The sequence below is a fragment of the Canis lupus genome, chromosome 15, assembly GCF_011100685.1.
Source record: "Canis lupus familiaris isolate Mischka breed German Shepherd chromosome 15, alternate assembly UU_Cfam_GSD_1.0, whole genome shotgun sequence".
NCBI lineage: Eukaryota > Metazoa > Chordata > Mammalia > Carnivora > Canidae > Canis > Canis lupus.
The window spans coordinates 63,408,753-63,480,841 of record NC_049236.1 but is presented as its reverse complement, the minus strand read 5'-3'; the positions used below and the strand labels follow the sequence as shown (position 1 = coordinate 63,480,841).

General features: G+C 37.7%; 1 long non-coding RNA gene across 1 annotated transcript; it reads right to left on the bottom strand.

The window, feature by feature from the left end:
- Positions 1-26,635: 26,635 nt before the first annotated feature.
- On the bottom strand, positions 26,636-53,957 carry LOC111098929. The gene is made up of 3 exons (XR_005370035.1): positions 53,807-53,957; positions 28,073-28,254; positions 26,636-26,915 (listed from the first exon to the last, which is right to left on the bottom strand). It is a non-coding gene; the product is annotated as an uncharacterized LOC111098929 (long non-coding RNA).
- Positions 53,958-72,089: the final 18,132 nt, after the last annotated feature.

Sequence of the window (72,089 nt, the reverse complement as noted above, 5' to 3'; positions counted from 1 at the left end):
CTTCAATAGACTAGAAGCTTCTTGAGCAAGTCGCACTTTTCAATCTGTTCATCAATCTCTTTCCAGAATCTGATATATTGTACACTTGAGAGAGAGAGAGAGAAATGGCTGAAGGATTGAATGTGTGAATCAAAGAGCTTGAGCCCGGGTGACTGAGCAGAACATGGTATCCTTCTCCAAGCTGGGGAACTCCGTAGGACGTCTGCTTTCCTGGCAAATGAATTAGAGTAAATCCTCCTTTGAACTTAGTGGCTTTGCTGTGGGGATAGCACCTCCCTGCTCCTCTCTACCTCTGCAGGCCCGAGAGCAGGTGGCTGTGCCCGCAGGGCGGTTCCCTACATAAAGGAATTGCAGGCACTAATATATACAATTAAGGGCAAGATGAGGAGATGGAGATATTCTAAGTTCACAAGGAAGCAGTATTTCTGATAACATAAAGTCTGACTGTGTTTAGTTGAAAATATGTGCTATTATAAAATAATTGGGGGATCCCTGGGTGGCTCAGTGGTTTAGCAACTGCCTTTAGCCCAGGGTGTGATACTGGGTTCTGGGATCGAGTCCCACATCAGCCTGCCTCTCCCTCTGCCTGTGTCTCTGTTTTTCTCCGTGTGTCTCTGTTTCTCATGAATAAATAAAGTATTTTAAAAAGTAAATAAAAATAAAATAAAATAATTGAATATAGTTATGTAGCTGTAAATCCAGGAGAACAGAGGGAGTTTTCAGAGGTCAGTAACACATGAGGAAAGTATAGCCTCTATATAAATGAATGGGATTATTGAGTGAAAAGGTACAGTTTGTCCTTGGGCCTGAGGTTTCTACAATTCAGTGTTTCTTTGGGGTTATATGCCTAATGTTAGCAAACTTCACTAGTTCTTAATACGGGGGGGAAAAAAAGGCATGTGATATAAAATAATTCTGATAAATTATTTTTAATGCAAACATATAGGCATTAAAATACTGCTGTTGGTTCCAGTATTGCCTCTCTTTTTGAAGTTAATAATATCAGGTAATTTATATGGAAAGTGCAGTAATGATTTTTAAAAAAAGGACAAATGAGACTTCCAGTGTCCCTGGCCTATAAGGGACTTAGAAGTCACCACTGCATCCTAACAAGTAAAAAGATGAGCTGAAACAAGTTTTAGTTTCCAGAGCCTCAGTTTTCATATCCATAAAGTGAGGTAGAAATACTCTCCCATGACAATACTTGACCTCCAGGTTTATAATAAATATAAAACATTTACTTCATGTGTACGCCAAAGTAATCATAAGCAATCATAAACAATCAAAGAAATCATAAGGAAAAAAGCTTGAGCTCATTGAATAGGCTGTGACAGAAGGGGGCAAAATTTCTTTTATAAAAAATATTCAGAAAGAGGCAGGACATATTTTAGGCTTATTTCATGGAATATTAAATCACTGAAAAGTGTTCAGTCCTGTTCAGAAGGTCTATGTGTGCCTGACAAGCCTTGCATCAAAATGTACAGACTTACTGTTTTTTTTTCCTTTGTCTTTTTAAATTTACTTTCTTATTTACAAAGAAATAATTTATCCAAACATGAAAATATACAAAATGACAACAGATTCTTTCATATTTTGAAGTTCATTTTTTTTAATGAGGTCACCTCACAGTCATCTCATTCTCCAAAGGGATAAAATGTTTGTTTGATGTTTTCCAGCCCCATAAAGTTAGAAATTAAAGTACTCAAGACAGGGGGCACCTGGGCAGCTCAGTCGGTTAAGCATCTGCCTTCAGCTCAGGTCATGAGCCCAGGGTCATTGGGCCCAGGGTCCTGGGATCGAGCCCTGCATTGGGCTCCCTTCACAGCAGAGGAGCCTGCTTCTCCTTCTCTGTCTGCCTCTCCTCTATGCTTGACTCTCTCTCTCTCTCCCTCTCAAATAAATTTAAAAATCTTTTAAAAAAATGAAAAAAGCTTTACCTTTAAAAAGATAAATACTGAAAAATGATAAGCTATAAATTGTGGCTCATAGAAAAAAGAATCCTGTAGCTTCTGGTTTTGTCACCCTGTAGAAAATGAACCAATCTTTGAGCTAACAAGGCATTCTTCCTTTGGCATTCTTTCCTTAATGAGTTATTTAGATGCCTCTAAACATTATCTACTGTCTTTCTGCTGGTGCATAATCAGTAGATAGAGAAAAGTGTTGGTCTGAAAAAAAATTAAACAAAAAAAAAAAACCACTGAACAAAATAAACCCTTTGAATATTTTTCATTTACTCATCTCATTTCCCACCTTCCCCTTCCCTTAAGCTCTCCTTCCTTCCTTCCTTCTTTCCCTTTTCCTCTTATTGCCTCTCTCTCTCATCTTCCTTTCCATTTCACAAAGTTCTTCCTTCTTTCCTGTCCTTTTCCTTTTTTCTAACTTTACCTATTTTGGACCAAGCTATAAACGAGAGCACTACCAATTTTTTATGCACTAACAGTATTTGTTATCTCATTATAGCCTTGCTATCATGCAGCATGAAGTGCTTGTACCTCATGTTATTATCTTACCTCTGGAAGTAACAGACAAATATAATAAACTATTCTACTGTATAAATTATGAATATTGATTATGTTTACTTATCTTGAAAAAGTAAATTAGTGAGACAGTCAGGTAACCTGGGAAACAGACTCTGAGACTCTTTGCATGCAGAAACAAACAGCACTTGTGAAAACTCAGGAAAAAGAATTAAAAAGGGAAAGAACCCGAACTGCAGTTTCCTATTTTAGACATCACACATAAATGAAGTTATAACAAAAGGGGGGGAAAAAAGCACTGATGCTTCAGAACTTGGAAAATAAAATAAGGAATCTCAGTAGGCAGTGAACTTATTTGTTGGGATCACGGTCCTTTTATAACTGGTCGTGAATGTAATATTGCATTGCAGAATAGAATGCTGTGTAAGTGGAACACTGATTTAACGCAATCCTCGATACAAAATCCGGTTTCTCACAAATTTTAATTTTTATATTAGCATTCTCAGCAATGGCTCTGCCTTAAGCTGCATTATGAGGGATAAAACTGAAAAAAAAACACAAAATATTAAAAATGTGTGACTAATATAAAATTCCATTTCCAAAGTCCAACAGCTAAAACAATAACACATCCTGAAAACAGAAAAATAGCAAAGCATAAACTAAAACCAAATGTTGCTCTGCTACGAATGGCACTCCTAAGAGACAGCCACAAACACGGCACTTTCGTAAACCCAGCTTGGATTTTTGAGGTCTAACCCGGGGGAATAGCAAACTGCATACCCCAAGGGCAAAATCACCCTCCTTTTTTAAATAGAGTTTTATTGGAGCACAGTCATGCTCATATTTATTTTTCTATGACTAATATTTATTCTCTAGTCCTTAACAGATACTGAGTCAAGACCAAAGGTTTGAGAGAGCCTCTGCTTTCTCATGATCCTAGATTAAAATCTCGGGAATTTCTACCCCTCTGGTTAGCCACGTGACTCAGAAGACAAAGGTACCTTAGGCTCTATTGCAGTCATGATCCCAACACAAGGCGTGAGTCCCTTAAAATCATTTCAAGAACTTTTAGCAATAAAACACGTATTTATGACAGTGTGAATGGATAGAAAGGCACTATAAGGAATATATAATAACCTTGGCCTCGTAATAGCAGCGGACTCTTACTACCGTGAGACCCACAAGTAGGGAACTCACCAGAACACAAGGGAGAGCGACTTGTAGAGAGGATTGCCTTTAGAGCAGCCGGAGCCTTGGGTCCAGGACTCCGTAACCCTCAGGTACTCCTCAGGGAAAGAACCAGAGCAGGAACTCCCTGACCCCACTTCTCCGGTCCTTGAATCTTTTACCACCAGGGATTGAAAGGGAAGCCAGAGGGCACAGAGGCCAGGCCCTCAGCTGTAGACCAGTCAGTGTGTTAGGGCACAGGGCCAAATAAACATGTGGACCCAGGAGAAGAAATGAGAAGACAGAAAATATGGCTGGAATAATATGAGTGGCTTTTGAAAATCAACTGGGCCACCCGACCAGCTATTAGTAAAAATACACCAATCCGTGACCTTTAGAGAGACTAGCGGGGTGTGTGTTTGTGAAGTATAAGACACCAGAACGCCCGAGGGGCTCACCCTAATGTCCGTAATAGGCACACAGTCTCGTACCTACTGGCATAACGGGAAATAATATAAAAGGACCTAACATGATTTCTTCCAGGTTCTCTAGTTAATTTACAAGTTTATTGAATACTTTCAGGAAACATCAAAGATACTGATCCCTTAGCATGTTTTTGTCAAATCACTATTTATGAACGACTTGATAGAGACATTTTCAAAGAAAACTGTGACCAAATTCAAACAAGGACATCAAATTTTGGGGAATAGCCTCTGTCCAAAATGATTTACAGAGGTTGGAGCATTTACAAATTATATCAGCAATCTCTAAAATTTGCCCTTTAATTCTTACATTTGTTCCACAAAACTATATTTAACAATTTGGGTCATTTGCCTGGAAATGTAAGTTCCATCTAATTATCCCTTTTGTCAGTCATAACATCACAAGGTTTTGTTCATTTTTTTGTTTGTTTGTTTGTTTGTTTGTTTGTTTTTTTCCAAGCAAGTGTTTCGTCTGAAATTTCATAGAGTCAGGGAACTTTGTGAACAATTTTGAAGTGGGCACAAAAGATCACTGGGTAACTATTTTTGTCTTTTACCCTGAGACATTTTGCACATCTGTAAATTATAAAAATATTGATACTATTGCAGACCATTTTGCCCAGAGAGATGAAAATATACCATCCAGTGGAAAGTAATTATTCCCTGTGGATATTGACCGCTTTTGCTTCTATTTATAAATTCAGCTCAGCATTACTGAGTTACTCATATTAGGTGTGGTTATTTGAATTCTCCTCGGAATCAACTGTAACATCTTAATGTTTTCCTCATTAATTATTGATTAAACAAAATCTTTAACTTGTGTGTATTTCCTATTTGTATGAGACTCATGATTTCCCTGCCTTTTTTTTTTTTTTTCTTTCCTGATAACATGGCTAGAGCCAAGGGTCATGATTTAAACTGAAGAAGGCACATTGGTTTCTCAGGAAGCCTTAAAAGATGTTGCCGATTCCCTTGCGGGTGGAAGAAGGATGGCTCAGCAGCAGTCAAGTAAACATCAATTGAAGCACCAGAGGCTTTAGGTGTCAAGTTGATACAGGAAACAACTTAAAAAGACAAACGCACGCAATGCTTCTTAACTTCATCTGTGATTTTTATGATCAACTACGGTATTTAAAAAGCCTGCTGTGTAGTACGTTGAAAACACCTTAGAGAATGACAGGGTATGATTTCTGTTCTTTTTTATGGCAGAGAAAAAAAGTAATTTTATTGTTGTTTGAATATTTTTATACACATCCTTCACGCTTGGGCTCCCTTATCATGAAAATTGTGGGTTTCCTACTGTTGCATATCGTTATCGGGTTAAGGACAAAAGGTTTACATCTCATGCAAGATTAATTAGGTTTTTTGCCAATTTTAAAGGCATCATCTATATCCTGTGGGCTCAGAGAGAACTTGGCAGCATCGTCAATCACTTCCCACTTTGCCTGTATACTAGTATGTACAAATAATCGGAAGGCAAGCATGCTTTGTGTATAATCACAGAGAAAAACGTGGGCTTTTTTCTAAATGTTTCTATTTCATGTAAAAATGAACTCACAAGTACCTTTGATAACGGCGCAAAGCTTCAACCAATATGAAGTGTAAATATATATATCTGTATATATAAAGTAAATATAGATAGATGATAGATAGATAGATGGATAGATGGATGTTCTTTGGCCTAGAAATGGACCTTAATGCTAGGAACAGTAGTTATGGGAGATGAGCAATTAGAAATAAAAACTGACATATCTAAGGATTGTTTAGTGAGTGGTACTGTGGTTTAAACAAACAAAACAGTATGTGGTTGGAATTTAGATCTACTAACCCTTTTTGGCATGTGAGAAAATGTTAAGGGAAAAGGTGATTGTTAAATATTAACATTAAATCTAGTTTAAAATTTCTCCAATATTTAGCTAGAGAATATAATGCTAGGACTCTTAACTATAGACAACTAACCGATCGTCACCAGAGGGAAGGGGAGTAGGAGGATGGATGAAACGGGTGAAGGGAATTAAAGAGTACACTTACCCCGACGAGCACGGAGTTATGTAAAGGACTGTTGAGTCACTATATTGTACCCTTGAGACTAATGCAACGCTGCATGTTAATCTAAAAACATTCCGCCATAGAATTAGGTATTCCTCATTGCTTAGCTCTTAAAATATGGGATAAAATCCTTTATTCGTCCTCATTTCCTATAGACTCTGAAGCTTTGAATTTATTCTTATGAGTTGATGAAAATAAACATAATCCCAATGTTTCTTTCTCTCTTTTTGCAAAGATTTATTTATTCATTTACTTACTTACTTTAGAGAGCATAAGTGCACAACTGCGGGGATGGGCAGAGGGAGAGAATCTTGAAGGACTCCCCACTGAGTGTGGACCCTGAGGCAGGACTCAGCCCCACGCCCCATGAGATCATGACCTGAGCAGAAACCAAGAGTCAGACCCTCAGCCAACTGAGCTACCCGGGCACCCCAACCAATGCTTCACCTTTAAACAAGTTCTGACTTATTACTACTGACCAAAATAGAAACAAAATGACCATCAGAATATTTTTTCTCCAATAAGACGTACCGGTTAGTGTGCTTTAGGATGGGGCCAATGATTTGTGGTCACTGCGATTTGCTATGTTGATTTTAATGAGCCCCAGTTAGTCCTAGGAGGTCGCCAAGAAACCTCAAGTGTTTAGAGGCTGATAAGCAGATAAATGACAAGCAGATCTATTGACCTTGATGCTAATTACTAAATCATTTCTTTACTTGGGTCAGATTAATAGTTTCTCTCAAAGTGGAAGACTGTCATTTAAAAGGAATTACTAGCCATGGGGTAGTCCAGACTTACGATTCATATGCTGACTAGTAAACACGGAGATAGTTACTTTATCAGCTTCCAATTAAATTTCAGATGACAGAGTAAGTGTGGAATGGACTGCCTCTATTTGTGATATGAATAAAAAAAATGAGCAAGAATTAATTCGATCAAAAGTACAATGACTTAGAAAACGTGCCACTGATCCCTGTTACGTATTGACATACGTTCCCATCATCTTTTTGGCTGTAGGATCAAGGATAATTTCTGGGTTTCTGTCCCCAGGGTAAAGTGAATTTGTCCTCATTTGGCATTTATAGAGTTAAAACTATGTGATTTATGATATTTGATTGACTACAAAGCTAAGCATAAAATGCAGACATACTTTAAATACCATTACTTGTCACAGACTATTTTACACAAACATACAAATAGAAAAGTATAAAAAAAAAAAAACTGCATACGTTCTAAACCTTCAAAGGGGATTTTAGTTTGCAACCAGTTAGGGTATTAAAAAGTTGCATTAGTCTTTTGTGTATTGACCAAACTTTTAGTACAGGACTTCTAAACACTTGTTTCAGTAATGTACAGTGATATGATAAAAGGTACTAGGAACTCATACATTCCAATTACGTCAGCCATACATCATGTTGACTTTGCCTTTCCATTATCATTGTGGTCTTGAGTTTACTTAAAACATTTATCTTGCTGCAAGTGGATAAAATCTTTGCTTTTCATTCTTTTTTTTTTTTTTTAGATTTTACTTATTTATTCATGAGAGACACAGAGAGAGGCAGAGAGAGAGAGGCAGAGGGAGAAGCAGGCTCCCTGTGGGGAGCCCAATGTGGGACTCGATCCCAGGACCCCAGGGTTATGACCTGAGCCAAAGACAGATGCTCAACCACTGAACCACCCAGGTGCCCAATATAGAAGAAATTTTTGAGAGCATTATTGCTTCCATTGACCATGAAATGTCCCAGGATCACCTTGTTTTTCCAGTAGAAAGGTCCAGTTCTACAGGAATCAAGGAAACCCAGATTCCTGTAGTAAACGACAGTGTAATGAGAAGAAAGTCAGGGCATGGGGAAAGCAGGCGTCAATCTTACCTGCTGGGGCAAACAGGTGACATCAGGGAAGCGACGATTTAATGAAAGTTTGAACTTTGTAATGTGATCAACTATCAGCTTTTCCCAGTTTACTCTAGAACATCCTCCAGCCACTTTAACTGTATCATGTTTAATAATGGATTGACTTGTAATCCTGCCCACCACTTCACATTCATATCACGCATATTCAAATTCCAGGCTACTAGTATTATGTCTTTGTGTGTAGCGGTGGTGAGGCATGTGGAGGGGAGGCTGGTACTACTGGTTTAAGGCCCTGAATTTACTTTGCGTAGTCCTATTCCACTTTATTCAATTTGCCACTAACATGTCCATCCATGGCACACACAGAACGGCAGCAGGGACAGTTCTACATAAGATGGGATTACACTTCTCTGCAAGTTTTGAGACATGTAGAATGAGTGTAGACTAACTGTAAAACAGAAACTTTTATATATTTAAATTAACATCCAGATCTAGCCAATATGCACTAATTAAAAGCAAAAAGCAAATCATGGAATTGCTGTCATCAGATATTCAGAGCCGTCCACGTACGCTCTACATTGTAGAGAAAGCAGTCACCTAGGAGGCACGGATTCCCCGGTGACATTTCATCGCCTGCCCCATTCACTTCTTCCAATCCTCCTCTTGGGATTATTTACTCCATGTGTCTATCGGATGAGAGAGTGAGGAGTTCGGACAGCTCTTCAGAGTGACGCCACTTTTTATTTCTTGACAAACCACTACTCTGCGCTTTCCACGCTGTGGGGTGATGCATCTTCCATCACAGACCCTGTGATTGAAAACTGTTTAATGGTCCGATATTTAACCTCGACCAATGATTTTTTTTTTCTCCTAAAAATCTCTTCCCCATCAGCAACATATAGAATTGCTTTATTTCAGAAGCCTAATAGTTGTGATCAAGGTTTCCCTAAGGTAGGATGCCAGCTACTCCAATCCATGCACAGGTTATCCACCGACATCTCTCCCATCACTCCTCTGAGTAGATGGGCCAAACTTCAGGAAGCGTCTGGTTGATGGAAGGTTTGATCACCAGGCTGCACTCCACCCTCCCCCACCCCCCGCCACCAAAGAACAACAAACAAACAAACAAAAACATGTTAAAAAAGTTTGTAAGTGGGTTATAGTAAGCTGGCAGATTTCACGGCTGATGGGAAGGATCGGTGCTACCCGAGAGGACCTAATTTAAGGAAACAACAACGATAACATGTCATCTGTGCTTATAGTAGGCTTATTTCTAAACTTTACATCACCAAAGCTGGAAATCCACTTGCTAGTTGGCCTCTCTTTGTTGATAATAATTATATTTTGATGTGATTTGCCATCTACTTACTTATCAATAGATCTGTAGAGGGATGTCCCTGTGAGCGAGCAGGATGTCCCTGTGGCACACTGTAGGCTTTGTCATATACCTGTGTTCGAAAAGTCCCCACCATAATGCTGGTAGCCATTTCATATGCTGGACCTCTGCTCTCAAACCCAAATGCTTCTTCCTTGAACCTTACACTCAAATGATTAACTCCTTTGCTTTGGAGAAATCGTTCATAACTTCCTACAATCACATCTACTTACCGGCCTGCCTCTGAGTCCGTGTACTACGCCCTTCATCTTATTATTTTAGGTCTCTCTAAAGCAATACATATAAGTTACTATCTAAGGCCGAACTTTCCATCGTGCCCTAGTTTTCACTCCTCTTGCTTTCTCAGGAACATTGAATCAATAAGACTCTTATATATATTATGCATCATTAATATTTTCCTCTTCACTGGATTATTCAAATCAGTGTATAGTCATGGCTTAATTTCTCACATATTTAAAAAAGTAGAGAAATGAAAAAAAAAAAACCTCTCTGGTTCTCACATGTGCTTCAAACTACCACACCATCTCTTTTACTCCCTCTCAGCCCTGTGTCTGTTATAAATCTTCATTCATCTCTCTAAAATATCTAAGTTCCCCTCAAGATTTTTCCCTTTTTATTCTAATGAAATGGTTTTCTTACCAGTTACATGTATATCCCTAAATCAAAGACAATCTAACCAATCTCATCACACTTAACCTATTAGGAGCATTTGGTTCAATTTATTTGTCCTTTACTACCCTCTACACTCAACTTTTAGGATACCATGCTTCTTGAAAAACAAGAAGATGGTACCAAATAGGAGTCTGTGGGGATATTAGGGAACAGATTTTCAACGATCTTACATTTTACATTAAGAAGCTTGAATTTATCCATAAACCTCCGGGAGCCAAAGGAGGATTTCTTTTTTTTTTTTATTTTTTTTATTTTATTTATTTATTTATTTATTTATTTATTTTTTATGATAGGCACACAGTGAGAGAGAGAGAGGCAGAGACACAGGCAGAGGGAGAAGCAGGCTCCATGCAGGGAGCCCGACGTGGGATTCGATCCCGGGTCTCCAGGATCGCGCCCTGGGCCAAAGGCAGGCACCAAACCGCTGCGCCACCCAGGGATCTCGAAAGGAGGATTTCAAGAGAAGAGTGATGCAATAGCATTTGTTTTGGAAGTACAACTCTGAAAAGAGTGTTATTATGGGGCGCCTGGGTGGCTCAGCGTTTGGACGTCTGCCTTCGGCCCAGGGTGTGATCCTGGAGTTCTGGGCTCCCTGAAGGTACTTCTCCCTCTGCCTGTGACTCTGCCTCCGTCTCTGCCTCCCTCTCTGGGTCTCTCATGAAGAAATAAATAAAAATCTTTAAAAAAAAAATGGAGTGTCATTAAATCAATCAATCAAAACATATAAAAAATGTGAGGGATTTTAATATTGTTCCTTAAAACTCACCCCCTCCCCTGCAAAAGAATTATACACCCATACTCTTTGCCATAAGAAGCCAAGTATCTCTCCATAGACAGATAATACTTCTCTATCCGTCTTTATGTTTGGTCATGTGACATATTTTGACCAATGAAACATAATTAAACTTGAATTATGTCATATTCAAGCAGAAGCTTTAAGTGTGATTGTGTACTTTGCCTTGTCCTCTTGTTTTCTTGCCTTCTGAAATGAGAACAGCACTTCCCCAGGGATGGTTGTTTCCTTAGCTTGGGTCCTAGAAAGGAAAAACACATGGGAGAGAGGCAAGAAGAGCCCAGCAGTCAGAGCCAACCCATAGATTTTTAAGGTAAAAGTGATATTATCATTAAGTCAACTACACTTTGGAGTTAGTGGCTATGCCTAGGTGTTTCCCAGAGTAAATTTGAAAGAACTTGGTGATTAATCATTTGAAATATAAATAAAGAAGAGTGAAAAAATGTTGTTAGGGGAAGATAAGCTTTAGTTTAGAAATGTGTGAGTATAGTTGCAGATACAGTCATCTGTCTCCAGAAATTATATTAAAGCAGAAAATCAATGGAAGCCAAAAAAACAAGGACTATGGAAATGACACTGTCATTCTGAGTGCAGTGTGAAACTGTGGTTGAGAGGAAAATAAGATCCTTGGAAACGTATATTTAAATCCACACGCTGGTAGTGGTAATAGAAAAAAAATATTATTTCAAGAATTATTTCTAAAATAACTTTTAGATTTAGGCTGAAGAATGGCAACAATTTATTGCTAACATTATAGAAGAAATCAAGCAACATTTTTGCTCAAAATTTGGTTAGAATATTATGTAATTTGGGGCTGAAAAATTTGAACTTGTCCTTGAGGATTATAGAGTGTTCTTCTCTAAATCTAATAGCCAAGTATCTAACTAAAGTTATTTGGAGAATCTGTTTAACTATTCCTAAATAATGTGAATGACTGGCTCAATATCAAAAATGGCATGAGCTCTTTGAAAAACAATTAATTTCCTTTTTGCCTCTTTTCAAAAAGCCAAAAATGCATAAAGCATATGAACTAATGTTGTTTAAATTTGACAATAACCTCACTTTACCTGATATGCTTCATTTAATCCTCACAATCGCCAAAAGTAGATACTATTTTTATTTTCCCCATTATATAGATGAGCATAGGCAATTTTTCCAAGCCCACACAATAAGATAGGAGGCTAGAATCAAACCTAGGGCTGTTTGCTCATTACATAAGTGCTCAGCTTCTATGAGAACTATGTAGTCATTTAACCATGAAAATATTGTAATTTGCAATTCATGGATTTTAAATGCTACATATCAAAAGAAGAATAACAAATGCTAAAATTACAATAGGTACAGAATTTATCTCAGGATAAGCTGAAGATCCATTATTTGAATATTAAGGCACAAAGCTGGAATTAGTTATTGTGATGGTATCTACGGAACTGGTTAGAGAATAATTTCACCTGACATCTGTCCCCCAATGTGTGCATGCAAACGTGCACATGTGCACACAAACACACCTTTATCTTACAGCCAATTATTTTCCCATAATTGTGTGGTTACCGAACATCTCTGTTTTTACAATATTACTCTGCCCACTTGCTATACATAATTGTTGGCTCTGGGATATGCTAGGCCTATGGCACAACAGAGTATAGCCCTTGGATTCTATATTTTGAAACTAGACCTGAGAAAGTTATTCAATCTTACTTTAGAGCTAAAGTTATAACTTGGACAACTTAGGGAGCATTGGTGGCCATGAGTCACTCAATGACAGATTCGCTTAAGGAGGAAAAAAAAAAAAAAAAAAAAGCCAAGTATGAAGCTTGGGAAAGTGGCAGAGTAGAAGAATCCTGAGCACCAAGCCCTATGGTTTTAACTAGTTATTCTCCACATCCAAGTCAATAAAGTGGAGAGTAATCCAAAGACTGGCAGAAAAAAACTCCATAACTAAATATAGAGAAGCAGCATGGAGAAGTCAGGAGGGTCAGAAAGGCAGAGGGAGGATGCCGAGGAGGGAGGGAGCATCACACATGGAAAAGGCAGAGAAATGGGAGCTCAAAGGAGGAAGGCTAATCCCTGTAACTTTTGGCTATAAAACCCAGAGGAAGTAAATTCTGTTAGTTTGTAAAAATGAGTGGAAATTGGAGTTTTAAAAGTCAGCTGACTCAGTATGGGCGAGCTGAGGGGCAAGTGATAGCTGGGTCACTGCCCTTCAAGGGACAGCAGTCCTACATGGATAGGGCAGTCTACACAACACAAGGGGCAAACGGGAGACAGATCTGTTCATGATGATTTTGGAAGGTGTTGGGAGACTTCTCCAAAAATGAAGGAGCAAGTAGGCACCATTTCTTTCCCTGCTTTCCTTCATAGACACAGAGCCGCCTGCAGTAGGTGGGGCTACACACAGGTGCTAACTTGCTAACAGAGCACCACGTCCATGAGTTCTCCTGAGGACTCACCCATTCCAAGTCTGATAACTTCTGTCCTATTCTCAGGGCAAATTTTGTTAAAGCCATGCATGTGCCCTCCTTAGCTGCCAAGTACTCAGCTGCTCCATGCTTCATGCCTAGTTACTGTGCTGGGCTCCATGGCCACATGGTACTCAGCCCTGTGCCCCTGGCCATCCTGGCTCACAGCCACCAGCCACCACAGTGTTTTAGGGGATCTGGCATTGGACTACTGGCCCAATGCAAATTTTACTAACACTACTCTTTGCCTAGATTCCACTAATACCACAGAGAGCAAGCATAACCCCTAACAGGCACAGACTCAGTCCAGACAACTGCACTGAAAAGAAACATAATTCAGACACAACCTAAGGATATAAACAACTCATGTAGGATAGTCTCTAGAAGTGCCAGGTTCTGAACAGAGGGTGGTGCACTGCAAGGCACTACAGGACTTCTTTTTCATAAAATCACTACTTTCAAGAGTAGACACAGCTGATGTTCCTAACACAGACAGAGATAGACAAAATGAGGAGACAGAGAAATTTATCCAAAATGAAAGAAGGGAACAAGGCCACAGTCAGAGATCTAAATGAAACAGATATAAGTAGCATGCCTGATGGAGAATTTAAAGGAATGATCATGAGGAAACTCACTAGGCTTAAGAGTGGAGGACATGAACCATTTAACACAGAGATAAGGAGTAACATAAGAGAGATAAAGGGCACTGTAATGAAATGAGGAACATACTTGTTGGAATGAACAGCAGGATGGCAAAGTAGAAAATGAACTAAGACTTAGAAGACAGAGTAGTGGAAAGTAATCGAGCTGAAAAAAAGAGAGAAAAGAATCATGCAAAACAAGTACAGAAAGGAAACTCAGTGACTCCATCAAATGTAGCAAGAGTCATATCAAAAGAGTCCCGGAAGAAGAGAAAGAAAAGGAAGCAGAAATTTCATCTGAAGGTAATAATAGCTTAAGACCTCCCTACACTGGGGAAGAAAAGAGATAGATATCCAGATCCAGAAGACAAAGAGAACCCCCAACAAAATCAATTAAAGCAAACCCACACCAAGAAATATTGAAAGTAAATTGACAAAATATTGTTGTAAAGAAAAAAAAATTTCAAAGCAGCAAGACAAAAGAAGTCATTAACTTAGAAGGGAAACCTATAAGGCTAGCAGGAGATGTTTCAGCAGAATCTATGCAAGCCAGAAGGAAATGGCATGATATATTCAAAGTGCTGAATGGGAAAAATCTGCCGCCAAGTATATTCTATTCAGCAAGGCTATCATTCAGAACAGAAGGAGAGGAAAGGAGTTTTCCAGACAAAGAAAATTTAAGGAGTTCATGACCACTAAACCAGCTCTGCAAGAAACATTAGAAGGGGCTCTGAGTGGAGAGGAGAGATCAAAAGTGACAGCATAGAAAGAGGAAACAGAAAAACGGTGAAAATGAATATTTCTGCAAAAAATCAGTCAAGGAACTCACAAAAATTGATATAAAATATAATAATGTATACCTCAATGTGGAGAGGAGAGGAGAAAAAACATGGGTTCACCCTTAAACAACCATCAACCTAATAGAGATATTAATATTACATATACCATATGTAGGAAGAGGTTATATACAAACCTAATGGTAACCATATATCAAAAACAACTAATAAATATACAAAGCATAAAGAGACACAATCCAAATATATCATTAAAGAAAATCAACAAAAGATGAAAAAGAGAAAGACAAGAAAGGATCAGAGAAAATCTTGAGAAACAACTACGAAACAAGTAATGAAATGACAACAAATACATAATTATCAAGAATTACTTTGTTCTTTTTTTTAATTCCCCAGTTTTTTAAAAAATATATTTTATTTATATATTCATGAGAGAAACAGAGAGAGAGAGATTGGCAGAGACACAGGCAGAGGGAGAAGCAGGCTCCATGCAGGGAGCCTGACATGGGACCCGAACCCAAGTCTCCAGGATCACGCTCTGGGCTCAAGGCGACGCTAAACCACTGAGCCACCCAGGGTTGCCCTCAATAATTACTTTGAATGTACCTGGACTAAACACTCCAATCAAAAGACACAGTATAACAGAATAGATTTTAAAAAAAGAAAAAAAAAACTGAACAAACAAACAAAAAGACCCTTTTATACGCTGCCTACAAGACAGTCCTTATAGACCTAAAGACACCTGCAAGTTGAAAGTGAGGGAATGGGGGAGCTTGAGGGGCTCAGTCAGTTAAGCATCTGCCCTCACCTCAGGTCACGATGCCAGGGTCCTGGGATGAGCCCCACTTTGGGTTCCCTGCTCCTCAGGGAGCCTGCTTCTCCATCTCCCTCTGCTTGTGAGCACTCTCTTTCTCTCTCTCTCATTCTCTCTCTCATAAATAAATACATAAATACATAAATAAAATATTTAAAAAAAAGAAAGTGAGGGAATGGAGAAATATCTATAATGTCAACGGATGTCAGAATAGCAATATATATATCAAACAAAACAGACTTTAAAATGAAGATTGTAACAAGAAACAAAGAAGGGCACTATATAATAATAAATGGGACAATCCAACAAGAAGATATAACAATTATAAGTATTTATTCACCCAATATAGGAGCACCCAAATACATAAAAGAGTTAAAAACAAATATAAAAGAATTACTCGGTAATAGTATAATAATAGTATGGGACTTTAACATCTCACTTCCATCAGTGGACAGATACTCTAAACACAAAATCAATAAGGAAAGAGTGACTTTGAATGGCACACTAGACCAGGTGGATTTAACAGATATATACAGAATATTCCATCCTAAAGTAGCAACATACATAGTCTTTTCAAGTGCACATGGAGCATTTACCAGAATAAATCACATATTATTCCACAAAACAAATTCAAAAGTTCAAAGTCATGCCATGCATCTTTTCTGAAGAAAATGCTATGAAACTAGAAGTCAAGCACAAGAAAAAAATCTGGAAGCAACACAAATACATGGAGGTTAAATAACATGCCACCGAGCAATGAGTGGTCAACTAAGAACTAGAAGAAGAAATTATTAAGTACATAAAATTAAATGAAAATGAAAATTCAATGGTTCAAACCTCTACAATCCAACAAAAGCAGCTCTAAGAGAGAAGTTTAGAGCAATACAGAAGTTTAGGCTTACCTCAAGAAGAAAAATTTCAAACAGTCTAAACTTGCACCTAAAGGATATAGAAAAAGAAAAAGAATAACAAACAAACCTAAAACCAGCAAAAGGAAGGAAATACTAAAGATTAGAACATAAATAAAAGATATAGAAATTAAAAAAATAAAAACAAACAAAAGAAACAATAAAACAGATTAATGAAACCAGGAGCTGATTGAAAAAAAAAAAAAAAACAATACAATTGACAGACTTTCAGCCACACTTATTTTAAAAAGGAGAGAGAGAAGGGACTCAAATAAAATTACAAATGAGAGAGGAGAAATTATAACCAATACCACAGAAATACATACAATTATAAGAGAATATTATTAAAAACTATATGCCAACAAATTGGGCAACCTAGGAGAAATGGATAAATTCCTAGAAAACTGAAACAGGAAGAAATAGAAAACTTGAACAGATCCAAAACCAGCAAAGAAATTGAATCAGTAATCAATAAACTCCAAAGAAACAGAAGTCAAAACTGGCTTTACAGGCAAATTCTACCTAATATTTAAAGAAGGTAATACCTATTCTTCTCAAACTATTCCAAAGAATAGAAAAAGAGAGAAAACGTCCAAATTCATTCAATGAGGCCAGCAGTTACCCTGATACTAAAACAGGGTAAAGGAGCCCTAAAAAGGGGAACCATAGGCCAATATTCTTGATAAATATGGATGTGAAAATTCTCAAAAAAATACTAGCAAGAAGTAATTAAAAATATTTAAAAAAAAATCATTCCCCACAACCAAGAGGAATTTATTCCTGGTTTGCAAGGGTGGTTCAATATTCACAAATTCATGTGATACCTTACAGATCAACAAAAGGGAGAATAAGAAATGTGATAATTTCAATAGATGCAGAAAAAGCATTTGTAGGTTTAGAGGGAACATACATCGATATAATAAAGGTCGTCTGTGAAAAACCCCAGGTAACATTATCCATAATGAGGGAAAGCTGAGAGCATTTCCTCTAAGTTCAGCAATAAGACAAAAATGTCTACTCTTACCACTTTAATTCAATAAAGTACAAGAAGTCATAGCCACAACAATCATGTAAGAGAAATACATAAAAGGCATCCAAATCAGTAAAGAAGAAGTAAAATTTTCACTATCTGCAGATAACATAATACTATATAAGAAAACCCTAAAGATCCCACCAAAAACTTCTAGAACTGATAAATGAATTCAGTAAAGTCTCAGGATACAGAATCAATGTCAGAAATCTGTTGCATTTCTACACAATAATAACGAAGGCATAGAAAGAGAAATTAAGAAAAAAATACCAGTAATAAGTGCACCAAAAAGAATAAAATAGCTAGGAATAAACTTAACCAAGGAGGTGAAAGACTTGTGCTCTAAAAAGTATAAAACACTGATGAAAGAAATTGAAGACCACGCAAAGAAACTGCAAGACATTCCACACTCATGGGTTGGAAGAATAAACATTGTTGAAATGTCTGTACCACCCAAAGCGATCTACACATTTAGTTCAATCCCTATCAAAATACCAACAAGAACAAACAATCCTATGAATTTTATGGAACCATAGAGGGACTCTGGATAGTGGAAGCAATCCTGAAAAAGGAAAGAAAAGCTGGAGGCACCACAGTTCCAGATTTAAGTGTATCACAGAGCCGTAGTGATCAAAACAGTATGGTACTGGCACAAAAATAGACACGTGGATCAGTAGAGCAGGATAAAAAAACCCAGAAATAAGCCACAATTAATCTTTGACCAAGCAAGAAAGAACACCCAATGGGAAAAAAAAAGAGTATCTTCAACAAATGGTGTTGGGAAAACTGGACAGCAACATTCAACAGAATGAAAATGGGCTATTTTCATATACCATGCACAAAAATAAAACCAAACTGGATTTAAAAACTGTGAGCCCTGAAATCTTAAAAATCCTAGAAGAAAAGCAAAGGCAGTAACTTCTTTGACATCAACCATAGCAACATTTTTCTAGGTTTTGATACTACCTGCAGTTTTGGGCATACACTGAAGGTGCAATGAACTACCCATTAGGGCCGTGGTCTCATCAGGTGACTATGGAGGGAACGTGCTTCCAAGCTCACTGACCTGGTTGTTGACAGGCTTTAGTTTAGCCATCTTCAAAACATCTCAGGGAAACTGAGGAGCACCTGTTTATCCTGGAGCATAGCCTGGGCATCACTCAGTGGTCCCTGCAGCCAAACGATGAACACCTGTGTATTGAGTCGTGCAGGTAGGGACCTTATGCCAAGGGAAAGTGAGCTTGGCAAAAATTTTCTATTGTCTAGCCAAATCCCATCTTTTTAAGACAATTCTGCAGTTATCCTGTTGGGAAGTCTTAAGTAGATTAATGTCTACTCATTCAGTTATGCATCCTTTAGCTTAACTGACTTTATTTAGCATTTTATTAGTAGGACTTAACAATGAAAGTAGAAGCACTCTAGGTATTCTCGGTTGGAAGATATTCAATATCGGGCATCGTGTAGGCTTTCAAACCACTGGTAGTGTGGGAGAGCAAAGTTTAAAACAGGTTTTCGGGAGATTCCAAATCATGGTGATGACAAGGTAACTATCACTGATAGTGTTAGCCATTTACAGCTCGGAAGTGGAAATTCTCAGGAGGATGTTTCAAGCCCCAGGTGAAAGTTCGCATTTGTTATCTTTCAAAGCTAGAGACCTTGTAACAGCATCTCAGTGGCATTTTTCCTTCTTTATGTCCCTAAAATTTTGCCCAGTTGCCTCCACAAGTAGAATGTAGCTCAAGCTCATTATGAAGGGAGTCTTGATATCATAATTTCTAGACTTCGCCTCCTTGAAGTACAAGAGATAACTTAGAAAAGTGGACATGTGTCAACGAATACCATCGTTATCAGTGAACCGAGCGCCCATCCCTGATTACCTTGGCCCCCTCTAGAGAAAACAACCCTCTACAGAAAACCAAAACTCAAATACAAAAAAAAAAAAAAAGGATAAGTTTCAGAAATTATCCTGGAGTATAGATTTGAAGTTTAGAAAGGCATAAAATAAGTAGAAGATGAAGAGACTATACGTCATCCAAGAAGTTTTATACAATGAAATTCAAATTCTGATCCCAGTGGCCTGGCTCTTTTAATTCTAGATCTGTGCAGTCTGGATTTCCAGAAAATATACTGGGACAAAAGCCTGAATTCACAAAATATTGTCTCCTACATGATACTGAACTATATTTAAATAAGCCATTACTTTATTCTATAAGGCCACCTGTTTCTGTGTGCTGAGGTTCATATGAAGGCTGGGGTAGATCCTACTTAGTATCCCCACCGCCTAACATTTCTCACTGCGATGTGAGTTCCTCATGCAGAAGCATTGCTGCGTGTAAGACTAAAATCGTATACAGTAAGCCAAACACGTACGTCTGGGAAAGACCTGACTGGCATAGGAATAAATACAAGCCAGAATGTGTTAACGTAAATGAGGATAAATTACTACCCTTTGCTTTCTGGCAGGAACCTAGCGTACTTTACTTAACATTAGGTGCCCGGCTATTTCCCCTCAGTAAGGCCATAGTGGCAGCTGAGATGCACGGGGCATTTGGCAGGGCCCGCATCAACCTTGGTGAAGCAAAGACCTTATTACTGAGTCCATGTATGGTTTTCATCCTTATTTGCATTCATTCAGTTTAAGAGACCAGATGAACATTCAATGAGGAGCCAAGGAAAAGTAGACTGACTGAAATAGATTAAAAAAAAAAAGTGTGGATAATAAACAGCCTTCTCTGCAGTAAGGCCCCTTTGGGAAGCATTCCTGTGGGACACACATAGTAACTGGACCTATTCTGGAAAGTCAACTCATTGTGTTTTTCTATATTTTTTATTATCAATCCTTTTTTTTTTAAATAATAAATTTATTTTTTATTGGTGTTCAATTATCAATCTTCTTATCTGTCCTTCGAATCCCTTGGTTACCTGAATAGCTGTTGGCTTCTTGTATCCAACCATCTCTATTTCCATGAAAAGGTGAAAACAAGATGCTCCAACATCTTTTCACTTGGAAGATTTACTTTCTCTAATGTCCCTTATAAACATCCCAAATGGACTTGTAGAATGGAGGTAGACCATTTCGGACACATGCCAGTGTATTATCCAGAACATTCCATAAAAGAGGTTTTTAATTTTTCTTTTTTATTTAACTGATGACCTAAACTTTTTACAGGCATCTGTACATCCTGAGACAGGTGCTATCTCTGTAGTTAAACTGCAGGGCATACTAGGAAATTTTTATCCTGAAAATTCTTTGTGTCTGAAGTAACTATTCAAGCTAGACATCATATGTCAATTCTACTTAACTGAATAGTCTCTGTTATTTACGACTCTGAAGTTGCTTGATTCCTTTTGGGCAGCTCTGGTCACATGATCAAATGTCACCTAAGAGTCATAACTCACCCGCTATCAGATCCTGGGTAGAAAGGATTTGTCAAAGATGTTACTTTCTTTTCTTATTTTATTTCATTTATTTGTTTGTTTGTTTGTTTGTTTGGTTGGTTGGTTGGTTCGTTGGTTGGTTAGTTGTTTTTTTTGTGGTTTTTTTTGTTGTTGTCATTTGGTTGGTTTCTTTTAGAGAGAAAGAAAGAGGGAACATGAACAAAGAAGAGGCAGAGGGAAAGAGAGAGAATCTCAAGCCGCTCTGTGTCCCACACAGAGCCCATCGTGGGGCTCAATCTCACCACCCTGAGATCATGACCTGGGCCAAAATCCAGAGTCCCAAGCTTGACCAACTGAGTCATCCAAACACCCCAAAGATGTTACTTTCTAACTACGGAATGGCTGTTGCTTCAAAAGCTGGTGTCATTTTCTCTGATCTCCTAATGCAGGCTGCCATCACGATTGCTCGGCCTCCCTGCTGGTCACAGATTCTTCAGGCACAGAGGATTACTTGGGCATATAGGCAAGTGGAAGAACAACTTACTCTTCAGTGCAGATACCGGCTGCTTAGCCATTTCTTTATTTGTATTTCCACAAAAGTTGGTCGATTTTGAGCCAAAAAAGTAAATTAGGTCAAAGCAGGATTCCAAAATGTTACATATTTATTAGCTACAGGTGATTCAAATTATTAAAAGGGTTTATCAGGCAACATGTATGCTGATAAATTGGGAAATTATGTTGACAGAAGTTGAAAGAGAAGAAACAATGTATTTAGGAAGTCATTACGGTTAGTTAGAGTAGGATATATTAAGGCCCTTAAAAAAGGCCATGGCGATAATAATTGAGAAAAGGAGACTCAACTGAGAATTGTTAACATGAAGAATAGCTTGGTTTAGTGACCAATTATGTTAGGAAAGAGAAAGAAGTTGAAATGATGCCCAGATTTCATGTTTTAGCAATCGGTTGAGCAAAGGAACCCCTAACAAAAATACGAATGGACCAGAGTCTCTAAGAAAGGGATGAAAATGGGAAGAATTAATTTTTTTAACAGGTTTAGTTTGAGGTGAGGGCTGTGAGATATGAAAGGCTGAAGCAGAAAATAGAAGTTTGAGCTACTCATTTAGAAGTCATAGCATTTGGCTACTGGTAATTGAATCCACTGAGGCTGGTAACGTACGTATCCTTTAAGCCAAGTACAGCGCTGTTGCTGCCCGGCGACCATGTAGTGCACAGGTGTCCTTAAAAGTTTATTGGCTAACTTTTGCATTATAATATTAATATATGAATACCTTGTCTTAAACAACAATCACTTAGTACATTTTTCAAGGATTTTGTGCATCAGGGTTTGGGCGAAGAGCTCATAAGAGCAGCTCTGGCTTATGGTCTTTCCTGAAGTTTCAAGTATTTGTTGGCGGGAGCTCTGATTACCTGAAGGCCTTACTGTGCTGCTCACGTGGCAGCTGGCCAGGGCCTGGCCGGGGCTCAACCACGCAGTTGACCAGAGGGCCCACTCATCTCTGCATAATGTCTTCTTCACAGCAGTGTGGCCTCAGGGTACTCAGGAATTCTCCCGAAAAGCTGAAGATTTCAAGTGTGATTGTACCACATGAAGCAGAGGTCCAGCTAATTGTCTTCAATAACCTGGACTCAGACCTAACATAGTTTCTCTTCTTTTGCATTTTGCAGGTAAGAATAAGTCGTGAATTCCACCCACATGTACGGGAAGTGGATTAGACTCTTGTCTCAATGGGAGGAAAATCATGATTTTTTAGATACGTCTTAAAACTGCCAAGCCTTGCTAATGGGTTTCCTCTTTGTTCTCGTGTTGGTTTCCTGTAACTGTGGTAACAGATTAGCACAAATACAGGGGCTTACAAAAGCACAAATTTATTATATTACTGGGATGCCCGGGTGGCTCAGCAGTTGAACGCATCTTCCTTCCACTGAGGGCGCGATCCTGGGGTCCTGGGCTCCCTGCAGGTGCTTCTCCCTCTGCCTGTGTCTCTCATGAATAAATAAATAAAACCTTTTTTTTTTAATTATTATATTACTGTTCTGGAGGTCAGAAGTCTGAAATGGGGTCTTACATGACCTTAATCAAAGTCTGCTTTCCTTTTGGAAGTTCTAAGGGCAGAATTTGTTTCTTGCTTCTTTAGCTCCTAGAAGCTACCCACATTCCTTGGCTCCTTGCCTTATCACTCTGACCTCTATGTCCATGTATCATGTGTCTTTTTTTTTTTTAACTCTAATCATCTTATCTCCTTTTTATAAGGACCCTTATGAGTATATGAGGCCCACTGGATACTCCAGGATAACCTCTCCATCTCAGTATCTTTAACTTAATCACATCTCTATGGCCCCATTACCATGTAAAGTAACAGGAATTAGAAAATGGATATCATTTTAGCTCATCATTTGGCCTATCATCCCCCTTGGTGAGAACTGGAAGGCCAACCATGTCTTGATACCACAGTTTGCGTGTAACCAGAATGGACAGATGTATGAATATTGATCTGCTAGGCATCTCAGTCTACTAGGATCTATAGTTTCAAAATGTATTCGTATTCATCTATTTCAAAATGTTATATATTTGAGAGAGAGAGAGAGAGAGAGAAGGCACATACATGAGTGGGGGGAGGGGCAGAGGGAGAGGCAGATTCCCTGCGGAGCAGAGATCCTGACGCTCAATTCCAGAGTCCTGGAATCATGACTTCATCTGAAGGCAGACACTTAACCAACCGAGCCACCCAGGTGCCCCTCAAAATGCACTAATATTCATAGGAGTATGTCAAGATAATTTTTCCTAAGTCTATCATTGTATAATCTATAAAGCTAAATCTTCATGAGACTACATAATATATTCCAGCCAACAGTGAGAAAAGTATAACTAGCACCTGATCTGCCTCGCTCCTAATCTAGCCCTTATTCAATTTTACCACTTGTCCTGCAAGTTAGCAGAAAGTCATAGTCTTGGTCACACTGAGTTCCAAGAAAAGTAGTTCAACAGTATTCAGAAACAATGAGTCAGGAAGAAACAGAAACTCTAAATAGATCAATAACGAGTAAAGAGATTGAATAAGTAATCAGAACCCACCACACACAGAAATCCGAGAACCAGCTTTCCTGGGGAATTCTATCAAACATGTGAGGAATTAGCATCAACCCTTCTCAAACTCTTCTAAAAAAAAAATTGAAAAGGAAGGAATACTTCTAAACATATTCTATGAGAATAGCATCTCCCTGCTATCAAAACCAGATAAGGATACTATCAGAAAGGAAAATTTTGGGCCAGTGTCCTTGATGAACATAGGTGTAAAAATTCTCAACAAAATATTAGCCAACTGAATTTTAAGGATTCACTGAAAGAATTATACGCCATGACCAAGTGGGTTTTATCCTTGGAATAGAAGGATGGGTCAACATATGCAAAGTAATAAATGCAATACAACACATTAAAAGAATGAATGATAAAAATCACATGATTTTTGCAATAGATATAAAAAACTACTTGATAAAATATATCTTTGCATGATAAAAACCTTCAACAGACTTAGTATAAAAGGAACATACCCCAATATAATAAAAGCCATTCTCATTAGCTAATATTATGCTCAACATTAAGACATTCCCCTAAGATCAGAAAAAAGACAAGGGTGCCCACTCTCACCACCCTATTCGATATAGCACTGAAAGTCCTAGCCAGAGCAATCAGGCAAGACAAAGAAATAAAAAGGCCTCCAAATCAGACAGGAAGAAGTAAAATTGTTTTTTATTTGCAGGGGATATCCTTAGTTAAATATATTCCTGTCTTTTTATTGTTTTTGATGCTATTATGAATGGGATAGTTTTTATTTCTTTTCAAGATATTTCATTATTGGAGTCTAAAAACACAAGAATTTCCACATGTTGATTTTATATCCTTCAAATTCACTGAATTCATCAATTCCAATGGCATTTGGGAATGTTCAGGATTTATATTTATAAGGAATGAGATATCTATATAACAAACTCTGCAAGACTTTGATGAAAGAAATGGAAGACACAATGGAGTAAATGAGCTCCAGAGATCTGAGGCACAGTCTCAATAATACAGACTACAATATTGCATGAGCATCCTCATGACAGCGTCGGCAGTTAGCTCGATACGAGCAGGAAATGGGACTGTTCAATTGTTGAAAAAGAAAGCAACCACCAACTACCTCCAGAATCCGAACAGCTGGGAAAAAACCCCAGGAACACGCATGCATGTTAGAATTTCCCTATAACCACTGCCCTCAAGGAACCTTTAACTTCATTATGATGTGTTGACAATGTGGTTTTGACCCTGTTTGGGAGGATGGCTGTCACGACCATTCCAACAAGGACCATGTAGGGCTAAAATCTCCTCCCTCCAAGCGGTAAGTGGAGTCCCTTAGAGAACTGGAGGCCACCTCAGTCAGAGACCTTATAACCCTTGCAGTTTAAGAAACCACACATACCTCTGACCCCCTCGGCCCACTGTCTACCCTGAGAGTGTACTTTTTCGCCTTGACCATTGTTAAACGCTAGCTTAAGAGTTTGGCTACAAATTCTTTCTCGGTGAAACTCAAGAGTTGAGGCCAGGGAACTGGACTCTCTGCTAACAAACATGCTTAGACAGTACACCTGAGTTATCTTAACCACTAATGTGAAATGATAACCACATGACAGGATAGAGGTGCTAATCGTCACTGCGATGGCGATCATACTATAATTCATAAATGTATCAAATCACAATGTTGTAAACCTTAAACTTTTACAGTGTCGTATGTCAAATATATTCCAGTTATTTATTTAAAAATTTTTTTGATTAAGTAAAAAAAAAAAATAGACTAAAGCCTTTTTAGTGGGAGACTGCCATAGAAAGGATGCTCATGATGATGATGATACAGCTAAAAAGAAAACGACAGGCCCAAAATGAGGTCAGTTAGGCCAAGTCATCAATTTGGGGCTTAACACATAACCTACTTACACTTTATATTTGCCCCAGAAATGCAGTCTTAATGGGTCGGTCGGGAATTTTCTGGTAAGCACAGATGAGGTCATGTGTACATGGGCCCTCTCCACCACCCCAAGGAAGATAATCTGCATGAGACCCCCACCCTTCCCCTAAGGAAAGCTGACCTTCCTGAACCAATCCTGCCTTTCCTTTTACTAATAACTTCTTGTCCCCCCACCTTCCTCTCCATGAAAACCTTCTGTTTCAAGCAACTGTTTGGATTTTCCCCTCTGCTTACTAGATAAGATGCTGTCCCAATTCATGAATCATTTAATATAGCCAAGTAGATCTTCAAATCTCTTTGGTAGCTTTTTTTTTTTTTTTGACAATATCAAAACTAATCATCTTTACCTACTCTCCACTTTTCTTTTTTTTTTTTTTTTTTTTTACTCTCCACTTTTCAACCAAGCTAAATCCTACATCATTTTATTTATTTGTCCCCCCACCCTGGTGGACTTGTTAATTTTCAGTCTTTAACAACATATACGCATAATTGTATTTCCCATTTGGACTACACCCAAGTGCCTCGGTGCTGAGAACCACATATATCTTTTCACTGTAACCTGTACTTATTCCTAAAGAACTGAAGTATTTGCTGAAGCTGCAGAATTGAGTAATACATTTTTTTTTTTTCTTAAGTTAGTTTACTGAGTAAACATGCAGGTACACATTTTTTCTTTCTTAAGAAACGAGACTCCTTTATTCAATTATGTTTCTATTAATTCGAAATAATTGTCTACATTGATGACAGATGGTGTAGGGACACCAATCATATTTCTCCAATGACAAGCCACCGAAGCAGGGTCCCAGTTCAGCCCACAGAGTGAATGGAAGGATGGTTCTTTAACCTCCTCAGGTTGTCGTTAGCATGAATGCATATTATGTTGGAAAACCTGGTTTATAAGTTGAGAAAATATCACGCGAGGTCCAGATATTATTTCTCTTCGCCTATTCCTTGCCTTTCTTCCAATGCAGCTATTTTTTCCTGTAAATCAATAAAGCATCACATTTATCTCAGTACAAAAGCACCTTCAGGGATAGTGTTTGTGTGTGTTTTTAGAACACCAGAAAAAGGATTAAATCACACAGAAGAAAGAGTGTGGCTCAGGAACTGACTTTATCCACTCTGAGGACAAGGTTTGGAAGGTCCTCCTGGGTGGTCTGTCGGAGACTCTGGGCCTGCATTTTGCCTGCAGGGTAGATGTGGGTTTTGCACATCATCACCTTTAGCTGCTCTGTCCCGTCCTATCCTGTCCTCTCATGGCGCCCTTGTGCGTTCTATCCTGAGAAAACTGCTGAAATCGTTAAATCTACAGATTTGCGCATTCCCCTTCTGGAGATCCCGGTGGCGTGGGTTCTGGGTAAGGACCGGGAATCCATAGTATCGATCTGCCCCAGGTGATCCGGACGCAGCCAGCAGGTGAACCAGCATGCAGTCCCCTTACAGGCACCTTAGAGTCTGGTCTCAGCAGACTCAGAAAAATAGAGCTCAGAAAATAGTTGTAAGAATTTATTTACAACTCAACTTACGGATTTAGGTCAGCTATGAGACCCAGTTATCTTCGTGCGATTCCTGCACTGCTCTATGGGTTTGCTGAAGTGCTTTGTCTCCCTAAGGGACCTGACTCCAATAGCATCGGCCCTACTGCTCCCCCCACCCCAGGCCAGCTCCTCAAAGACCCTTTTTCCTTGCCTGACTTAAGCCCATCATGTGTAAAGCTCTTATTCACTAATGTTTCCTTGGTGTTATAGTGAATGAAAGTTGAATTTTGAGAAAGTATTTTCTTTTCAGGAAATTAAGCAATTTTTCCATATATAGTCTACATTTTGCTCCCGGCCTCCTGCTCTGTAGACCCTGCATTCAGCGTCTGCCTTGTTCTGTCCTGGTCATGTGCAATTGGCCTTCATTTAGCATCAGGAGCTATGGATGGCCAAGCCCATCAACGATTTGGGGGAAAAGGTCAAGGAATAGATCTCTTCTTTAATCCTTCAGTTTCCTGCCGGAACCCGGGCATCCTACTGTTGTAACCCACAAAGCGTCTCCAGTCTCAGACTTGCGATCCTTCCCAGGCCATTAGGATCGCCAGTCTCTCCTCACAGTGGGGACACCTGGCTTCAAAGTGATCCTCCTGTGCAGCTCACCCCAAATCCTCAACCATCATCGCTTGTCTTTCGGAGGTTGCCTCCGGTGAGTATCCTGCTTGGGGACACAAGTGCCGGGACCAGTACACCTGTGCCTCTTTCTCTTCCTTTGCTCTCTTCCCTCTTCTTTCCTGTGAGCCCAGGAGACTCATTTGCAAATCCAGGTGCCCACATTCATCCACCTAGAAAGGGAAATGATCATCTAAATGGGATATTATTAACTGAGTTAGGGAGGATTAGATCCTTAGCCTTTAGTAATTTTTCTTAAATATCCTTCCAGAGACACACACACACCCTCCATCTCCATCTTTCCCTCAGCTTTATTCTTCACTGATGCCCCAAACGACCACTACAAATACACAGGCTGTGTAGTGTCCAAGGATACGAACCCATCTAAGAAGGGGCTTTTGGGTCTGTAGTAAATTCTCGCCTTTGCTTACATGGGAATTGATCAAGGGTGCACTACTAATAGCTATTTGGGCCACTAGGTCATAACTTAGAAATAGAAAAAAAATCTAATTTGGTTTAGAAGATAGGGTATCATCCATAAAACAAGGGATATGGAAGACGTCATTCGAAGTGAGCTGAGTCACAGCTTGAAGTCAATTAAGGACAGTTGCTTATAGATTACACTGGTTCTCTGAGCTGTCAATTAAAAAAACCCAACAAACCCACCGAAAACTGGAGCTTACATTTGCCTGAATAAAAGCAAACAGTTCTAATATTCAAATATTTCCACCCAAATAACTCCAAACAAAAGCAGTACCTCCCACAATCTCCGAATCCCAAACATTTAATAATACACAGGATAGAGCTGCCTACCTGGACTAAATTAATCTCCACTGATGCTATGACCTTTCCTATCATTTTTTTTCTTTTATTATGTGATTGTCCTCAGTGAAATTTTTCTGATGTGCCTGTACCTCTCAAACCGCAGAGGGGGAAAGAAAAGGAAAAGGTCACAGCACTGCACGGTGTGCAGCTCCAATTTCAAGGGAATGTGAAATTCGGATACTGAGTAGCTCTGGACGGCTTCCACGAAGCTGTCAGGAGAGAGCAGCAGCCTTTAATGATCACAGGCCTCTAGGTTCAATTGAGTGTGACTAGATGAAGCAAGAATTCAAACTGAGTCTCCGCGGCGAATTGTCTGCTGATTGAGATGTAGCTCAGTGAGAGGAAAATGCTCCCAAGGGGCTGGGATTCTATGGAGAAAGCAGAAGCACAACCTGACTGCGGGCTTGGGAGTCTACTTCAATTTCGGTGCAGTGTCGGATTCCAACCCAGTAAGTAAGTGAAGAATGGGTTCAGACTTTTAAAACACTTTCCTTTCTGTTTACTAGATATTCCACATATCGCTTAGGAAAAAAAAAATATATATATATATATTTTATATATATATAATTTATTTCTCAAAACCCTCAACAAAAAATAATGTTCATTTCATCAAGTGCCATTTAAATAAAACAAATAAAAAAATAATTTTCATTTCAGTAAATCACGGCATCTTTATCAGCACCTTATCCTCTACTTACACCTACATTTCCAAATAGTTAAGTATTGCTTAAGTCAAAATATGTCAGTTTGTGTTAACATAAAACAGGCCAAAAAGTATAATAGCATCCAACTTATTTTTGTGCATATTATTATTTATATGTAATATAGAGCTACATTTTATCACACGGCCTAAGCACTGGGTTAGCAATTCTATAAAGAATGCTTAGGAAGAAAGGTAGAGAGGTCGCGGGACCAACCCATCCATTTCACAGAGGAACACGCTGAGCGCCTACAGCACACCCTCCAGTAACTAGCACGTCAGCATGTCCAGCACGCTTCTCGCTTTCTCTCTTTTTAATAAGAGCTCTCAAGTTTTAATGATGATTGATTTTATGATTATGTGATAAAAGTTCTTGCCTTCTAGTATGAAAGCTCAGTGAGAATTTCTCTGATTACTCAGAACATAGTTCTCTGCTTCTTAACATTCACTATTTGGAGAGCATGGCTATATCACGGGTCCTAAATTTATACTTGTCCTGTTAAGGTACAGGTAAATATAAGACCTCATAATTCCAATTTCAAATTATCAATAAGGAATCTTTCTAGAACACCTAGATTCAGTTTTCATCAAATCTTGTTGCTTAGACTAGACTACATATTGCAAAAATTATTACCGGCATTCCCAACTTGAAGCCACAAAAGCACAGCAGTGGGTTATCATGAATTCAAAATGTACACAAAAAGGATATTACAGATTTCCTCTTCTACAGTGTAAGTTCCTCACGGTTACACCTCTTTGTAGACAAAGATGCTATTTTATCACACCTAGACATGAGCACAATATTTGCATACAGAAGGCAAAGTAAATTTAATATTCTAAATTTAGATAAGTAACAAATATTAGAATTTTGGAAATTGTGGGTTGCCTGAGCGGGTCAGTAGTTTAGCACCTGCCTTTGGCTCAGGACGTGACCCCAGAGTCCTGGGATCGAGTCCCACGTCGGGCTCCCTACATGGAGCCTGCTTCTCCCTCTGCCTGTGTCTCTGCCTCTCTCTATGTCTTATGAATAAATAAATAAAATCTTGAAAAAATACAAAATCATTAAAAAAATAATTTTAGAAATTGTAACTTTACTTTTATTATCTTCTTGTCAAGGTCAATGTCATCTTTACTAATATATAAATTAAAACCAAACTTTTATATATCTGTAAAACATCTGTGTGTATTTGTGAATGACTATATAAAATCAGCATGTATGTAAGTGTTGAATCACTATATTGTACCCTTAAACTAATATTATACTCTTTTAATTTAAAAAGTGTATAAATATATGTATTTGTATACCTGTACATGCATGTTTGTGTAGATATGTGTATCTATATATCTATCTAAAAAGTATATATATGAAAGTGTGTATATGTATGTGTGTACATATAGATAGATAAAAAATCAGCATGTAGGAATATATGTATAAATAAAAAATAAGTAGCTCAAAATAGCTTACAGATAAAGGCACAGGAGAAAAAAATCAGTAGATGCAAACTACATACAATTGTTGGTGTTCAGTGTAGATGTGGGACATATACCAAAAAAAAAAAAAAAGTCTTTAAGCCTACAACTGGCCCGGCCCCTCTTCACAATATTTATGTATATAATTTCTAGTGTTATTCTAAGAGTGATCACAGTGCTAATTTAAGACAGAAATAAATTTTAGAACATCTGGTGTTCTTTTTACATGGAATGTATTTGCACTTATAGAAATATATAGCTAAGAATGAACTTCTACCCAAGACTTAGTACGGGATGAAATTCATAGGTGACAAATATTGAATAAAGAAAGTCCCCAAGAGTACCTTTCCTGTATCATTGCTTAAGTCTTTTTAATGAAAAACTATGAATTTAAATTAGACAGTTTAATAGATGCAAATTAAGAAAATGAAAATTAAGAGTGCAGGTTAGAAGAAGATTGTTACGTAGGTGCTAAAATAGCAAGGTGATGGAAAAGGTTTCTTGGTATTCCGCTACAGTGAAAAGCTGCCCAATTATTCACAGACACCTATATAGTAAGGTACATTTTTAATAAGATTTAAATACTTAATGGCTGTCTTTGGATATATAATGGGACAATACCTAGTTAAATTCCTTTAAACCCAATAAAACTCAAGATTCTTGGGTGGCTTGAGTATCCACCTTTGGCTCAGGGCGTGATCCTGCATCGGTCTCCCCTTGGGGATCCTGCCTCTCTCCCTGTGTCTCTCATGAATAAATAAATAATAAATAAAATCTTAAAAAACAATAAAACTTAAATTGTATTAATTATCTGTGAGAGTCAATGTTTTTGAAAAATAGAATGATCAGGCACTCGAATTGTAAACATACCAAAAAACCCAAAATCGTACAATTAACATTTCCTTTTATTTAAAATCACTCACTTCTCCATTCCTTGCCTCCGATTCAGGGGATTATACTACCAATTTTTATTTAATTCCAGAATTAAGACACTAGTTTGGAGATTTAAGAGAGGCATAAAATTATATCACATAGCTCAAAACATTCAATATGTGAGGCAAAAGTGTCAAGAGTGAGATATTGTCACATAACTACCAAATTTGTTTCTGTTCCTAAGGATGTGAGCCAGAAATTTCATTAGTGGCTTTTCATTTCCAGTTATAATTCAGCTATGTGCATGAACATCCTAAGTCTTAATCTTCATATACCAAAATTCACTACGTGAAGAAGATCCCTGCTTTGAGGATAAAATCATTTTAATATGAAAATCTAATATTTATAATTAATAGCCAATCATTAAGCAGATAAATAAGTATTTCATTGGGAAAATAAAGCGTTTTCAAAAAGGCAAGATTATAACTAATTTATTTTATAACTAGGCATAATCATTAGGAGAAATATTTAAAGTATTTATACTGAAGAGTGTTTATGTATGATAACTTTGGAGCCACAATGAGGTTTTATCCTAAGTATAGCATTAGCTTAAAAAATAACTCAAAAAACCTCATAAATGGTTTGCCTGGGAATGGCGGACATTAGGAATTAGGTCTGGGACCAGTGTGCAGAACTGGTCTTAAATGTGACCTGATAAAGTACAAATTCCCAGTGTCTTTCAATATTTCATTGTGTGTGAGGCCCACTGTTTTTTTTTTTTTTCCTAAGGTCGTTGTTTACTTTTTCATCTTCAATACTTTTGAGACATACATAAAATGCCCAAATCTTAACTGTATATCTTTATGCATTTTTACATGTGAAATCACTCATGTATTTATCACCAAGATCAAGACACAGACTATTTCTAAAGTGTTCCTTCATTCTCCTTCATCTTAAAGCCTCAACTTTTCCTCAACCTGAGGTGACTACAATTTTGACTTATATCACTCATTTTGTTAGTGTTGCCTGTTTTTGAATATTTTTTATAAATTTGAACTTATAAAGTATACTATACTATCTTACTTTTTGGTCAACATTATGTCTTTGAAATTTAGCCATAGTTTTTCTTCTTTTTTTTATGTTTAAAAATTGCATATATGTCAAAATTTTCTCTTCCTTTTGGGGAATATCATTATTTGTCACATCATCTGTTGGATTAAAAAACTCTGGAGATGACACAACTGAACACTGCAGATCAATACTTCCATCTGGGATACTGGGTACAGACTGTGACCTGATTCTAAGTCAAGAGCTAAGAGTGTCAGGACTAAACATGAGAAGAGAATTCATCCTCAGTACGAAGAACTCTCAGAACAAGACATGTGGTAGTAGCCAAATTACTTAATATCACAATTTCTTCATTTGTTCCCAAATCTGCCAATTTTAAAAATAGAATTGTCTGTAGGAATATAACAATAATCTTCTAAAACGGCATATGTACTGCTTCAAGAGACTAATGTCGTATCTTGGTTTCTCTGTTTTGAATCACAATCGGTCCAATCTCACTACCTTGGGTGAGTAGTTCTATGGACTTACTGATATTATTTATGATCCCTGTCAATGTTGGAACCATGGCGTTTAAGATTCTCCCACTTTCCATGAATCTTGTAAAGCCTGATATGAAGATGCTTGATGTCAAAAGAGAGCTATCCAGTATTTCCTCTGAATGGTTAAGAATTTAGACAGTGAGTAGAGACTCCACTTTTCTCTTTCTAGAACCAATCTCTTTTACCACTTCCTACACTACAAGGGTCTGTTCATCCATGTAGCCCATGTAGCAGGGTTTCTTAAGACACAGCCTGTGCCTCCTGCACAGTTCTTCCCTGCTCTGTGTTCCACTCGAAGCGGGGAGCCCTTCAGGTCACTCAGTCACAGAGGAGCAGAGAGTGTTCCTACCTATGGAATATGCTGAATTAGGACCCAAAGAGACTCAACAGGCAATATTCATCCTTTTCATGCTAGGAGAGTCAAAATATAATAATTAACTTTTACTTTAGAAGGCATATCTAGACATGCCACTGGACTCCTAAAATGTATGCATCTGTCCAGATCTATAAAGTTTATCCCTCACTTCTGGAGCTCATGTGTCTTACCAATAACTTCAGGTTGCTCACTACCTCTTGCTCATCCAGACTGTCAGTATAATGTCATTAATGTAATGGATTAGTGTAATACATTGCAGGATGTCTAGATAGCCTGTATTTTTTTTTTCAGACTCTATTATGTTAGGGGATGAGAGAGTTAATACAGTCTGGGAAAGTAACTGTAGATATTTATTTTTTTTTTCCTTTCCATGTGAATTTAAAGTGCTTCTTATCCTCTTTGCTAACTGGGATAGAAAATAATTTATCCACCAAATCATTGGCTCATATCACCTACCCGGGGTCATACAAGACTGCTGCAGGAAGAAAATACTACAACTGGCATCACAACTGCAATTGGAGCAACTATTTGCTTGAGCTCATATTAATCAAAAGTCATGCCGGTGAATGATTTTTATAACTGATTGTCACTTTATATTGAGGTCTGTCTATGCTTCACCTGTGTCATTGATAGAATCTTCACTGCAGCCAACCAACAAATAATCCAGGTAAAAACCCCATCTTAAATATGTTACTGTTGTTGCGTTGTCTAGAAGCAAGTACTGAGACATATTTGACTACATGGTGATAGGGATCAGTACCTATGAAAAGAAGGGGAAATAAAAGAAAGAAGTTAAAGTACAATGTAGACCTGAAAAAAACTTTGGTCAACCTGGTAGACAGCCCCAAACCAATTGTTGTCAAGCAGATTTTTCCATAGTAGGTAGAAGTAGCTGTACCATTTTACCAGTCCAGATATGGGCTTTTATGAGAAGAGGGTAACATTGGACAAAGTGGTTCTTTTATTGAGACAGTCTCCAAAGGAGATGTCCACTGAATGTATTTCTTACTGGGCAACAAGTCTTTCCTTGAGAGATCTGGGTGGTTCATCCCTGTGCCTACTACAAATTACAAGGCCTTATCTATGATATCTTCTCAACATCATGCTCCTGAAATCCTAGCTCACCTGATGAGGGTTAAAGTCAATTTCAAAAAAAAAAAAAAAAAAAAAAAAGCGAGCATAACTGAGTCCATTTGCTCAACTCCAATGTTATAGTGCATTTAAGTTCATGGAAATATTTATTAAAAGAATTGTATATATTACAGCAAAAAAGGTAAATATCTTTACCCATGTCCATGGACCATATTCTCATCAACTTTTATATTTTCATGTGCTCTCAGGAAATAAATGATTTTTAGGCATTAAAATGAGCAGCTATATGCCAATAAATTAGGCAATCTAGAAGAAATGGACTCATTTCTGGAAAACCACAAACTACCAAAACTAGAACAGGAAGAAATAGAAAACCTGAACAGGTCAATAACCAGGGAGGAAATTGAAGCAGTCATCAAAAACTTCTGAAGATACAAAAGTCCAGGGCCAGGTGGATTCCCAGGGGAATTCTATCAAACGTTTAAAGAAGAAACCATACCTATCCTACTAAAGCTGTTTGGAAAGATAGAAAGAGATGGAGTACTTCCAAATTTGTTCCATGAGGCCAGCATCACCTTAATTCCAAAACCAGACAAAGACCCCACCAGAAAGGAGAATTACAGACCAATATCCCTGATGAACATGGATGCAAAAATTCTCAACAAGATACTAGCCAATAGGATCCAACAGTACATGAAGAAGATTATTCACCATGACCAAGTGGGATTTATCCCTGGGACACAAGTCTGGTTCAACACTCGTAAAACAATCAATGTGATTCATCATATCAGCAAGAGAAAAAACAAGAACCATAGGATCCTCTCATTAGATGCAGAGAACGCATTTGACAAAATACAGCATCCATTCCTGATCAAAACTCCTCAGAGTGTAGGGATAGAGGGAACATTCTTCGACATCTTAAAAGCCATCTACGAAAAGCCCACAGCAAATGTCATTCTCAATGGGGAAGCACTGGGAGCCTTTCCCCTAAGATCAGGAACAAGACAGGGATGTCCACTCTTACCACTGCTATTCAACATAGTACTGGAAGTCCTAGCCTCAGAAATCAGACAACAAAAAGAAATAAAAGGCATTCAAATTGGCAAAGAAGAAGTCAAACTCTCCCTCTTTGCTGATGACATGATACTCTACAAGAAAACCCAAAAGCCTCCACCCCAAGATTGCTAGAACTCATACAGCAATTTGGTAGCGTGGCAGGATACAAATCAATGCCCAGAAGTCAGTGGCATTTCTATACACTAACAATGAGACTGAAGAAAGAGAAATTAAGGAGTCAATCCCATTTACAATTGCACCCAAAAGCATAAGATACCTAGGAATAAACCTAACCAAGGAGGTAAAGGATCTATACCCTAAAAACTATAGAACACTTCTGAAAGAAATTGAGGAAGACACAAAGAGATGGAAAAATATTCCATGCTCATGGATTGGCAGAATTAATATTGTGAAAATGTCAATGTTACCCAGGCAATGTACACGTTTAATGCAATCCCTATCAAAATACCATGGACTTTCTTCAGAGAGTTAGAACAAATTATTTTAAGATTTGTGTGGATTCAGAAAAGACCCCGAATAGCCAGGGGAATATATTAAAAAAGAAAATCATAGCTGGGGGCATCACAATGCCAGATTTCAGGTTGTACTACAAAGCTGTGGTCATCAAGACAGTGTGGTACTGGCACAAAAACAGACACATAGATCAGTGGAACAGAAGAGAGAACCCAGAAGTGGACCCTGAACTTTATGGTCAACTAATATTCGACAAAGCAGGAAAGACTATCCACTGGAAGAAAGACAGTCTCTTCAATAAATGGTGCTGGGAAAATTGGACATCCACATGCAGAAGAATGAAACTAGACCACTCTCTTTCACCATACACAAAGATAGACTCAAAATGGATGAAAGATCTAAATGTGAGACACGATTCCATCAAAATCCTAGAGGAGAACACAGGCAACACCCTTTTGGAACTTGGCCACAGCAACTTCTTGCAAGATCCATCCATAAAGGCAAAAGAAACAAAAGCAAAGATGAACTATTGGGACTTCATCAAGATAAGAAGCTTCTGCACAGCAAAAGAAACAGTCAACAAAACTAAAGTCAACCTACAGATGGGAGAAGATATTTGCAAATGACGTATCAGATCAAGGGCTAGTATCCAAGGTCTATAAAGAACTTATTAAACTCAACAGCAAAGAAACAAACAATCCCATCATGAAATGGGCAAAAGACATGAACAGAAATCTCACAGAGGAAGACCTAGACATGGCCAACACACACATGAGAAAATGCTCCGCATCACCTGCCATCAGGGAAATACAAATCAAAACCACATTGAGATCCCACCTCACCCCAGTGAGAATGGGGAAAATCAACAAGGCAGGAAGCCACAAATGTTGGAGAGGATGCAGAGAAAGGGGGACCCTCCTGCACTGTTGGTGGGAATGTGACCTGGTGCAGCCACTCTGGAAAACTGTGTGGAGGTTCCTCAAAGAGGTAAAAATAGACCTGCCCTACGACCCAGCAATTGCACTGCTGGGGATTCACCCCAAAGATGCAGATGCAGTGAAACGCCGGGACACCTGCACCCCGATGTTTATAGCAGCAATGTCCACAGTAGCCACACTGTGGAAGGAGCTGAGATGTCCTTCCACAGATGAATGGATCAAGAAGCTGTGGTCTATGTATACAATGGAATATTCCTCAGCCATTAGAAACGACAAATACCCACCATTTGCTTTGACATGGAGGAACCTGGAGGGTATTATGCTGAGTGAATAAGTCAATCGGAGAAGGACAAACATTATATGGTCTCATTCATTTGGGGAATATAAACAATAGTGAAAGGGAATAAAGGGGAAAGGAGAAAAAATTAGTAGGAAATATCAGAAAGGGAGACAGAACATGACAGATTCCTTACTCTGGGAAACGAAAAGGGGTGGTGGAAAGGGAGGTGGGCGGGGGGTGGGGGTGACTGGTGAGGGGCACTGAGGGGGGCGCTTGATGGGATGAGCACTGGGTGTTATTCGATATGTTGGCAATTGAACACCAATAAAAAATAAATTTATAAAAAAATAAAATGTCCAGTCCTGTGTAAACAACAACAACAACAACAACAAAATGCTTACACTCTCAGTTCTGAATATCCTTCTTCCCTAACTTGGTCTTCCTTCTCCCTAGGGAGCCTGTACATATCAAGGCACATGATCACCTTTTTCTCTCCATCTCCTATTGTAGCCTGGGACTGCTGGACTGCTATTTGTTGCAGAAAATACCACCTCTAATTGATGCTTACAACCTAGACGTTGGTTTCTTATCTAAATATACATGCCAACATTGTTCTGCTGGTATCAACTAGCCTCTGGGAACAAGGACCTCTGGTGTGGGGTTCTTTTCAGAATAGTTCATAGTTGGTCCTACTTTGGAGGATGGCCCCTGAATTCTTAAGCATCCTTTCCTGTTCTTCAGCCCCAAAACAAATACCAAGCTAGACATTTCAAAAGCGAGTCAGATATCATTCCCTGGACTATTGCATCTCCAAAGCACAACATGCCAAAGTCCACAAGTAGTTATCTTGAAATTTCCTTCTCATAGCTTGAAGTGTTATAGGTTTATCTCCAAAAGCACGGTAGACAGGCAATTCCTCTGAAATAAATTCATGCTCTCCAATCTCTACAACTATCAAACAAATCTCATTTATGTTCTGAGTTGAATAATAAACAAGTTGATTGCAGCAGTGCACCAGCCAGAATGGACCCACAGAAGCCCTGGCTTCCCTAGTGACAGCCTCGAGAGATTTTGATATACAGTATGTAGGTACATCAAAGGGTCACAGACCCATTTCAAAATATTCTATCCACTATGACTTAAGAAAAGTAGCATTCATTTTACCTTTCCACACTTCTGGGATCTCTGCCCAAACTTTTAAAAATGGAAACATTCTCATTTAAAATGTGTGTGTAGGAGCGCTCAGGTGGCTCAGTGATTGAGTGTCTGTCTTTGGCTCAGGTCTTGATCCTGGAGTCCTGGGATCGAGTCCCACATTGGGCTCCCCATGGGGAGCCTGCTTCTCCCTCTGCCTGTATCTCTGCTTCTCTCTCTGTGTCTCTCATTAATAAATAAATAAAATATTTTTAAAAAGATGTTTATGTATACAGACTCTTTTCCCAGCCATGGAAATTCAACATCATCCTTATATTGTTCTTCTGCAGAAGAGGAAAAGTCAACTTAAGAGAAGAGAATGACCTAGGATTTCACAAATGGAGAGTGTCAAAAGAAGTAATTAAATTATGTATAAATACTTTGATGGTTTTGTGTCTTTTGTATAAATATCTAAATGTGGCATATCTACTGTATACCACATGATTTTTCTATCTGATCCCACACTATCACTGAAAATGCGGTCCAATAAATATATCTGTTTATTGGTTGAGGAAACTAAGGATTCAACATTTGTTAAAGTTTCATCACAAGAAAATAGTGGATCACATTTCAAATTCAAGTCTGTCAGAGTCCAGAGACCAAGCATTTCCAAGGACATTTTTCTGGACAGTATTTATGGATGATTATTATGAAGAGAGAAGTTAAAGACCCTGTTTAATCTGTCTATTTTCACTTACATCTAGGTTATTAGACTTAATTTTTAGGGTTGATACAACTCCTGTCATGTCAGTAACAAATTTTTATCCAAGCATTGTTTTGTTTTTAAACAATGTAGTGTGTTTGCACTGAAAAAAGAAACCCAAGATTGAAATGGGTAAATTCAAATTCAAAGACGACTCTTTGGGTCATAAGACAAATCTTAGTATTAATCACTCCACAATGCATTAAATAATAATTTGTATTTATTCTAATTGGGGGAACTTAATATATACATCCATATATATGACATGTATATTGTAGAACATATACTATATATATATATTATGCTTGTATAGGCATATGTGTATATTTGCATATTTACATAGAAGAGGAGAGGGAGAAAGAAGACACACATATATAAAAAAAAAAAAAAAGATGAAAAAAAAAAGATGGAGGAAGGCCTGGGAAACTCATTCGGTGGAGCAGTGGACTTTTGATTTTGGCTCAGGTCATGGTCTCATGGGTTGTGAGATTGAGCCTGAGTTGGGCTCCAAACTCAGCAAGGAGTTTCTTTGGGATTTTTTCCCTCTCCCTCTTCCCCTGAACCTTCCCACCCCTCTTTGCTCACATTTTCTTTCTATAAACTAAATAAAAATAAAATCTTAAAAAAATATATATGTGTTTGCACAAGAAATCAGAACACAAAACTGAGGATGGACAACATTATTTAGATTGGCAAAATGAGCAGGAAAGAGGTGTTTATTTAGACCGCCTCTAAGGAGCTAATGATTCACAATAAATATGTTTTAGGGACCTAGCATATAATGGATGAATAAAATAGAGGCATTCTTTGTCTTAATGGAGCTTATACTTCATTGGATTCAACAACTAAACAAGATATGATAAGTAGGTAGGTTTGAGTACATGGTGGCCGCCTCCTCAATGCTTACTACTTAACTCACACCAGTAATTAAAGATAATTAGCAAACCCTCTGTTTCAAACCTTTGTAATTATACCTTCCTAATGCTTTCCAAAATATTTAGCAATTTACTTCGTATCGCTTCTTCTGTGAAGAGCCAGTCTTAGATTAGAGAGGACATTCCCTCAGTAGGCAAATAAAAATTTCCTTAAAATGAATCCACAAAGTGGACATTTAGTGACCAAGGCTATGGAATTGATAAACTAATGTAACTCAAACACTTGTAGAAGCCAAATTATCTTAGAGATTTAGACTAGTGAATGTTTGGCCTGTCATGAACTCTTGGATCGCATATCATAGTTATGAACCTTAAAAATCTGTTTATCGTTTGGAGGTCAGATCACTAACTCGCATTTTCGGAATATCTTACTCAGTCAAACTTGGGTTTGAAATTGAGCATGAGGAGAAGCTGTTATGAGAAAAAAAATTATCGTATTTCAGTCTGAACCTAACAAGAACCTAAATATTTTATGTTATGATCCTACAGAAGCTTAAAGTGACCAAGAACCCAGGTCACTACTGCTGCTGCTACTGCCACTGGTTAAGAGCCCCAAATTGGCCGCACTGATCAACAAGGCAAGTCCATTGCAGCAGAGCATCAGCCAGAAGGGACCCGCAGAAGCCCCGGCTTCGCTAGTGACCGCCTGCAGAGGTTTTGACATGCCGTGTGTAGGTACTTTATGCCCATGGGAACACTGACCAATGGGAGGCAGGTTTTAGCAAGAAGCTATGGGATAAATTCTTCTCTCTCCCTTACTTAGAAAGGGCTCTTTTAAGAAATGGTACTCCACTTGGTCTCCGTAAAGATATATAGGGAATCAATATTTGGTTACTTCTTGCTGGAATGGAATCTTGTAAGATTCTATTTCTTAAAGTCCCTCCTAATTTGGTGAAGATTTACCCAATTTTCTCATGCCTAATCTATCCTCTTGTTTATTTATGTCTTATTTTACTTAAAAACTATGGATAAAATGCTTACTGCATACTAATAAACTATTCAGGATATAGCACCAAAAATAATTGAAAAAGCTTCTGACCCTATGGAGCTTACATTCTATTGTTAGAGAGTAAAATAAATTAATATACATACATTTCTATAGCAATAAGTGTTATGAAAAAAAAATAAAGCAGGGGTGAGGAAGATGCATTAACTAGGGAAGACCTATTTAAGGATCTGACACTTGACCATCGACCTAAATGAATTGAAAGGGTGAGGTGAACAAATTGAAGGAAAGTGACATTCTAGAGGAAAGAGCTGAGCAAAGGACCTGTGGTAGGTTTATGATCAGTGGTTGCACAGTTTAATGTTGCTAGAAAAGTAATCAAGTCTGACTTTCTTGCTTTAGGAATTCAGATTACCCTCTAAGGGCACCAAAGAAAAAGTACAGTCACAATAATAGCATGTTTTCTAAACAGTGAAGGATTATTCACGGGTCCCCTTAATATTTGCCAAAATGAGCTTCACACATCGTAGAGGCAGTGCAAACCTTTAGTGATGTGAGACCCTGTGTTTATGTTACCTAATTAAGCCTCCTTCCTCCAAAATATTTATTATGTCACATGTTTTGTGAATGAGAAGAGCTAGCATGTCCTTAGAAATCATAAAAATATTTGTGGTTATTTAGGGTGGTGACAAAAGTGTTTGTGGTTATTACTTTTAAAAACATTTCTATTAAATTTTAATAGATTTTTTTGTAATAGATTGAAAATGAATTAAATTTATAAGCTGGTCATTTAACAGTCTCTTGTGAGAGAATCTGAATGTGGTATCAATAGAGATATGAGTGATCACAGATAATAAGAAGAGAAATATATATATATAGTTATATATATAGTTATATAGTTTTATATATATATATATATATAGTTATATAGCTATATAGCTATATTTCCTCCTTGACATTGATAATAGTTTAGATGGTTAGATGGTCACTTCATATATTACTATCTTTTCAAACCAGATATTTTGATTCAATAGATATGTATTATGTGGCTATTAAGCATCCTGCACTGTTCCAGATTCTTTGGGCATATTAAGAAACAAAACACAGGAAAAGCTCTACTCTCTCAGAATGAATTCCCTCTTTTGTACTTTTAGGTCTACATCAGATTTTAGGTGGAATGATAATTTCTTCTGTAAAGTAGTAAAAATTCTGAAAATTTACTGAGTTCTAATTTTGGTATAGAGTTAAGGAATTAAGACAGCTACCACAGGGTTCCTGGTGGCTCAAGTGATTAAGATACAGACTCTTCTTGATCTCAGGTCAGGTCTTGGTCTTTGGCCATGAGATCAAGCCTTGCATGAGATCAAGCCTTACATACTGAGGGGAATATAAATAAGAAAAAAGCTTCCATGGACACAGGACTTCCATGTAAATGATTTGTTTTCCATTTTTTATATCAGTAGCAACATTAAATACTATTTCTAATAAAATGGAGTCTCACGCATGGCATTTTTAATAAAATGGCATTTTATTATCATTTTTAATAAAATACTTTTAGGGATAGACTCATTCTGAATTTTAAAGAGTCTTACATTATTTTACCTAACATATTACATTTTAAATTTTACATTAAACATTTAGTATGCTTTTTCAGAAGCAAGTGTTTCTGATTGGTAATACAGTAACTTTTTCCAAAGTTTATTCATATTTATACTGATTCTCTTCCATTCTTTTTGAGATATCATTATGAAGAACTTATTTGTTAAGCGAAATAAAACCAAATGACAGATTTCCCGTGACTTTTTTGTAAGTCCAGTGTTAAATTGCAAAAGTAACACAGAAAAAGTGAGCCAGTGAAACAAGTATGCACAGGGATGAAATTAAATATCTCCTCAAAAAATTAAAGGAACAAAGAAAAGCAAAGCTGGAGGTATCACAATTCCAGATATCAAGTTATATTACAAAGCTGTAGTATTCAAAACTGTATGGTTCTGGCACAAAAACAGATGCAAAGATCAATAGGACAGAATAGAAAATCCAGAAATAAACCCACCATTGCATGGTCAATTATTCTTTGATAAAGCAGGAAAGAAAACTCAGTAGGAAAAAGAAAGTCTCTTTGCCAAAAGGCGTTGGGAGAAGTGGACTGCAACATGCAAACAAATGAAACTGGACTTTTTCTTATACCATACAAAAAGGTAATCTCAAAATGGGTTAAAGACCTAAATGTGAGACGTGAAATCATTAAAAATCCTAGAAACAAACACAGGCAGTAATATCTCTGATATTGGCCGTAGCAACATTTTTCTATAGATGTCTCCTGAGACCAGGGAAATCAAAACAAAAATAAACTATTGGGACTTCATCACAATAAAAAGCTTTCTGTACAGAAAAGGAAACAATTAACAAAACCAAAAGGCAACCTACAGAATGGGAGAAGATATTTGCAAATGACATATCCAGTAAGGGGTCAGTACCCAAAACATATAAAGAGCTTATAAAACTCAACAACCAAAAAACAAATAATCCAACTAAAAAATGGGCAGAAGTCATGGACAGACATTTCTCTAAAGGCATTCAGATGGCCAACAGACTCACGAAAAGATGCTCAACATCATCCATCATCAGGGAAATGCAAATCAAAACCACAATGAGATGTCACCTCCCACCTGTCAGAATGGCTAAAATCAAAACCATAAGAAACAGCCAGCGTTGGTGAGGATGTAGAGGAAAAGGAACACTTGTGCACTGATGATGGGAATAAAAATTAGTGCAGCCACCGCAGAAAACAGTGGGGAGCTTCCTCAAAAACTTAAAAATGGAACTACCTTATGATCCGGTAATCACACTACTGGGTATTTATCTCAAAAATACAAAACCATGAATTCAGAGGGAACCACGCACCCCTATGTTTAGAGTGGGATTATTTACAATAGTCAAATTATGGAAGCAGCCCGTGTGCCCATCAACAGATGCAGAGATATAGAAGACGTGGTACATAGATGCAGTGGAATACCATTCAGCCATGTAAAAGAATGAAATCTTGTCATTTGCAACAACACGGGTGAAACTGAAGAGAATTATGCTGAGTGAAATAAGTCAGAGAAAGGCAAATACCATATGATTTCACTCATAAAAGGAGCAAAGGCAAAAGAAAGAGAGACTAACCAAGAAATAGACTCTTAGCTTTAGAGAACAAATCAATAGTTACCGGAGGGGAGGTGGGTGGGTGGGGGTATGGGTGAAATAGATGACGGGGATCAAGGCACGCACTTGTAATGAGCACTGGGTGATGCATGGAACTGCCGAGTCGCTATATGTACACCTGAAACTATGGTGTTTGTCAACTATATTGGAATTATTTTAAAAAAATAAAAGAATGTATTTTTAAAAAAAGAATGTATTTTGCATTTTTACAGGACGAATGCTTTGCCAGCATCCTCTTGATCTTATCTACCCAAATTTAAATATAAATAAAATATTATTAATGGCATTCTTTTCAGAGTTGCTTTATTTTTTTTTTCTCCAAGATGTTGCCTTTCCACTTGTCATTTATTCCACATATGTTTAAAAAGTGCACATTATATTCTGTGTACTGGGATCATAAATAAACAAAACATGGTTCTCGTACGTTAAATGTGATTAAGTGAAGGAGACTTATTGAACAAATAATTACATTAGAATGTGACACTTTATTGTTTAACCATATTCTTTCATTAAGCAAATACATTTTGGAATTTATGGTTAGGAAAATAAGAACTATGGAATCTGTTTACAAGGAATCTATGAAATAAATACTTGAAATATCTCAAGAAGATAATATAAAACCATATTATCAATGCCTCTTAATAATCTAGATGGGAGTGATGTAGGGAGAACTCTGAGAGCATGTCATTTTTAAGTCCAGTCATCAAGGGCAGGGAATTTATCGGGTAAAAGGGGGGAAGGAGAGTGTTTGCAGTAGATGAGGTATTATGTCAAACAGAGAAGGAAAAGAGATTATGGAGTTCTGGAAATGGCAGGTTTGTCAATATGATGTAGACAGTGATTTTCAGCAAGTAAAGATTTTCTCTCTAGAATCAGTTAGGTGAATAGAGAGAGCTTGACAGAAGGAAGTGAGATATTAGAAGCAGATTTTTTTTTATTAACAATCCACAGCAAAAAAAAATAGTGATACCCTAACTTCATAAAGGGAAAGTAATAAAAAAAAAATTAAGGCATAATATAGATGAAGAGTTGATTATTCTCCCTGACTGGTAGGAAATGGTAGGTGACAGGAAGATGGTATCAAGAAAGACTCCAAGTTTTTAGGAGATATTCTTGGGAAAACTAGAAGCACTAAAGCATAATTTCCTGAGGTATGAAATTTCAAAAACAGCACAGATTTTGGATATACTGTATATTTATATTGGGAGATTGGAGATATCTAAACATTAACAGAAGGCAGGAAAAGAGAAGAAAGTTGTGGTCAACCATGTCAAATGCAACAGAAAAGATAGATGATAAAAAATTTTGAGAGTAACCATTACATTTCCTAAGAAGGACACTTTCAGTGGTGGGGAGGACGAGTTTCAATGATGTGGCAAAGAAAAAAATGATGATTGTACTGTATCCAATCAGTTCAAAGATCTGCAAAAGTACAAGGGTCTGCAAAATATACATTGCTTTGTAACCAAAATGATTTAATGGTAAGCAGAAAATGCATATTGTAGATATTTCATTTTCATTTAAATATGGTAGAAACAGATTTAGGTTGGGGAGGAAAAAGCCAGTATGGAGATGAAGATACAGACAGGAATAAAAGTAAATGAGGAAAAGGTTCTTTGAAGAGATGGGAAATTACTCAAGATGTTATGGAAACACAAAGGAGGAACCCATCTCTTCCTGGGAGAGTTACAAAATGCCTCACGGGTAAACGTCCAGGCTACCTAACATATTTTATAAAAATAGTAACTTGTGACATAGTCAAGTCTAGGTGCCTCTTCTTCCTTTTCAGATAAAGATGTAAAATATTACCGGGGTGAAGTCTCTCCTCTGTAGTCCCCTGCATTAGGGTCTCCAAGCCAGTGCACCCGGTCTAAACATATCTATTTATAAAATAACAAGAGACTGATGGACCTATGAATGATTTAAAGATTTTTCTGCTGTTTTACTCAATAGATCTTATTTCCTATTTAAGGAACACATTGCCCGTCATACGTGCGTCCGTGTCCGCTTTGTTCAAACATATTAAAGGTTTACTAAAATAAATAAATAAATAAATAAATAAATAAATAAATAAATAAATAAATAAAGGTTTACTAATAGCAAAAAGATGGATGAGCACTAAATTGAAGACAAGGGTAAAAGGAAAAGGTAACATCACTTACTTCTTTACAGAATGGGCAAAATGTGAGCATAGTTTTAGACTTTTGTGTGCCTGAGCTTTTCTTAGAAATGCATTGCAGGTCACTCTAATCCCATCCATTAAGTTCCTGCTGCTCAAATAAACTTAGAGTGATACTATGTACTTGAAAGAATAGCTTCCTTAAGGGGATTTTTTTTTTTTAGAATAGTATCTTCAAGATGTTAATTAGTGTCGTCTCAGAGAAAACCGTGAGCAAAAAAAATTCAGAAAATGCTAAGTTAAACAGATTTCATTGTCTTAAAAAATTCAAAGCGTCTTTGTTGGATTTAAAACGCACATATCCTTTGATCAGCTTCTCATGGAAAGAAGGCATCTAAGTTTCCTGCCTTAAATATAAGCTGGCCTAAACAACTCAATTCTAACCAATGGCATGAGATGGAAACGAGGATGTGTAACGTCTGCCAGGCCGTGTAGACTCACTGACTCTCTACTCGTTGGATGGGCGTCGTTGAAATACGGTCACCTTATTGTGCCAAAACCAACAGCCACATGGGAAGTCCACCGGTTGGCGTCCCAGCAAGAGCTCCAGGAGGGGGGATCTAACTGACAACTGCATGAATTATGAGAGTTATGGTGTCGTGATAGCAAAGGTGGTTCCAGCTCCCAACCATGGCCCAGACCCAGTTGATGCCCAGCGAGCTGTTTCCCTATGAAATCTTTCTTAAGTCGCAGATTCACAAATGAAATTAATTCATAACAGATTTAACCTTTGACTTTTAGTGGTTTTTTTTTTTTCAGCAATAAATACTAGAATGTCCTTCCATTAGCTAATGATACAATGAACTTCGTAAGAGGAATAAACTACACGTTGCCCTCTGAAATTATTTTCTTGGATCTTTTTCTATAAGGATTTACACATGGACCCATTTTGGACAATGTTCAGCATCAGTCTTTACACATGGACCCATTTTGGACAATGTTCAGCATCAGTCTTTACACATGGACCCATTTTGGGCAATGTTCAGTATCAATCTTTACTTTTTTCTCTGAAATGTTTAGATTCATTACATTTATGTATGTATGTTTTTAAAAATCTTGCTTTTTCTTTTCTTTTTTTAGATTTGTTTATTTATGAGAGACACAGAAGGAGATAGAGCCAGAGACATAGGCTACCCCATGGGATTTCATCCCAGGACCCTGGGATCAGAACCTGAACCAGGCATCCTGATTCATTACTTTTTAATTTAAACTTTTGCTTAGTGTTATTTGGGATATATATCTTAATATGTCATGGTTTTTCTTTTATGATTGTCAAGAATTAAAAGACAAAAATATTGCATCACTTCTATGGAAACATCATTGCACTGAGAATACATATATATATATATATATTTTTTTTTTCTCTTTTGATAAGTCAGAATTAAATATGGAGAAGTTGCCCTAACTTACTATTCTGATTTCGGAGAGAAGAATTTATGGGCAAAATAATTGAAGAAATTCTCAGACACTAAATGTTAAGCAGATACATTCTCAGTAGAGCTGCCTATTTGAAGTACTTCCATGAAAATTTTGTCTTCTCTAAAAAACTATCTTTTTTTCTATCTCTGTAAAGGCACATAGCATATTCCCTTATTCATATTATTTCAGTCTTACTCTCCTTGGTTATCAGCAACTTTCTACCCTCACATTTATATATTTCCATGAAGGAATATGCTTTCAAGTACTAAAATTTTCTTCTCTCTCTCCTCTTAAGAAGTATATTTCTTTTGAAAAGAGAATATCCATAGTGCATTGCCATTTTCCAATCTTGATTTCCATTTCACAAAGTTACTGTGATAACAATAAAATTATATCTACCGTTCTGTTTTAGATTCTCAATTTAAGGTTACTTATTACTCATCTTCACTATGTTGGTTTACAGCTACTGAATCCATAAACATACTGAAATAATAACATCTTTAAGCAATGGTATGGAAACCCAATTTCAATTCAAAGATGACATTTTCAAACAAAGGTACCTCTTTAGAGGTTTTGTTTTCTTTTCTGTAGCCCCATGGCTTTAGAATAATGTGTTATGAAGTTGATAAAAGGTTTAACATTAGATGTATTGGGTTTCCATATTTAAGAATAGCAAAACAAAACAAAACACTATTTCAGTTTTGCATTTTTCTTTCTTTACGTAGTCACCTCCCTACCTGTAGCCACATGTAATTATATCATTTTAACAGTGTTTATGTCTATGAAAACTCTTTATGAATACATATGCAATCCCTTGAGTATCAAACTTAGACAAAAATCCTTGTATTAATAACAGGGACATCTTTTATCTCCCTGTTGTTATTTTTGTAGAGTATCTATGAAGGAAACAAGAACACAATATAGTCTGAAGGAACATAGAAGTGATTGTTAAAATCAAGAGAGTAAGTTAAATTTTATGGTAATTCAATAAATTATCTAAATAGATGAGTGAAGGAGAAGAAATAATTATAATAAAACATGTATAGTTTCCCAAAATAATAATCCAACATTATTTTTGTCATTTTCTAAAGCATATATTTTTCCAAAAGTTAATCTGAATATAAGAAAATTACTTTTAAGAAATATTTACTTACCTATTCTAAGAGTATAGAAGAGGAAATGGAACAGTGAATTGCCATCCTTAGAATACATTTTATTTTATTTTATTTTATTTTATTTTATTTTATTATTTATTTATTTATTTATTTTTAGAATACATTTTAGTAAAAGCTATCAATATTGCATGTGTAAATAAGGAACAATAATACATTTTCAGGAAATGTTAAGTGCTAAGAAAAAAATTAAAATTAATAAATGATCAGGAGCTAGGTTGGGAGTTGTATATGGGAATGGGGGTATAAACAGACTATTTAGATGACAAAGTCTATGATGGTAATAATAATAATATATTAATAATAATAAATAATATTTTAACTTATACTTGAAAAATGTATGAAAAGAAGCCATGCAATGACCTGGGACAATAGCATTCTAGACAGAGAGAAAAGCTATTCAAAAGGCTGAGATAAGAGAGTAATCTTGATTACTGAAGAAGCCAAAGAGGAGCAAGTCTTGGCTGCAGAAGTGAAAGGAAAAAAGCTAAACCAAGCATGACCCTGAGGACAGAGCTTACAGTCAGAAGGTCTCAAATCCTGGCTCCACTATTTCAAAACATCAGGTAATTTATTTAGTCCCTGTAACCTTAGTTATTTAATCTGTCAGGTGGGACGAATAGCATATCCGTCTCCTAGAATCACTGCAAGTATGGAGTGACTCATACATCAGAAGTCCTCAGAAGAGTCTAGGAGGTGTCGGAGGATCGTCCTTTGCTGCGCTTGTGGCAGATGAGGTCAAAGTGTCAGTATAGGATTACATCTTGCCTTGTAGGCCATAGAAAAAGTTTGGGTTTTATTCTAAGTATGATGAGAACGCTAGAGAATTTCAAGCAAGTAACGGATATGAACTGATCTATATTTTTGAAAAGAAATCACTTTTTCCCGTGACGAGTGGCTTGGGAGAACTAATAGGAACAAAGGAACCAATAGGCAAACTAGTTCACTAATCCCAAACAAAAGGAGGCTGGGTTGTACTAATCATGAAATTAAAATACTCTTAGTTTTGATTTTCTTGACCATAATTTGTCTCCAGTCCTGAAAAAAATATCTCCAGGACTTCTACATGTTATGGAATGTTAGAAAACCATCAACCTTTAAAGGATTAAAAGTTCTTAGTTTAGTTTTACATCTGCTATTAGTACATTATATTAACTTGGGTGATATTTCTAAATCATGTTTACACAAAATCAGTTGCTAAACTAGGTAATAATGGCAGTTATTTCTGGCTCTAAAATTCAATGATAAAGGTTATTTAGAGTTTTGAAATATATTTTAATGTGAAAAGAGGTATGTTAGATATTATTATATCAAAAAGGCATTTAAAATAGGGCACTGGGCTCATGTAGTCAGCTAAGAGTCTGACACTTGGTTTCCATTCAGGTCTTGATTTCAGGGTTGAGAGATTGAGCCCTGCATCAGGCTCCACACTCAGTGGGAGTCTGCTTGAGATGCTCTCTCCTCCTCCCTCTGCCCCTCCCATTCATGTTTTCTTTTTCTCTCTAAAACAAATCTTAAAAGAAAAAAGGGATTTAAAATTACGAGCCCACTTAAATTTAGCTCTTTTTTTCAAATGAATTTTTTGTTATTTTTGAAATTGAAACTTAGGTCAAATAAGTATTTTTTATAAGCCAATGAATTCCTCATTGCTTCAAAAAGATGTTATTTATTTATTCATGACAGACACAGAGAGAGGCAGAGACACAGGCAGAGGGAGAGGCAGGCTCCCCGTAGGGAGTCCAATGAGGACTCAACTCCAGACCCCAGGATCACGCCCTGAGCTGAAGGCAGATGCTCAACTGCTGAGCCACCCAGGCGCCCCGAATTCCTCATTTTTAATAAGACATGCATAATTTCTTAATTTTAGGGTAATAGTTCAGGATAAATACTAAAGATTTCCAAAATTTGCATTTAATGAATTGTTGAATTATTTTCAGAACTATGCATGATTATATCTAAAAATATTTTCAGAATAAAAGCATCTCATGAGTTCACATGAATATTGATTTCCTCCTGTAGACCACAGTCTCTCACCAGTATTTACCCTATCTCTGCCCCTGCGTCAGCGTTCTCCTCTGTTTATTTCCCCATCCCTTACATATTCTTCTCTATATCAATTCCCTTTTGCTTTTTCTAAAAGCATCTCATTTGGTCTATTAAGTATTAAAGTATTTTATGGGAATACATAAGCACTTCGTACTTAGCAATAAATACAATTTTAAAACTTCTATATCTTAGAGTTGGAGTTCCTTCTGAGGCTTTAAATTTCCTGTTTTTTTTTTTTGTGATTAAACTTCAATAGGAAGTATTTTTCACAAAAAAATATAGCTATTTTTTTATTTGTTGCATGTTTTTTGTTTTGTTATTTTTTTGCTAAATTATAACATTAAAAATTTGTGGCAGTAAAGTTTTTAGTATCAAGCACTTGTTATTTAAAATACTGTATTGCCAAGGAATATTTAAATTAGCAAACCTAGTATTAGACTAAATTAATCTGTATAATAGTTACTTAATAGTAATTAGCCCACAGTTCTATATAAAATACAGAATTCTTTTTCTTCCATTGATATCATATATCGTGATGAGTGTTAGAAAGTACTCAATGGACATAGCTTTATGGTTACCTAGAAAGGCTGTAAAATATTATTTCCCAATTTTTTGGAAATTTGGCTCTAGAGGTCCTCTAGCTATAAAAGTAAAGGAAAAACAGTCCTTTTGCTACCAAAAATTTCTATACAGCTTCTTAAAACATTCTTCTTTAATTTAGTTTCCAAATTAAATTATAATTATTTAATAAGATAGTATTTTCTAAGGAAGTTACTTATATTCATGATATATGATGAAAGTTTGATTTCAACTTTTAATAATATTTAAGCTGATTAAGAACTACAAAGATTATTGAAAATTAACTCATATGTACTTATTCCTCATAGATGGCAAATTAGAGGTATTCAGCAGTTTGGTAGGTAATCTTTTAAATCTAAACAATTACCTTTGAAAACACAGAAACTATATATAAGCTAAACAGTGTAGTTCAACTTGGTACATAATCTTACTATTATAATGAAATCTTCTTAGTAGAGTATAAATGATGAAGTCTGAACACATTTTAGTATGGAGATAAGGGTCCACGGATTCATTTAGGGAAAAGAAACTTGAGAAACATTTACTTTTAAATCAGCGACTTTCATAAATTGGCTCATTTGCTTGGATAAAAATTATTAAAATATTTAGAGCTTAAAAAACATACTAAGGTGCAAGTTTCAGACTATGTTCTGATGTGAAATAGGGAAAAAGATGACTGTATTATTCATCAGTATCCGTAGCTATCCATTACTGCAAAATTGTCTATGTGCAACTAATTTCGTTATTTGAGGTGCTAAGCCCTATAGACTATAAGATTTAGAAAAATACGTGTATAAAAATTCTTGTTCAACTCATAGTGCTGTCAAACCAAACAGTTACCAGATAAAGTTAACCAGGCGAGGAAGACTTCTGTCAAGGGAATTGCAATAAGCACAAGCAACCAGACTCTGAGCTTAACTACACCAAAACAAAGGGCAGGAGAGTTTTTTTTTTTTTTTTTTTTTTTTTTAAAGGGAATAAGGGAATCTTAAATCCTCCGTGTTCTCTCAATGGCCTTATCCAAAGAAAAATTAACTGACTCTTATCTTCATGACAAGAGGCAGTTTTCCAACTTGAAGCAAGGAGCCCACAAAAGTTAGGCTCTTACCCAACCACAAATCTGGGAGCACTATCTGCCTCGATGGTTACATTTCAAAGGGATGGCTCTTAGGTCATTGAAAAAGACAATCCTGGATTGTGAACCTGTGTAAACTTCAAAAAATTTACATCTCAAAAAAAAATTATATCTCAAAGGGACAGAGAAAGAACTTAAAAGTTTTCTAAGTTACATGCTGTAAAAAAAAGGAGAATCAGGGCCTAAAGTAAGGAACAAGCTTAGATAAAGTTTAGTCAAGGACAATGTTAAGGTCATCTTGGTCAACACACACACACACACACACACACACACATACACACGCACAAGTTCTTAGATGCTGGTATAAAAGGAATAGTGATAATAGTAAAAGCAGGTGAACGTGGTAAGCTTATTATCTTATTTGGTATTTGATCTGGTAATCAATCCTACACTCTCTTCCCTATCATTATTCCAATTTTAAGATAAGAAACCAGAGCTGCCATGTTGGTGAGCATGTGGGAATGTGGGAAGAGTGGTGGCCTAGAGAGGGCAGGGAAGACGCGTGGCCTTTCTCCATACCTTGCCCCATGTAAGTCTTCCACCTGGCTGTTCCGGAGTTACATCCTTCTAGGATCAACTAGTGTGATCGATCAATAAGCCCTATGCCCGAGATGGAGCTTGAACCAAGACTCCGAGATCAAGAGTGGCATGCTCTACCGACCGAGTCAGCCAGGTGCTCCTGGTGTTCTCAGCGGTTGAGGGCTCCAGGGGCTCGTGCTGCTGCAAGTTGCACGGGGAGGAGACTACAGTAAGAAGAAAATGAGGCCGGTGATGACAGTGGCAAATGTGGAGACTGCTGGGCTGGAGATGAGGAGGCAGCAAGTCGGTGGAGATGATCTCAAACACAGCACTTTGCTTGCATTCATCATTCTTCCGTGTTTGGGATTTAATGTGGAGTTACCTCTCGCCAGCCATTGTACCCAACAGCCATCCTACTCCAGTGCGTGAGTATTGTTTGGTTGGAGGACAGCGTTCAGAGGATTTCTTGTTGGAGCAGAATGCTATCGAGGATCACATTTTTATGGCGTTTTGAAATCTCTCAAATAGAAATAAAGCTAAAGAGATGGGGGGAAAAGACATAAGTATCTTAAGGAACTTGCAGGAAAGTGTTAGAACATAACCTCAGTCTCACAGTTTGACTTCGGGGCTCAAGCTCATAAAAGCAGGTAGAGTCAAAATGCCCTTGAGTCAAGGTTGTATTAGATCTTTCTGTGCATCTCTGGGGAGTACTGGGCCCCTTTCTCAGGTGATGAAAGTCCGAGAATAACACCGATTGCTTCTACTCAGCCTGGCACTTTTGACAGCTTGGAATATTCAGTGAGAAAGAGGAGATACTAAGGCATTTCTCCCTTTCTTGTGGGGGCGGGAGTGTATTCACCCAGAGTCACAGGGAGACTTTCCCACCACTGTGTCTCTTCTTACTCCTACATGTGGGTTTAAAATACGTCTATAAAGGGAAACGTGTACTCTCCTTCCCTCTCCTCTAAAGAACATGATGCTGGAAGGTGAGCCCCGGAGCACAGGCCCGAAGTGGAAAGGGCCCTATAAGATTAACGTTGCTCAGTTCATAAGAGTAACTGGGGGACGGGTGGATGAGCACAAATAGTTTTAAAAATCAGTGCATGATTTTAAAGCCCTCCGTGCTAAGGTAAAATTTCCCTCCCTTCTCCCTACAACCCAAACCTCATCTTAATTTAACCAAATATATTCCATTTGAAAGCAAAAGGAGTGTAGTTTTTTTGCGTTGTAAGTCGGATGATGAAGGGAGTTAGGGGTTGGAGGAGGCACACGGAAACAAGAGTAGGGAGCTGGCCCCCTAATTCATCTAATGGACTTCCCTTAGGTCTAATCCACACCACAGGGACACGACGCCTCCCACCCTGACTCTCAGGGCTTTATTCCAACTGATTCTAGCTAGATTCAGCCAACTGAAGAGTTGTTCAAAGGTGAGATAATGGAGAATTCATTTTTCACAATTCTGGAGATTAGATACCCAAATTCAGGGGGAGATGAGAGCTCCCTTCCTGATTCATACCCGGAATGTGTCCTCACATGGTGGAAGGGACTAGGGACCTTTTCCTCTCTCTCTACTATTCTCCATCCTACTATCGATGAAGTCGCATATCAAGTCATCGGTGTCGGTGGAGTCAACCCGTGTTCGGATCTTATTTTTATCCTCTTAGTTTAATGACAAATTTTGGATCATTTGATGGGATTAGCAGCTGCATAAGGACATTCAGTCTGTGGAGATCACATACTTAAATACTACAAAATAGACTGTGAAGATAAGAATTATGAGTTTATAGTCCATTTATAAATCAGGAGCTCAGAATGACCAAATTAAACCCAGAAAACAGATAAAAGTATCTCTAATCCAAAGAGTCTGCAGAACCAGGTAATGGACACATTAGCTAAATTACCTGAAATTTCCTCATTTTTATATTTGTTTCTGGATTATTTTGGTACATTAGAGTCCCAAGAAAGTACTGTATTGCTGTAAGTACAACTGTTTCCTCTAAGTGGCACATGTCACTTTTATCTCTAACAGCTCAGCTCTGAACCACTAACATTCCTGAGTCACATGAAACTGTTGCATGAAAAATTCTATGGCCTTTATGACATTATTAGCATCTCTGGAAATCGGTGAACCAGAGGGTATGGGCATGTCATGACTCTAAGAGCGTCTTATAAAATGTGAAATGGAGTGGCATGAGCATATGAGCATAGAGGAGAGCAGCCCATAACTTCCCTTGGGTAGCTGATTTTTCAGAACTCAAGTCAAAGTCTGATTTTTAATCTTTTGCAAAAAAAAATATATTAAATGTTTTCTTTTTCGATGAAGGAAAATTGGCAGGTCAAAATAACGTCTGAAATAACAAAAGCTATCATAAATAAATAAAAATTTAAAAAATTTTAAAACTATCATAAATAAATAAAAATTTTAAAAAAAATTTTAAAACTATCATAAATAAATAAAAAATTAAAAAAATTTTTTTAAAAAAATTGGGATCCCTGGGTGGCGCAGCGGTTTGGCGCCTGCCTTTGGCCCAGGGCGCGATCCTGGAGACCCGGGATCGAATCTCACATCTGGCTCCCGGTGCATGGAGCCTGCTTCTCCCTCTGCCTGTGTCTCTGCCTCTCTCTCTCTCTCTGTGACTATCATAAATAAATAAAAATTTAAAAAAAATTTTGAAATAACAAAAGCTTCTGCATGTTTCAAGTAGGACACAGTAGGCCTTTTTTTTTTTTTTTTGCTTTTCTTTTTTTTTTAACAGCCATATGTTAAGGTTGTGGTGGACAAACTCTAAGGCGACCACCGGCAACTCTTTCCTGCTGGTGTTCACACCTTTGTACATGCGGTCCCTTGAGTGAGGGCAGGACCTGTCATCTGCTCCTGACCAATAGACTATTGCCAAGGTGACAGGATGTCTGTCCTTCCTGTGACTAAACCACGTTATGTGGGACTCCATGCTGGAGGACGGGAGCTAGACACTCTCCTGGCCCGTGGGATGAAGCAAGCAGCGTCTAGGACCTGCAAGCATCATCCTCTCGGACCTGAGGACGGCAACCCACAAAAAGCAGGGGCCCTGGGTGGGATTGCAGGCTGTGAACTCTACCAACTTACATGAACTTGGAAGTTGATTCTGACCCAGCCGAGCCTCACGATGAGGGTACAGGCTGGCTAACACCTTCTCTGAGCTTCTACCCAAAATCCTGATCCACAAAACCTGAGAGCATAAGTGTGAGTTACATTCAGCTGTTAAGCTTGCGGTGATGTGTCATGTGGTGAGAAGTGCCTAATACAGAGCTGTAACTGCGATACAGTAAAATTAACACGAAGAACCTCCTCGTAGAGGGCCGGACGCGTGCATATACCTGGAAACAGTCACAGTGCATCACCCCGAAAGCTGCACTGAGCCTTTGTGATCTCTCCCTGCTTTCCGCGTCTGCAGCGTCCTCACCTCTTCATTGACTCACCGTTAACATAAAATAAAAATTGATTTTTCATGGTTCTAATATGAATGGAATCACTTACTTTTTGTGTGTGTAGTTTCTTTCACGTAGCACAATTATTGTGAGAGTGATCCATCTTGTTATATGCATCAACGGTTCATTTCACCTCATTGCTCAATAATATTTCATTATGTGATTATATCAAAGTTTATGATGCATCTTTTGATGGATATTAGTTGACAGACTAGGTTGCTGCCACTTTTGACTATTATAATTAAAGCTTCTATGAATATTTATATGAAAAAAAATGCTTTCATTTCTCTGGGGCTTGCCTTATAGATTGGCTGGCTCATACGGTAAGTGGAAGTTCTAATTTTCTTTTTTTAAGAAACTTCCAAACTACTCTTCAGAGTGACTGTGATATCTGGTCGTATTTTTTATTTTTTATTTAGTACACAATGTATTATTATCAACTACAGGCAGAAATCTGTTGTACAGCACAGCTCCGGCACTTCACTATGTTGTGAAAATAACGTCATGCTGATTAAACAGCTTCCCAATCCTTCTTTTACTCCCTGATAATCACCATTTTATTGTCTACTTCTATACCGTGGACCATTGTAGATGCTTCATATAACAATAGTCACACAAATGAGTTTTGCCGTGATCGATTGATTTCACTCAGTACATGTCTTCTACGTCCATCCCGGAGAACACGGCTGCAAACGGTAGTCTTTCCTTCTTTTTTAAGGCGGAATTATATTCCGTTGGGTGTACACGAAACATTTTCTTTTTCCATTCACCCATCAGTGGACATTTGCGTTGTTTCCGTATGTTGGCTGTTGTGAATAATGCTGCGATGAGCACAAGAGTGCAGTTATCTCTTCAAGATGTGGATTTCAATTCTTCTGGATATATGCCCAGAAGTGGGATTGTTGGATCACATGGTAGTTCGAGGTTTTAATTTTTTTGAATAAACTCCATACTCTTTTCCACAGCAGCAACACCATTTTACATTCCAATCAGCAGTGCACAGTGTTTGGATTTCTCTACATGCTGGCCAACACTGTTTTTTGTTGTTGTTGTTGTTTTTTGTTTTTTGTTTTTTGTTTTTTTGCCAACACGTTTTTTTAAATAACTATCCTAACTGGTGTGAGGCTGATAGTCCATTTGGTTTTGACTTGGATTTCCTGACGATTAATTATGCTGAGCATCTTTTCATGCACCTGTTGGCCATCTGGGTGTCTTTTGTAAAGGGCTATACCATTTTATATTCTCATCAGTGGTGAATAAAAAGTTCCAGCTCCTCCACATCCTTGCGGATACATGGCATGGTCAGAATTTTTAGTTATAGTTTTTCTACTACCTGCATAGTGGGATCTCACTGTAGCTTAAGTTTACATCTGTCTAATGAGGAGTGTGATAGTGAACGTGTGTTCACATGAGTTCTGGCTATTTGTATTGTTTTTTGATGTCAAGATCTTGGCCCACTTTTTAACTGGGTTGTTGAATTATCGTTATCAAGAGTGCTTTATATATTCTGGATGTAAGTTCTTTATCAGTTTAATGATTTAAGATTTTTTTCTGGTTTATGCCTCAGATTCCTAAAGAGTAAAAATTCTTAATTTTGATGTATCCTAGTTTATCAACTTTCCTTTATGGATTGTGCTTTGGTACTATATCTAAGAATTATTTGCCTAACCCAAGGTCACAAAGATTTTCTCCTATGTTTTATCGTAGAAGTTTTGTAATTTTATGTTTTATACATTCAGGCCTGCTACACATTTTGGGTTACTTTTTTGGATATAGTGTAAGGAATGGGTAAAAGTATTTTTTTCCCTTTGGAAAATTTGTGTCCAATTTTTCTAGCAACTCTTTTGAAATGGTTATTCTTTTCTATATAATTGCCTTTGAATGAAACAAAAAAATCAATTGATTAATCATAAGTGTGGCTATTTCTGAACTCTCCATTCTGTCCTATTGATCTTTTTGTGTATGTTTACATCAATACCACATTGTACTGATTACTAAGGCTTTGTAATAGATCCGCAAATCAGATGGTGATTGTCAATTTCTACAATCTTCTTGTTCTTTTATTACATTCAGTGTAAGCAATAGGAAAGATGTGATATATTAACAATATTGAGTCCACTAATCCATGAACACAGCATTAGTCTCGATTATGTCGGCCTTCTTTCAGTTCTCTCAACAATGTTTTACAGTTTTTGATGTACCAGTCTTACACATATTTTTCCCTATTTCTAAATATTGCTATTGTGGATGATACTTTTTTTTTTTTAAGATTATACTAAATTCAATACCAGTGAATAGGGACCACCCAGGGATTTATTTTTGGCCAAATATTTTGCTGGGTTGCTACTTCTGTTAAGTCTTCAGCTCTATTCAACAAGAGTGGGAGCCTGCCAGGTAATAAAATTTCTTGTATCAAAATAAGAAGGTAGACATAGCAACGATATGTATCATCACATTCACCTAAATATTAAGCCTTCTTAAAGATTATTTTATGGTTGTTTATGTATACTTTGAAAGTATGTGTATTCTGTTATAATTGATGTATAAAAGAGAAAACTGAATATCAAATTGTTCCATAGAGAGGCTCAAGTCCTCTGTTCCTTTACTGGTTTTCCATCCATTGATTCAATTAATAAATTAAAGATGTTGTTAAAAGCTTCAAAAATAATTGTGGATTCGTCAATTTATTATTTTTGTTCTATCAATTTTGGCTTCATTTGTTTTGCAGCTTGTTATCATGTATTCATTTATAATTCATATGACTTTTTGCAGACTTCTTTATCACTAGAAAATGCCCCGCTTTATTTTTGTTAATATTTGATAATTTTAAGGCTATTTTGACTGATATTACTATAACCTTTCTATCTTTCTTAGAATTAGTGTATATATGGTTTGACGTTTCTGTCCTTTTACTTTCAGCCTATCTATAAGTGTCTTGAAATTTAAATATGTTTCTTCTATAGAGCATGTAGGTGGGTCAAGCTTTGATATCCTGATAGTCTTTTCAAATTAGTACATTTGAAAATATTTAATGTATTAGTGATACATTTGGACTCAAATCTACTATCTTACTAGAGCAGTGTTATATGTCTGCTTCATTTAGTGAAGATGATCATATTCTCCAAACCTCTAAGAAGCAATATCTTTTAGAATCTGGACCATGATGCTAAACCCTTTGTCATAGCAAAGTGTTTTAATAAAAAGATTCATTATCCATATGATCACCATAATAAATGCAGAAAAAGCATTTGACAAAATATAACATATTTTGGTTAAAAAAAACCCTCAAAAATTGTATATACAAAAATATATCCCAATATATTAAATGTTGTATATGAAAACCCACAGCTAACACCATTCTCATCAGTGGAAGGTTGCAAGCTTGTCCTCTAAGACCAGAAGAATGCAAGGGCGCCCACTTTCACTAGTCTTGTTAACATAATCCTAGAAGTGGTAACTAGAGCAATTAGGTAAGGCAAAGAAAGAAGAGCATTCACATTGGAAAGAAAGAAATAAAATTGTCATTAATTCACTAAAGCTGGAGGATACAAAATCAGCATACAGAAATTAGTGGCATTTCTATATACTAACAACAAAATATCTGAAAGGGAAGAAAACTTCCCATTCACAATAGCAACAGAAACAAAATACTTGGAACAAATTTAATCAAGAGGCTGTAAGATTTGTACAATGAAAACTACACAACTTTGATCAAGGGAATCAAAGAGGACAAATGGAAAGATAGTCTGGGTTCATGGACTAGAAAAATTAACATTGTTAAAAAGTCCATATTACCCCAAATCATCTATAGACTCAATGTCATTCCTGTCAAAATCTCAATATTGTTTTTATAGAAATAGAAAGGACAGTACTAAAATTTATGTAAGACCATAAAGATCCCCCATAACCAAAGTAATACTGAGAAAGAACAAACTCGGAGGCATCACATTCCCTGATTTCAAACTATATTACAAAGCTATAGTAATTAAAACAATACAGCACTGGCATAAAAATAGACATATAGAACAATTAAACAGAACACAGAGTCAAATATAAACCTCTGCATATCAAATAATATTTAACAAGGGAGCCGAGAACCCACAATCAGGAAAAAATGCTGTTGGCTATCCTTGGTAACCAAGAAAAATAAATTGGACATCTATCATACACCGTTCATTAACTCAAAGTAGATTAAAGACAGAAACATAAGACCTGAAAACATAAAACTCCTGAAAGGAAACCTAGGGGAGAAACTCCTTGACATTGGTCTTGATAATTTTTTAGATAGAACAACAAAAGTACAAGCAACAAAGCAAAAATCAAAAGGTAGGACCAAATAAAACTAAAAAGCTTCTGCACAGCAAAGGAACAATCAATCAACAAAATGAAATGGGAGAAGATATTTGCAAACCACCTATCAAATAAGGGGTCAATATCCAAAGTATATAAAGAACTTTATATACTATCAACTCAACAACAACAAAAATCTGGTTAAAAAATGGTCAAAAAAAAAAAAAAAAAAAAAAAAGGATGGCTCAGTGGTGTAGCATCTGCCTTCTGCCTAGGGCATGATCCCGGGTCCTGGGATCGAGTCCCACATCAGGCTTCTGCATGGCGCCTGCTTCTCCCTCTGTATGTGTCTCTGCCTCTCTCTTGTCTCTGTGTCTTTCATGAATAAATAAATCTAAAAAAATGGTCAGAGAAACTAAATACACATTTTTCCAAAGAAAATATCTAAATGGCCAATAGTTACATTAAAGATGTTTAATATCAGTAATTATCAGGAAAAGACAAATCAAAACTGCAGTGAGATATAACATCTCACATCCATTAGAATGTTTATCATCAAGAAGATAAGAAATAAGTCTTAGCAAGATATGAGAAAAAAAGGGAACCCTCATACACTATTGGTGGGATATAAATAGGTATAGTCACCATGGAATACAGTATGGAGGTTCTTTAAAAAACTAAAAATACAGGGACACCTGGGTGGCTCAGTGGTGGAGCATCTGCCTTCGGCTCAGGTCATGACCCCAGTGTCCCGAGATCGAGTCCCACACTGGGCTCCCGGCATGGAGCCTGCTTCTCTCCCTCTCTCTCTCTCTCTCTCTCTCTCTCTCTCTCTCTTCCTCTGTCTTTCGTGAATAAATAAATAGAATATTTTTAAAAAGAGATTTAAAAAATTAAAAATACAACTACCATATGATCCAGCAATCCCAAATTTGGGTATATATCCAAAGGAAATGAAAGCAGGATATCAAAGAGATACCTTCATTTCTGTGTTCACTGCAGCATTATGTAAAATAGCCAAGCTATGGAAACAACTTAAATGCCCATTAATGGGTGAATGAAAAAATAAGATAGACATGCACAATAAAAAAATTATTCGGCCATGAGAAAGAAAGAAACCCTTCCATTTGCAACATGGATGGATGTTACAGGCGTAGGCTAAGTGAAATATGTCAAAGACCAATACTATATGCTTCCCTTTATACCTGGACTCAAAAAAAACCAAACTTGTACGAAGTAAAATGGTGGTGATTAGGGACTGAGGATAGAGGAGTAAAGATAGATGATCTTTAAAGGTACAAACATGCTGGGCGCCTGGGGGCTCAGCGGTGGAGCGTCTGCCTTCGGCCCAGGGCGTGACCCCGGGGTCCCAGGATCGAGTCCCACGTTGGGCTCCCTGCATGGAGCCTGCTTCTCCCTCTGCCTGGGCCTCTGCCTCTCTTTCTGTGTCCCTCATGAATCAATAAATAAAATCTTTAAAGGTGCAAACATGCAACTGGTAGATAATTACTGAAGATCCAAAGCACAGATAGTAATTACACTCCACATACCATATTAGAAACTTCAGTGTTGCTGAGACACTGGACTTTAATAGTGCTCGTCACAAAGAGGAAATGCTAACAATGGAGGTGTAGAGGTGTTTGCTAATGCCCTGGTGATAATCCTGTTGCAAAATATATCAAATCACATTTTATACCATAAACTTCCACAGTGCTTATGCCGATTATAGCTCAAATTAAAAAAAATATATATATATATATATTTGCACCACAGCAGGCACTGCACAGACCGGACTTCCCTCTCCTGCTTGGGTGCCTTGCTCTATTCTCTCCAAAACCGTGTCTAAGCCCGATGTGGCTAAGGTGGAGAAATTTGATGAGTTGAAATTGAAGAAGAATGAAGTGCAAGAGAAAAATCCGTTGCCTTCAAGAGAGATGACTGAACAGGACAAGCAATCCGGTAAACATAATGCTGTGTGCACCGCCGAGAAGCACTACCCATTCCACAGGCATCTCTCTTATTTTACTTCTTTTCGCTATTTAATTTTGCAAGATTCAAAGAGGTTGTTGGATCAAGTTTAAATGACTGCGCCGTCCCTTTTCATTATCAAAGAAGCAAGAACTGCTGGCAACGAAGGCCACACCTGCCTCTCCCACCTGCCTGCTTGGCTGGCGGGAAAGGAAAAATAACTTGCATGTCGGTGAAGGAAGAAGCTGGGTGAAATCTAGACTAAAAACCAAGCTGGCCCAATGTGCTTTGCAGGCTGTAAAATGCCGTTTAAATTAGAGGGCCTTTTTTTTTTTTTGGTTCAAAAGATTCTAATTATTGGAATGCACGACTTTTTAATATGCAAATAAAAAGTTTTAAAACCAGAAAAAAAATTTACTTATCCAACTTATGTCTTGCTCCTATGATCCACTACCTCCTTGATCCAAAACACTGAATATTTAAAAAAGTTTCTGGAGGGATCCCTGGGTGGCGCAGCGGTTTGGCGCCTGCCTTTGGCCCAGGGCGCGATCCTGGAGACCCGGGATCGAATCCCACGTCAGGCTCCCGGTGCATGGAGCCTGCTTCTCCCTCTGCCTGTGTCTCTGCCTCTCTCTCTCTCTCTCTCTCTCTCTCTGTGTGTGACTATCATAAATAAATAAAATTAAAAAAAATGTTTCTGGAGCTTTCCTACTTTTACAATGAAGTCTTGGGACCTCATTCTCAGCTTTTCTACTCTTCAGCTTTAGAAGATACAAGTCTTTGTAAATACCGGCAAAAAGATCTTCTCTTTCAAATTGGCCTTAAGTTAGCGGTTAATCAACTCTGGTCTTTCATTGTATTTTATTCTCTGATTGCATCTAGTCATTCTCAGCAGAAGCCATCCAATTACAGGTCTTTACAATTCCGATTTCTCGATAACTTCCTAAGTCCTTGAGATATGGCACGTAGCAGTGTATTTCCATCCTATTTTACCAATAACGACCATTTTAACGGTTGCAGGAGCTACCCAAACTCTGCCTACCACCAAGGATGGGGGGCCTCATCACCAGATGGCTCCAGGCACCACTTCCACAATTCTGTTAGAGTCGGTTCCTATGGACCGTTCTTCGCGGGCGCCTACCCTGTTAGAGTGGCTCCCCCGGGGCAGTAGAGTGTGAGGCAGACAACTATTTTCCAGAAGTGCTTCGGGGAGTGTGCATCGGAGCAGCACCTCTGAGGGCCTGGAGGAGGGATTACAGAAGGGAGAGGCGAGGCAACTACAGTTCAGTTGCAGCAGGGACTCCTGGTTCTATGAGGAGCCCTGGAGCTAGGATGACCGTTCGGACTTGTCCTACATGGAGGCTAAAGGCTGAATCTTTTGGTCTCCACGCTGACAGCCACTGGACCCGACTGGCCCTAAGAAGGGACATAACCTTTCTTGGGTAAGCGTTTCCTCCACGGAGGGAAGTGCCCGGGGAGACTCGGCTGTGAGTGATCAGCAGGCAATAGTCCCAGCAGTGGAGGCCACGGTGGCCCCAGGCCTGGAGGTGAGGACAGGGGATGGCGTCACAGCCTCCACCTCACTTCCACAACGGGCCAGAGGGTAAAGGGGGAAGGAAGACTCACACCACCGTCACCCAGGACAGCAGAACAGTCTCACTGTGAACACTAATAAGATGAAAAGGCCGTGTTCAGTGTTTCCTTGAGATGGAGGATCAAATTGCGAAAGTGAGACCAGGGCTCGGACAAGGACTTAGGGAAGGCATCACACTTCTACTAAGGTTAGAGTTTTGCTAGGATAGAATGAATGGAAGAGAAACAGGCAAGGGAGTCCAAGGTAATTGTGGAGGAATGATAAGCGTGGGACCAGCAAGTGTTTGCTGGGGCGCCGCCTTTATGAACACTTTCTGTCTTGTAACTTTGAATTCACTTTCTCCCAACTCCCCACTCATTTCCATTCCGTGTCACCAGTAAATCAAGATCGAATGAAGACACAGTTTTTCAGTTGATACCAATTTCTTTAGACAAATATGAACATAAGTAAACACAATTATATTTCAATTGTCCCTGCCCCAAGTTCAGTCGGAGGCTTCCAATCACAAATGACATTTGTAGGAAGAACTTATATTGGAATATTCAAAGCTTAAAGAGAATACGTGAAAACTGAAGCTTTTTTAAGATTCTTTGTGAAGAACATTGATAAAAAAATATTTCCTCATATGAAAATATATATCGTCTTCTATAAATAACACTTCATTTTTAATTAGATAACTTGGTGCTGATTATACTGAGTGCACATTATCCATTTTTTATGTTACGACATGGTACCTGCTACAGTGTAGACTGCGTTTGCAGTGTTTTATGCAGTATTTAGGATTGCAGTACGTTATCCCCAGGTCGATTTCTACATTATCCAGCCATTAAATGGAAACGTTATGGAATTCGGTGAACTATTGCTTGATATCCAGAATGAGTTATTTCACGTTGATAATATTTTAACTCAAGGGTCTCCTACAGCAATTTGAACAGTAAAGAATTGATTATAACTTTCTGAGCTGCTTTTTTGTTGTTCCCCACCCCACCCCCCACCCCAAATACTGTCATTGCTGATCTCTTTACTCATAGTTAGAGAAAACTCTTTGGGTCTTTTTTTAGCTTGTGACTTGAAGTGTCAGTTATAAGTAAGACAAAGTTTGTTTTCATGAAACATTTACCATTTAGTGCCTGTAGAACCATCATACAAGAATCGGATTAATTTTTCATAAGAAACTGAAGCAGGTCTGCTTGTTCATTAAAGATTTGAGGCTTTTAGGAAACCATGATCCATGACATTTTTTTTTAACTTGGGAGGCAATGGGAATTATATGTAAATGTGTATATTTTTTTATCGAATTGCATATGTATGTAAAATTTCTATGCATGTTCTAGTTCTTACAAGTTAAGGCAGAGGGCTAGTAATCAGTTTTAGTGGAAGAATATTATTTAGCATCTGGTTTTTTATCTCTTTTTATTCTTTCTGAAACTTTGAACCTTCTGAACTGATTATAGTTGACCCTTGAACAATACAAGGGTTTTGAGCTCCAATGCCCCATAGAGTTGAAAATCCATGTATAACTTTTGACTCCCCAAAAACTTTACCAATAGCTTCTGTTGACCAATAACAAACTACTAATTAACACATATTTTGTATATTACATATTGCATTCTTACAATAATAAGCTAGAGAAAAGAAAGTGTTAAGTAAATCATAAAGGAGAGAAAATATCTTAATAGCACTGTAAAAAAAATGTACATGTGAATGAATCCATTCAGTTCATACCTAAGTTGTTCAAGGATCAACTGCATAGGTCACGAGGCATGAGTCCACAGGTCAATATTAGTATAAGACCCTTAGAAGCAATTTGAGCTCTCATATCACACCCAGACTATACGATTTCTTTTTTTTTTTTTTTTTTAATTTTTTTTTATTTATTTATGATAGTCACACAGGGAGAGAGAGAGAGAGGCAGAGACATAGGCAGAGGGAGAAGCAGGCTCCATGCACCGGGAGCCTGACGTGGGATTCGATCCCGGGTCTCCAGGATCACGCCCTGGGCCAAAGGCAGGCGCCAAACCGCTGCGCCACCCAGGGATCCCTATACGATTTCTATAATGGAAATACTTTGTCACTAAAGATAGGGCGATTTTTAATTTATCAAAATCCCTAAGTATGTTAATTAACAGGAAAATTAGGCCAATATGAGGTCAGCTTTGTTCATTCTATGCCTGCAATATATTTGTAGTTAGGTACTAATCAAAGCTGAAAGTTCATTCATTAGTTTCTGTGTTTCTCTATGTGCTTCCGAATGTCTTGCAAAGTTGCTTCCTTTTATTTTTCCTACGAACCTCATTTCCCTGAATAAAAGCTATAGGAAAAAAAAAACCCTCAAATAAGCCTTTGATCAAAATATACAGCTATTAGAGAAACTGATTACTCCTAAGGGCAAAGAATCCCACTTTTCCAGTCATAAATGGACAAAAAACATCCACACCCGCTTCTCTGATCTAATGCTTTGAATTTTTAATGATTTCAGCTAAATAAGAAAAGTTCTCAAAGGTAGCAAACATAGTAACATGAGGGAGGGTCTCTTTAGTCAGATGTGGAGACAAAACACCTGTGAAAGATGTTTTTCTTTTATACTATGGAGAATATGACCTTTAAAATGTCTACAAATCGCATCTTTAACTACATGCTGAGAAATAGAGGGTAGTGTTTACGTTCTAAGTGCTCCTATTCATGTAAGTGGCAAAAAGTGGGGGAAGTCCAGGGTTACCATGACTGGTTACTAAAGTTAAGAATAGTGATTACTTAAAAAAAAAAAAGTGATTACTTTAACCATCTCTTTAACATGGTCTTAAATCTATGTATTGCACACAGTTCTGTCTGGAGAATGATCCATCCATGGGAGAAGTAAAGCAAAGGATGATTAAGAACCAAAGACTAATGGAAAGGACTTAAAATGGCCAACTTAAGGAATATTGGAAAACTAGAAAAAAATATTCAAATAAAGTGTTTGAATAGTACCATTTAGGAATAAATATGACTAGGAGATACTTTAACACATCAAACCCAAAATAAATACATTTTGAAAGCAAAACATCTTATTGTATTTAAAATTACAATTGATACCTTAGGGGAACTGCACCTGACTTTCAAATACTTGACTTTCATATAACCTATACTTTCATATATTAAACTCTGATGCCTAAAATCTCCACATTTATATAAAGTATTATTTTTCTTTTTTAAAATTTTTTAATTTTTAATTTTTTATTTTTTAAATTATTATTTTTCATACATTATTTGACCAAATATTTGCAATCTTGCCTGCCAACCTCTGATGTTGGAGAAAAGGTTCAGGTCTCGTTCAAATCGCAAGATGGCATCTGTCAAGTTCCAGTGTGCCCAAAGTCGGTGCCTAGAGTTAAGCACCTCTGCATCCTCTACTTGCTGTTGCTGTGTGAACCATAATTTTCTATCTGGGTTTTAATTAGTTTTGAATCTTCCATAAATGATAATCCTCATAAAATACATCTAAGGGTGATTCTTCAGATAGTCAGCTTTCCATTTTTATAAATGCAAGTCAGAAAACACCTCTAAGAAAACAAACCCAAGCTAACTTGAGTCATCACATTATTTATCTTAGTAAAGGCATTTGAGAGAATGTATTTATTTATAAACTTCATTAAAAGATTTTCAATATAAGGCCAGTCACAATTATTTCCTGTACCATGACCTGCTTTTCCTGATTCCCATGGCCTATTATTCATCTGAGAAGTTACATAATAATATCTGTAGACTGTCCAGAATGCCTGTATTGACACTAATAAATGGTATATGATATTTTCAAAAATCACAACCTCTGCTTGAAGCAAAAATAAAAAGAGTGTTTGGCAACTGGCTTCAAATAACAATATCCTTTTTTGGGGGAACACATTAATTTTAAAGAATTCCTAAGGTTAACACCCCCAGCCCAGTGTTTCAGAAAGGAAATGGAATTTTATAAAATAGTTATTTATTATTATGTTACCCTAATTAGAATGGCTCTGACCCCTAAGGACTTCCATTCTTTTCTTCCAGTGTTAAATTCATTTCTTTCCCCCTCTGTCTCTTCTGCCCGTAGGTTCACTTTCAATACAGAATTGGTATTCTCCAAATCCTTTATAAAATATTGATATGTTACTGAACAGCACAAATTCTCAGTAACTTGGTAAATTTAATCTGCAATGCTGGATGCCAGAGGAACAAATAACGGGAAGAGTTAATCAAATGTGCCTCTAGCTGTTTTCGGGAAGATGTATGTGCTATTTGTATCGGTAAGAGTTGAGGAAAAACACAACCAAGTGATGGCAGAGAGAAAAAAATGGGGACAGACGTTTCTATATTATGGCTTCTTTCTAAATTACCCTAAACAACACAAGTGGTTGAGCCACTGGGTTTGAATCCTGGCCTTCCTAGCATGTGATTTGGGACAATTTACCTAAACATGCTATGCCTCAGCTACCATGTCTATGAAATGGAGGTGAAATTAACAGGCTGTTCTAATAGTTAAATGAGTGGATGTTATTATAACCACTTAGGACAGTGTCTGACACTCACCAACCTGCCAATATTCCACCCTTTTCCAGGCGGTAAAGAGGATAGAGAAGTGGGACGGTTGTCAGCAACATTGCAAGAGTTCTCTCCCTTCTTCAAGGGGGAGGCCATAGAGGTACTTTCCCCTTCAAGTCAACTGAGTGAGGTTTTCCAAGGAAATCCTTCCTCTAGGGAGATAAAGTGGCATCTCGTTCTCCTGATGGGTGTTGCTGATATGAGAAACTTATAGACCTACCCTAATGCCACCATAAGAATGCAGTGTAGTGAGTTCCTAGGAGAACACTCTGAGAGCCGAAGAGAATGTTGGGTGTGTTAGTAAAGAGGAGTGGCATGCTTAACAGGGGACCTCTGAGCGTGCGGGCACAAGTAAACACAACCGGAAGCAGCCTTCTAGTCTAGGGATCTCTGAAGGCAGTGGCGTGTCTTCAGTGGTGCCCATTAATCCTCTTTTTAAGAAAATCCACTTAATTCCTGTTTTTCCCTGCCTCAGGCCAGATGCAAAGAGGACTTGCCACTTTTGTGTCCCACAGTGAGTGGTGAGTGGTGGTGGGCAGAAGTGACTTGTCTACACAGGCAACTATAAAGCCTGGAAATTATTATACCTATCTTAGAGAAGAGGTGCGGTACATGCAGCAGATGAGGACAAAGGGACACGCGAGCTAACTCTCTGGGAAGAGGAGTTCTTGGGATAGAAAGAGCAAAGGCAAAATTCAACATTTATCCAAGGAACATAAGCACATTGACTCAGAAACTACAGTATAATCAGTGCCACCAATATTACACAGATACTGAGTGAACCAGAGGAAGGCCCTGGATGCCTTCTTACCATGGGTTTTCAACTCCGCAGAAAGGAAACATCGCTCATCTGGTATCTCTACCCTCAAATTCAAAGGCACTTATGTCTAAGAAACCGATGAGAAGCCAGGACCTTGGAGTCTGACCACTTTCACTTTCCTCTACTCCAAAGAGTGGTGGACACTTCAGTAACCATCTCTTGGAAAGAGGTAAGATTGATTTTTAACAGGCCAATGTTTGAAATAATAAGTCTGAGAATTAAATCCTGAAATTATAGTCTTCTAGTAAACCAAAGTGACAAGATAATTACAGAACCAGAAGAACAGAAAAGTGTTGTTGAAGATCCAGGCATCCAGTAGGTGAAAGAAAGGAAGAGTTAGTAGAAGAAGTAAAACCATAAGGCAGCTAAGACTGGTTACACATATAATAGATTCTTAACAAATGGATTCTATCTAAACTCTCAGAAATGCTGGTCTCTACAAAAGGATTATGCTCACACGGCCCTGGCCTTTGGGTGAATACATATTAGGATTTTTTGGAAAGAAAATTAACAAATAGTCAAGTCACAGTGTGTACAAAATTCCAGAGCTCTCATTATCCTATGGATGAGACTAAGACGTGCTGAGGGTTTACACAGCAGTCAACATGCCAGGAGCAAATCCCCAATGTTCCCATATTTATAGGGAAGCTGGAAGACCACCTATGCCTCTCTCTACAGTGGCAGCACTCTGGCTGCCCGGGGAGGTGGCTTTATTAAAAAGAAGAGACTCTGGAGCTCAGGGCTGTCATCAGACAATTCTATCAGGAGTTAACTCAAAGCTCCTGCGCCAGATCCCTGCCAAACTCTCCAAAGAGCAGGGGAACCGCGAGCCCCCAGGCCATCAGATCTGTCATAGTCTTTGCCTTCAGGTACTTATATTCTGTTGCTATGCTCTGTCTGTTTTTTTCTGATCTGCTGTTCTACTAATCCTGCCGAAAAGAGCAATGAGGTTAGTTGACACGAATTGCCCTTAGGTTGCTCATGCTAGGTCTTTATGATTAGACCTCCCTCTCCTAGGTGCTCACAAATCACCTACTTAATAATTGGATTTAGAATCATCTGGGGGAATTGATGTCAAGGTCATAGACATGCAGTTTACATAATGTACCCGCTTTCCCTTCCAGAGGCTCGGAGCAGCCAACTCCCAGGCCCTCTCCTGCTTGCCACAGCCCACAGCCCGTGCAGGGTCCCTGCCAGTGATCTCTCCGGTGAAACGTCTCAGTGCTCCCATCAGTCCTGGTCTGATCCTGGAGAAATGAGCGGATTTAAAGTGCCTAGGGGGTTTCCTCATAAACTCCTCCTCACCCATCTGACATTCAAATTTATTTCCCCAATGTTCATTCAAACTTTTTTTTTTTTTTAATTTTTATTTACTTATGATAGGCACACAATGAGAGAGAGAGGCAGAGACACAGGCAGAGGGAGAAGCAGGCTCCATGCACCGGGAGCCCGACGTGGGATTCGATCCCGGGTCTCCAGGATCGCGCCCTGGGCCAAAGGCAGGCGCCAAACCGCTGCGCCACCCAGGGATCCCTTTTTTTTTTTTTTTTGGTCAGAAATTCATTCTGTAAAAAGAAAATGGAATT